This window comes from Megalops cyprinoides, chromosome 6 (genome assembly GCF_013368585.1).
Source record: "Megalops cyprinoides isolate fMegCyp1 chromosome 6, fMegCyp1.pri, whole genome shotgun sequence".
In the NCBI taxonomy this organism is placed as follows: Eukaryota; Metazoa; Chordata; class Actinopteri; order Elopiformes; family Megalopidae; genus Megalops; species Megalops cyprinoides.
In genome coordinates, this window is record NC_050588.1 from 6254006 (window position 1) to 6326094 (window position 72089).

Below are 72089 nucleotides of genomic sequence, written 5' to 3' on the forward strand. Positions count from 1 at the left end.
AAACCACTCTTGACACATCCAGAGGCAGTGGGTATATGTGTAAGTAAGAGTAATTAATGAATGAATACAAATCGAACCAAGCTCATTTGGAAACGACCGCAATATGAGAAGACACTGAAGCTACCCAATAAATGAAAACTAATCAAACGAATGACGTATAATCCCTTCATTTTAAGGTCAAGTCCTCCCGTTCTACACTGACACAAGAATAAACCTATCCAAACGCTCATTTCTGGTTCTTGTCAAATTATACGGTCGCCGTTTACCTCTTCCGTGCCCATCTAGAGTTGCGGTCTTCTCACAACTTCTTTCAGTTGATTGGACAGCTCCTACGGTATCCTTAAACATCGAATGGCTATTCCCTGCCTCCTCGCGTCATGGGATTGGTTGAGGCTGTCAAGGAATGTACCTGATTGGATCGAATGCTCCCCATTCATCTACGTTGTACAGGAATGGCAGGAGCGGTTGTGATGCGGTTGGTAACAATGGGAATCGAAGATTAGGAACATCTGGACCGCTTGTGCATTAAACACCGGAGTGCAGGATTGGCTCGTGGAAGCCGCTTCCTAGAAGCTGACCGAAAAACTGACACGGGTAAGTGAATCATTTGAATTTCGGCCAAAACATGTAGCCTGCTTTAGGAGTTTGTGGTGATCTAGCCAGCTAGCTAGTTAGCCACAGTGAATTTTCTTGTAGGAGCTGGAGAGCTAGCTACATTTTTCTCGGAGGAGTAGTGTGAACTGACGGGGACAGCCAATATTGTTGCCTCGGCACTTATGAGCTTTGAACCGAAACAAGCATTTAGCTAGCTACCGAGCTGCGCACAGTACCCTTTTTAAGTAGCCAGCTACCGAGCTGGTGATTCCATGAAGCTAAGTTAAAGTAGTGCTTAGTTAGGTGGAAAGCTAATCATTTAAGGCAAGTGAAACTTGCTGAGCATGCTATGGAGCTCGCCTCAAGCACTGTCGAGGGTAAATGCATCACCCTCTTGACAGATCAACTATTTTCAGTTAGCTAGCTACCGAAGGGAAAATGGTGCATACGTGAGCTAGCTAGCTAGCTACTGCTGGATAAATTCTTTCGCAACGGCATCTAGTAGCCAGCAAACGTTAGATAACTTAAGTCAGAAATTAAACGTATGACCTACAGAACCATTTAGCCAGCTACATTGACACAAACGGGTATTTCAAAGCATATGATCTGAACGGTTGCATTTTCTTAATTTCATGACCTCAGGCTAAACGCTATGAATTCTGGTTCTGCTCGCTCACTGGATAGCTAGCTTGTCTTTTTTTTTCTTGAGTTTTTTTTTTTTTTTTTAAGATAAATATTTTTTCGTTTACGTATTGGCCAGCTAACTGGTCAGGGGTCTTCTACTTGACATTCATCAAGATTACCATGGGACTTAACCAGGCGATGGTTGCGTACGGCAGTCCTATGCTTAAATTTCGCCTCTGCAGTGGGGCTGTACAGATGTTCACAGCAGCTTGTACCCGCAGTGGACTATGGAACTTGTAGTGTATGCTCTTTAAGACGTGAGAATATCCTCTGCAGACTGATCATTGGATGCATGCAGCAAAAAGTGACTGTACAATTGGTCATATGCAGTAGATGATTATGGCACGCTCTCAACAATAGGTTTTTGTTCTTGTCTTTGTACACGTGACCTCTGTCTGCACAGGGTCTCAAGGACGGTGTTATGGCATTAAGTAGACAGGAGTTCTTCCAGGAGCTTGCGGAGGGATGCCTGCTCCCCACAGCACAGCAAGGTCTGGAGCAGGTTTGGCAGCTGCTGGTTATCTGTTTGCTGTGTCGGCTTCTCTGGAGACTAGGTGAGCCCAAGCATTGCATATAAAAGTGATGCAAATCTATAAATAAATGATACCCACACTTTGCATGGTCTGGTTATGTCCATAGTCCTGCCTTCATTTGTCATATGTCAGCTTGCCATCAAATTTAAAAGACTTGGATGCAGAGGCTTGACCTCAGCATCAGTCCGTCTGAAATGGGGCAGGCTTTGGCTTGTCTCTAACGTTAGCGTGCTAACAGTACTGCTGTTCTACACCGCGTCACCAGGTCTCCCGTCCTATGTCAAGCATCTGAGCACAGTCGCCGGGGGCTTCTATTCCCTGTACCTGTTCTTCGAGCTGCACATGGTGTGGGTGGTGCTGCTGAGCCTGCTCTGCTACCTCATCCTCTTCCTGTGCCGGCACTCTCACAGCCGCGGGACCTTCCTGTCCGTCACCATACTCATCTACCTGCTCATGGGGTAGGCTCTGCAGCTGGGGGCAGGGGGGGGGGGGGGGGGCATAGTGTCATCCTGCAGGTGCCTGAATTTTGGAAAAGTGCTAATGAGTCACAGGGGCAATCTCGTTTTAGTTACATTTTTATATACACATTCATATATGCATTAAAGGATTATATATGGATACTGTGCATAGGCCGTAGATATAGAGATGTAAGTACCATTCACTGAGGTTAAGTGAGTTATTCTACAAACGCTGGACTGATTATGAAAACACGTGAATTTTTTCTCCAAGAAAGAAAACTATTGCATTATTGACTGTGGTATAAAGATGACATAATAATGCAATAAAAGAATCATCAACATGTATATTTATGTAAAATAAAGGAAAAGGGGTAGGGGTTAGCATGGTGCTCTGCAGCCCTAAGAAAAGAGTGAAAATAGGAACAACCGGCAATGCCTGGGGAAAGTGTCAGACTTATATTATTTCTCACCTGAAGCTTTAAAACATTTGCTTCCCACTGGGATAAATTCGCCCTGCTGAAAGTCCTGCTCTGATCTTTGGATTTTTTTCCCCCACAATTTAATTTCAGAGAACTGCATATGATGGACACTACCACCTGGCATAAAATGAGAGGTGAGATACTGTATACCCTTTCAGGGTCACTCACTTCAGTATTTTCTCTTGGAATATCTTTGGATATGGATGCTTTGGCAGGGATGTTACACGAATAAATCATTAGTGCTTGCTGTTGGAAGAATGTTACATGAGAGGTTTAATACTGAGAATTGACCCTCTGAGAGTCAGCCCTTTTGGGCTCTTCATTTTCACTGTAATTCATTATGTGTTACATTACATGGCATTCCATTACATTGCCTTACATTTATTTAGCAGACACACTTATCCAGAGCAATTTCCAGCACAAGAGAACAGAAGTATATCCATTGAAGCTGAATGAGCAACAGAGTTAGACCAAGCCATATCTAGCAGAGTGTTCAAGATCAGGATTGGCATGGCACTAGATACCTAACAGACCATGAGCATAAGGATCAACTCAGATGGGTTGAATTACTGCTTACTGTTGGAACTACATAAGAACATAATTACGAGAACCCTCGTTACACTTACGTACTGATGTTCTTCCAATAGCACACAGTAATTACTAAAAGGTTCCTGGTCTCCTAGGGAGGTGACAGAATGATTTAAGCTTAGAATGAGGACTCTCTTGACTTGATTTCAAATCTTGGATTTAACATCCCTATTGTGAATATGTTAATACCAGTGCTGTAGCCTGTATGATAAGCTTCACATTCCCATTGGTGTCTCTGCTTATCAAAGGCTCTCAGATGGTGGTGGCCATGAAGGCGATCTCCCTGGCCTTTGACTTGGACAGAGGCGTGGTGCCCACTGTACCATCCCCTGTGGAGTTCATGGGGTACATTTACTTTGTGGGTACGGTCATCTTCGGCCCATGGATCAGCTTCAACAGCTACAAAGAGGCCATCGAGAGCCGAAAGCTGGTGAGCCCAGGATTCCAAACGCCCACTGCACACCTATGTATGTGGTGATACAGCAGTGAGGTCACATGATTCTAGGGTTTTCCTGAGCTTCTGAGCCATTTTCTCACAGCAACTGCTTTGATGAAAGCAATGGAACAAAGCTTACCCATCTTCAATTCAACAAAGAAACCCTTGCAGGTTCTCCGTTTTTATCGTTAATAAAGTCCATTACTGTAGATATGTCTTTTTTACATTGCCATAACGATATCTGATGACAGCTTGAGAATGCAGATTGGCAACCTGTTTCTGTTATATTAGTGAAATGTTTAAGATGGGGAAAAAATACTAAAACACTTTCGAAATGTAACAAAGTTTTATTTTGTGCATGGTTTGATGAGCTTAGTGTCTTATTTCTCCTTAACATCAGTTTCTAATTTCTGTTATAAGTAGCACGTTTGATAGACTCTCATAGTAAGGCTGTACATGGCACCTTAAACAAGAAATATTAGTCCATCAGGTGGGACACACCTAATGTGAAGTGACAGAAAAAAATGAAATGTTCAACATTCTGTGCCACAGAGTGAGTGTTTCTTTTAGCTAGCATTTATGTACCACTGCAGTCAACAAGAGCTCATAAATGCTTTAAATTGCTATTCAACGTCCGTGTGTTTCTTTGTTAATATTCACAGAGCAGGCAAGCATTCATTATTGATATTCGTTTGAGCACTCCAGTGTGGGCACAGCTTTTGAAAACAGAGGCCTAAGGGAGTTTGTGCTTTAGTGCCAAAGAATACGAGTGTCAGCTCAGGCAGTGAAGGCCCGCGGTTGTTTCCCCAGAGCTTCTCCTGGTTGTTGAAGGTGTGTGCCAGCTGGGTCAAGTGCCAGGTGTGCCTGGTCATCTCCAACTGCATCGCACCCTATCTCTTCCCCTACATCATCCCTATCTACGGGGACAGGCTGCTGCGCAAGTAAGTGCCAGTCCCAGTGCTCCTCTGCAGAGCAGGGTGCTGGAGAGAAGGCTGGAACAGTGGTTGCTGGGGCAGGCTGTTAGGCACATCTGCATTGTGAGGAAGCATTTCTGAATTGCCCTGCACAATGTCACAGTGCGCTGGCGTAGGAAAGGGAAGATAAGCTAGGCTGGTTTTGTGACAAGTTAGCCTCTATGTGGTATCTGCTCTTACTTTCCCAATTCTCCTGTGTGATCGGTTTCTTTTCTGCTTTCTTCGTGCCTGCTTGGCCTCAGCAAAAAGAAACGGAAAAACAGGTAATCCTTCACAGCGCAGTTAACCCATGCTGTTTCCCGAGCCGTTTCCCTGTCCACGTCACAGTCCCCCCCTCTCATTCCACATGATTTCAGTACCACGGAGCAGACAGGATCTCTAATCCAATCAGGTAGCTGGAGTAAACCTTTGAGCCACGCAACTGTCACCGTCTGAAACGGTGATCCACAGTGGTGGTCCTTTTTTGTAGTTATAGGTCTTATTTGAACTTTATTTAAAATATCCAATGTCATGTCTGGAACTGAAAAAAAATTTTTGGAACTACTTTATTGCTTATCCAGAGATGTTTGATGCAGAGATGAGTGTGGGTAGTTGCCATGCATATTAATTAAAAATTAATTAGTAATAGTTAGCGATTGAGCTAGCTGTAACTACTTTTCTTGCTTAGGGCTATGAGGTATTTTGCTCAGAATCCTATTCAACACAGTTAATTAAATTTAACTGGCGATGCATGAAACATTCGGAAATGATAAACTACAATGTAACAATTAAACTTGTTTGGCCTCCCATTCAGATGCCCGGAGGAATTGATTTGTTTACTCTACCAAACCTCTCTTTTGCTTGACTGGTATCAAATTGTGTCCATCAAATCGTATCGTTCTGCATAAGCACATTTTGTCATGCTTTGTCTGTCACCCTCTGCCCTCTAACAGAAGGCAGTGGAGATGTGATGACTTAGTCCTGGGTGACAGTTTGCATTGATTGTCAAGAAAGCCTCTCAGTATTGTTTGCCAATGAAAGATGAACAGGCATGAGCAGAAGTCCAGTAAAACTGGCCTGAACTTGGCATACATACAGGCGATCATTTTAGCACATGTTGACCTCCCCAATTTCTCTTTCAATTTCTGCTTCACAGAGGCACCATAGCAAGGTATGCTTTCCTTTTCTTTTTATTGTCATTTCTATGAATGAGGATTTGGAGTGAAGTGCAGTCCTTTCAGTGTGTTTCCTCATTTAGCTGGTATGTCTTGCCAGCTTTTAACTGCTATTGTTGTGGGAGATCATTGTGAAGTCATTGTGTCATCAGTGTGTTTGCTTTGAGGAGGTCGTTGTATCCCCTAGTAACAGGAGTTATTCTCTAAATGCTCTCCGTCTCCTCTCCTGTTTGGGTGCAGGTGGCTCCATGCCTATGAGAATGCCGTGTCCTTCCACTTCAGCAACTACTTCGTTAGCTACCTGAGCGAGACCACCAACACGCTGGCTGGAGCGGGCTTCACTGAGGAGAAGGACAATGTCAAGTGGTCAGTTCAAACACAGCAAGTTTGCGCAAACAAACGTGTGTCAGTTCAGACATTGTGTGCACGTTTGTTTTTGTCTTTGTGTGTCAGATCAAACAGAGTGTGAGTTTACCCTCCCCATCTGCTATGTCTCTTTTCTTTCTGTTTCTTTGGACGTATGTGCCCATGTCCTTGTGTGAGAATGCACTCTGTTAAGCAGTAAACATATCTGACTGTCTCCAGGGATATGACCGTAGCCAGGCCACTCAACGTGGAGTTTCCCAGGTCCATGGTGGAGGTTGTGACCTCATGGAATCTACCCATGTCTCGTTGGCTCAACACCTGTAAGGGCTATGTAAACTGGGTTTTTTTTCAGAAGTGTCCATTCAGCGTGGCCATGTTTTAGCTTAGAAGAAAATCCTAGGGCTTTTCATTGGCTCAGTTCTATTTGATTTATTGACTTTCTCAGTGCAACTTGCAGTGGAGAATCCTGTTACGAGCACAAACTGAGGAGTAGGGGTAGAGAGGAAAAGAAGTTTTATGTAGCCAAGCAACTGAAGAAATTTATTAGGTCGGGACAGACTGAGGAGCCTGGTTTTGGAATTTAGTGAGGACACCAGGCTAAAGACTTGGCAAGAAGTGCCAAGGGAATTAATGGCCGAAGGCAGAGAGGGCTGAGGACCTGTACTTAATGTTTAGTCTAATAGACAGAAACTACAACAGAGCAGTTTCCTTATCACAAGAGCACTTAAAAACACACCTCTCCTTCCAATAAATGCCATGTGATCTTTAATTACTGTAGCCAGACGAGATCTGTGCTTAATGTCTTCTCTAAAAAAAAAAACAGTTTCTCGATCAATAAAACACTTATCAGTTTCCCCGGTTTCATAATGGTAATGCTTTACAGTGTGTAGCTTACGGTAGTTTGAACATGTTAAAAATACTTTGCTGTTAAAGCATGTTTTTTAAAATGTATGCTTTGCTGAATTTTATTTTTTTTGACAGCTTATTGCAAGTCTCAGCAAAAAAAGAATTTCTCAGTCAGTAGGTTTGCATCCCCATGTGTAGTGTGTCATGACTTGGTGTGGACAGACTTGCAGTTCTGCACAGTTGCTCATTTAACAGAAGGAAGAGGGGTTTACAGATGTACCCGTAGTTTATTTTTTTATCCCTTAAGCCTGCTAATTGCTGTTTTATATTGCACAGATGTTTTCAAAAGTGCTCTCAAACTTGGAACCTTTCCTGCCATCCTGGTGACTTACACAGCCAGCGCCCTTTTGCATGTGAGTATGCTTCTTGTGTGGGCTTGTGTTCTTGTGAGGACTGTTTCATCGTAGTTGATGTGCTCTGATGTGCTTTGATGATCTCAAACACGTCTCTTTCCTGCAGGGCCTCAGCTTCCATCTCGGGGCTGTGCTTCTGTCTCTGGGATTCATCACCTATGTGGAGCATGGTGAGAGTCTGTAGCCTCATTTATCATTCAGTTTCCACTCTGGCCATCTTTATCTGTAATCTTGAGATTCCTCTGTTGGTTAGGTCTCGAACAATCCTATAATGTGTTAAAGCCTTTGCACACCAAGTCCGTTTTTTTTCGTATGCGTTTTTTTAATCCGTCATCCTATAAAAAAAAGTTATGCACAGAAACCTTGCACGCTGAGTCCGATGCGTTTTATTATTCTATTCGTTGCGAAAATTCGCAGTACGAGACAAAATGGAGTCGAGGAATCAGCGAGGATGATTTTGAAAAAGAAAATATTGGGTCCATCCAATTCTGAGAATGCGTCAAGAGGAAGGAGAGTTCACCTGCTGATAAAGGCGCTGCGGAATTATCCCGATCATTTCCAGGTCTATTTCAGGATGTCACTGGTCCAGTTTGATACACTGCTAGCAATACTGGAACCACATATTAAAAAGAAGACCACCAATTTCCGCCATCCAATTTATCCTGAACAGTGGCTGGCAGTATGTCTAAGGTAGGGACACACACACACACACACACACTCTTCATGAGTTTAATAGGCAATCCAAATTGTGCCATCGGAAAGGTGCGCGCTAGGTGATCAGCCTTTTCGACTGGATCCGGGGATATTCAGGGCACAGCCTCAAAACGCTGCAACATATAATATCATGGTCAATAGTTGTCCTGTGACCAGCCTGTTTATCACACTTTTATGCCAGAGCTGATAGTATTTGGCTTTTGACGGATGCGGAAAAAAAAAACACAGAAAATCGAACCTGTTCCGAAAACTTTAATGATGGACGAAAGTTTCGGAGTCGGTGTGTAAACATGATTGACACAACGGGAGATCGTATTTTTTTTAAACGTGCGACGATTTTAGATGAAAAATACGAACTTGGTGTGCAAAGGCCTTTACCTTTAGAAACCCTGTCAAGTTTCACCAGCCGTCTCTAACTTTGAAGCAAAACTTTCCGGTGTGATACTCCACTCTCATCAGCCGGTTGTCTGCAAATGTCTGCACCACACTCAGATTTTTGCAGATTGTCCCTGCACCAGTAATAGCAAAGGATAGTTTTTGTATCCTAGGCCATTCGTTTTTTTCAGTACTTTGACTTTTGTAATGTCAACATTTATTCTAGTTTTGCGAAAGAGGTTATCCGCTATCTTCAGTGCCTGTATCCTGTCAAAGAGATGTCCACCAGATTGCAGTCATCAGAATAAGAAGGTTTGGTTTAACTTCACCCTTCTGTTGGTCTCATTTTGTCTTTGCTGGTCTGGAGCTTTGCGATATTTGATTATGTTATTTCACCATATTTCTTCACTGTTGTTCCTGGTTGCTTTAAAAGAATCTCCTCACTGTGGCTGCCATATATGCTCCTAACTGTCTTACCCCTCTGTGTAGAATCTATGGGTGTATGGGATCAACATTGCTTTCAGTGCTCTAGCCATCTTCCACCTGGCATACCTGGGCTCTTTGTTCGATGCTCATGTGGATAACATGGACGAGGATGAGGTGAGACTGGGCACAGCCATGCCCATTCACTTCCCCATTCCAGCTGATACAGGGCCCGCTCCAACAGAGCCGGGCAAGAGGGGTTACCTTTAACAGGAGACTCAATTTGTCCAACCATTTGGTTGCCAAAACTCGGGTTGCCAATCTGAAGATGGGTATCCCACAAGAACAGAAGTTTAATGATGAGAGCAGGCCATTCAGCCCAGCTAGGCTTCATCATGTAGTCTGTAGTGTATCTATGACTGTATCAAGCCTAGTCTTGAACACTCAAGCTTTCACTACAGATTCTGACAAGCTATTAAATCTGTTCATAAGTCTCTGAGAGATTTAGAATAGATTAGATTAAGTGTCTTGAGTCTCCCTGTATAACATACTGTATATTTGATGCCTGGAACCAGTCTTGCTGCCTTTTTCTGTATTTTTTCGAGAGCCCCTATGTCCTTCCATCATTGGACACAATTACAAAGGCATTATATGACATTAATACAACCTCCTTTGATTTGTAATCAATAATTTTTGCTGTGTGTCTTTAACACCCTTGTTAACATCCCTCCGAAATGTCTTCCCCCCCCTCCAGGGTTATGTGGCCAATCACACCATTCAGAAGTGGACGGAGCTGAGCTGGGCCAGCCATTGGGTGATGTTCGGCTGCTGGGTGTTTTACCGCCTCATTCGCTGAGGGCAGTGCAGGTGAAGAGAGAGGGAGAAGGGAGAGCAATAAAATCCAACCAGTTGAAGAAAGAATTAACAGAGGCACCTATTGTCAGGGCAGGACTGGTCGACTCCTTCGCCTCCACGAATTTCTAACTTAGCGGATTGAAGAGTTTAATTCCCCCTCCACTTTCAGTGCTCAGGACAGCCAAGATTCAGAATCTGGGTACCTGACTTCATTTGCTCGAGCCAAAATTGTATGGATTTCCCCTCTACGAGGGCTTGTGGCCACCACTGTTTATTTTTCCTTGTGAAGTAATGAAATGGCATAAATACTCTCAGCACTGTTTAAACTCTGATCACATCCTGTTACGGGAGGGGCATAGCTTTGCACATGGTCCACACTGCACTTCACAATCGATACTCCTCAAAGTGATGGCCGTTAGCCTCCTCCATTAGCTTATATAGAGCTGCTTACCTATTTCAGGGTCATATTTTGCACTGAGCCCACATTAGGCTGAATGGCATATATTACCCATGTCTTCACCTAGATATTTTCTTCCTATTCCTTTCTGTCGGATCTTACTATGTATGTGGTTGTTTTGAGAAGAGCTTGCACTTAGCATAGAAAATGGTCCATGGCAGAGAACAGGATTACTGGTAAGAACTGGAGGACTCCTATAGACTGAAGAAAGACACTCCTTTCCAACACCGTCACCTTGAAAAACATATGGTGTTAGAGCCTGACCCTGAGTCAGAGCAAACGTTTTTTGTTAAATGCTTGGGGTTAGGATTGGGATGTGGGCAAGCTAATCTTGGATCTGTTGTCAAGAACAGAAAGCACCTGGCACAAAAAAAAGTGTTGGCCTCTGCAAAGAAGGCTGTTTGCTCCTTCAGTTGACCTACTGAAGGAGTGGGATGAATCGCGAGATCTGCCAAAAAATATAGACACAAATTCCTGAATGCCGCTTGAAAGAATATCTCCGTTTTCTCTCTTTTCGCTTGATTAGTCTTATAAACATGAACATGGTCCAAATGTTCACCCTTGCCTTTTTCTTAATAACACTAACTCAACCAATAATGCACATCAGCGCCAGAGCTGAGAAAGTGGATAGATTATACAGGTAGCACAATCATGGTTTCCACGCTTTCCCACACGTGTATTTATTATCCTGCTGGTGACGCAACAGTTTGTGACATCGGCCAGTGAGGGAATGATGGGATTTTTTTTCCTCTTTGCCAAATTGACTCTTACTCAGTAGTCTTTGAACTTTGTACTGTTTTCATTGATTTACTTAAACTTTTGTTATTTCTTGGCATTGAGAAGAAGCTTTGGGTCGGTCTCGCGAAGGCACTCCATGTAACATGGATAGGTTGTCATTGTTGTCTCACTCAAGCTTATAGTTCAGGTGTTTGTTTTGTTTTTTCATACTTTTAAGTAAGCATAACCTTTCACTGAATAATGAGCTTCTCCGGTCATGCCTGTTGGATGGTTCTGATTGTTTGCCAATTTATTGTATGTGTAGATGGGCTTTTTAAAAGCCACATAAAAAAATCCCATAGGAACAACCACAGGTAGAATGCGAGCTATCAGTCAGTTCTGTTATACATTTATTCAGTTCTGTAAATTGATGGTTCTTTTAATGTAGTCCTCTTCAAGTTGTACCGTAGATCTTTAAGCGACTGATGGTTCTACTGGTTTGACTGTTCATGTTTAGATTGCATCCCCCAGTGATATTTTTTCCCTGTTGATGTGTGATTTGCTATTCCTTGTTTTAACCATCCAGAGAGCAATTATGCTCTACTTATTTTCCTTGCTTCCTCCACCCACATAAAATCCAAACCATTGCCTGATTATGTTATTGCTGTTAAGTTGGAGATCTGTGTTTTTATTAAATTTTCTATGAAATATTTTTAATCCTTTCAGTGTGTTATGGGAATATTCACATGTGGGGTGTGTGTGCAACAATATATGTGCTAGCTCTCAGTTTCCAGAAAGGAACCATTTACTATTAGGCTTCTCTGTAATGCAGATAAAAGGTTCCAGTGAAAGAGCCTGATGGATCAGCAAGTGTGCACAGTCTATGCCACTCATCTGACTTTGTTCAGAACTTTCAAGAAACAGTGCACTGCTGATGGTGCCCATCTGAGTGGCTTTTCGAAATCCCAGGTTGTGCAAATGCAAGTCCAAGCAACACCGAGACTATTAGTGCTGTAGGAAAATTTTTATTTACAAGAATCGTTTGGGACCGTCACTCGGTCAATCAAAAGGGGCGGAGTCAAGTATTAGGCGATAAGGTGGGGCGGGGCATGGGGCATGGGGGTCCTCTGAGCTCAGAGCACTGGCATGGCTTAGACGACTAATATCAATTAACAAGCAGTAGCGACTTGAGCCAACAGTGAGGGGAGAGGCCGGGATTGTTCCAGGAGGGCGGACAACAAGTCGCTTGCAAGACTCGCGGAGACTTCGGGCCACTGTCTACTGCGGGGACACTCGATTGGATGCGTCGATTGCCTGGGAGGGGAAGGGGGCATGGGCAGCCGGAGACAGTCTTCATCCCTGTCTACCGCGAGGACCCCCGCGTTTGCGGCGACAGGAACCCAGAAGCGTTTCCAGAGCCATCTTCACAAACGCCTGGAAGTTATTGCTTCTCTCCCTTCGGCTGTCCTGCGAGGGAAGGCACACAGACAGATACCTTCACTGGAAACACAAGGCTACTCACGTCAGTGTCTCTTCTCCCTTACATTGCTGGCACTGCACAGTTTGGTCACGTTCGCCTTGGGCAGGGGCTCCTCCGTGGCCTATAGCCCATAAAGGCATTCCTTCTGAATAGCCCATAGCTTACACATCGCTAGACTAGTCTATGCTGTGTCATTAGTGGACTATGACCAGGAGTCCTGCCCTGGTAAGATTTAACTGGCCTTGTCCTACTGCAGTAGGCTGGAATTACATCAGCCAAGGTCCCTTGACTTAATGCTGTATCACTGGCCACTAGCAACTTGTCATACATCAGTCACTGGGTTGTCACCAGTTAGATGTGCTTGTCGTCCTGTACTTCTGATTTAGTTTAATTGTTTGGTTATTATAAGTATTTAAATGATATATTCTGCACCCCAAATTATATATATTTTTGTCTTAAAAGACAATTCCTTTCTGAATATGTAAAATGAGTCACAACCTGTGCAAAGTAATCGTAGGTTTAAATGCATAATATTTTTGAGGTACAGCAAATGTATTATGCACATTATGTACTGTATTATGTGGAGAGAATTTCACATGGATAGAATAATGGTAAGGATTGACCAGTTAGTTTTGGGTCAGACATTGATGCTGCCACCTTCAAAGGCTTTGAATACGGTTTAAAAAAAAGCTCGGGGATGTACGATGTGAGGACTTAAGCATCACATCAAGGTCAAGTACAGATAATGATTGCATGTTTTACAATGAAATGTTAATGTCTGGGAAAATGTTTCTCAATTTCCTCTCGGCCCATGAGCGGTTTCGTGTGAGTTTCATGTCAGATGCTTACCTCCTTGCTTTTTGTTATCATCTCCTTTCTGATCACCTTTCTTCGGTTGATCCTTCGGGCTCTGAGGCTGCTACAGTTAAAAAAAAAAAAAAAAAAAAAGGTTAAATTTGGCAGAATTCTCCTCAGGTAGTCCATAGACAAAAACTGTTGTGAATATTTTCTGAACACATGTAATCACAGATGTTTAATTTACACGGGAACTGGCACTGCAAAACCTCGAATCCGGGTTTTGATCGTTTAATTCACTGTAACCTAAGTTAACAATATTCTCAGTTGTCCAGCAGTTTACACATTTGGGTGCTACAAAATTTACCTTGGTGGCGGATTTCTTGTCCGATTTATTACCTGAAAAAGACGGGATAAAATCAAATAAATGCGCTTACTCATCGTATAAAGAGGCAACGCAAAAATCCATTTACACCAATTTTTCACTTTCACATTGAAACTGAGAAATTACATCAGCTCGAGTGTCTCCCTAACAAAGTATTTTGTATATGTTACAAAGGTACACAAGCACGTGCTCTCTAATAGTACAGTGAACTGAAAATTGGTTGGAGGTAAAACAGTATATGGAGTTGAAAATGTATTTCTTCGCTTCAGTCATTTCCAGGAAATTGCTAGCATTCTGTAGCAATGAATTGACTATTCAACTGACATTTTAGTTTGCCTTTTCTACTTGTTCCTCAAAATAGCACAGTCTATTCTGTCACATTAATATATTGGACTAATAACATTTGCGCAAAAACATTATGTTTGATTATGGAAGGGTGATTTCAAAAGCTAACGTGGTCACTTAGACAAATAAACTCCCATGTGTTGAAAACTCCCGGTATCAAGACACCACCTGTATGAACCATACCTTTCGTTCCTGGCATTTTGGCTGCGCTCCAAAGTCCTTGCGTCTTTTTTAGAAATGCAGTGCAAAGTGTCGTCTGCAACCGGCATTTATGGCTCCGGTTGATGAATACTGGCGTCACTGGGGCCCCTTCGCGAAAGAGCGACTGGAACAAGCAAAGAGCCCAGTCAGCTGTGTAACCGCACTGCCATCCCGCGGACCTTTGCTGAGCTCAGGCTAAACGGGCCAGCGTGCGCCCCAAACGCGATAATCCTTTTATTGTCCTGTGTTCTGATGCAGCCCCGCGTTTTGTCCCTAACAATAAGAAAGCATACAGTGCTATATTTCCCCATCCTTAACTGCAATACATACCTTAGACATAATACAGACATAGCTCAGTTAAAGTACAGTCTTATTATGTCACACATTTGCGATAGGCTGTATTTATATTTATGTCACAAACGACTGTATTCATCAGGCATGTTAAGTTGCATTTATTAAACTAGTGAATGAAATAATAAATCATTAATATGTAATGAAAATACATGCCACCCATTAGGCTACAGATGTTGTAATGATAATGTATTCTCTGTATGGGTAATCTTAAACAGTTTAGCATCTGTCAGGGTAAGGGAAGTCTAATTATGACAATAATAAAAATGGTACCTTAACATTAAAACTCCATTAATTCATCTATTAATTGCTTTCCATAAAATAATGATTTTCACATAGAATATATTTAATAAACAAAAGTCATTAAATGTAGTCATACTGAATTTATTCTCAAGCCCCCAGATATGGTTCATACTGCAGAGGAGCTGTAGATTTACTTCTACAGGCATTTGAGCTGTCATGGGCCTTTAGCACATTCAGGATGGCATGGTAATAAGCAAAATAAAGCTTTCTTTACTTAATTGCAGTTGTAGCGCTCCATCTTCCAAAAGCTTTAATATTAGGCATTTCTTGAATTTCTCTTATCTCATTGATCATGGTTTTACACCTGGCTGCAAAGTGCAGTGGCACAAGAAGTAATTTTCCAATTTTCGATTAACTTTTCCATTCATTATTCAGTTATCTATTTTGGAATTGTTTATGTTTGCCTGTTTACAATTGTGTTTTTTTAAAGGTGCACTCAGTTGAACACCTGACCTTGGCCTGACAAAAACCAGATTATGGGGGGAAACTGTTATTCACTGGCTTATAATAATCTTCTTATTAAGGGAGTTATACATTATTGTGGGGGTATTTTTTTATTTTTATCCTTTTAAATTTTTTATGTATTGTTACTTTCCCCTTTTATCATACACCTGAAAAATTGCATCTAATGCATATGTTTTCTAAAATCTAATAGACTGTTTAAAATGTCACATGGACTGATTTTGTATATTGTACAGTTGCAATGGATTTGCTTTTTACCAATATTATATTAATAGAAATATATTTTTGTTTCAAACAGGGGGGATAGCAGAGGGAAAATTAGATTTCTTTACAGAGAATAAGTTCTGCTTACAGAAATGACAGCAAGATAATTCATTGTAATGCCTTTGTAATTCATTTTGACTAATGCCACCATTTATTGTACATTTCAATATTACAGTAAGTCCTCAACATGAATTACAGTTATTCAACTGTCTTGTTTTTACAACATATACCTGTTAGACTTAATTCAGTTTTACCCAAGATGTTTTTCATTTTTATGATGATAAACCTCCTTTCATCATCTTCAATCATGATCATTTCCCCCAGTTTTTACATTTGCACTTAACATTTTCATTGGAATAATATTTGTGGAGCATTTGTGTTATGTATTGATGATTACTATAGAAATTATTAGATTATGGCATTATGTGCAGTAAGCACTCCAAGCAGTTGGCTTCAGGCAGTCATCAAATCAGTACCAAAAGATTTAACAGTAACATTCATCTGCATTCTTTCACCATCCGCTGAGATGGAGTGCCTGCACATTCACACTGAACAGACTGTGACCTCTTCACCTGTAACACCTGCAGTTTAATCCCACAGTATGCTTTTAGGTCAATCACAACGAGATCAGTGAGCATTTGATGACATCACAATCAGCGCAGCAAGAGTTTAGGCAGATTTGAAGCACAGGAGTTTTAGTGTCGGATTTGGTGTGAAGGATTCTTGTGTCATGTTTAGAGTAGGAATATTTTCGCATTTTCGGACAATAAATTGGTATCGGACTTGGTGTTCCAAGGCCTAATTCATCCAGAAAAATGTGATAGCACTGTCCGTGCATCTTGTTCCACCCCTACAGCAATTGTAACAAAGAAGCCAATCTTATATTAAACGAAATTAGGTAAGTATTTTAATAACATAATAAGCGAGCAAAACAGCTACCATCCATAGCGCCGCATTTTTATGTTAGGTGGCTGAATGCTGAAATAGGCTATCGTGAGCCCCAATCGTTTCAGTAGGGAGGATATAAGTTTCATTCATGCATGCATTAATATTTCAGTTCCAATGCTATAGGAAACTAGTTGGTGTATGAAAAAACTGGCAGTTGTATTACACTTTAAATGTTTATAAAATCTGCAAAAACAAGATCCGTTCGCCTGTTGTAACACTGACTAACGAAAGGTTTGTGCTACGTTTTTGCAATCTGAATAAATAAAGTCATTATGACCAACCACAGCCAGGCAATTTGGGCACCTTCAAATGATACCCCGAAATTAAGCCACTGAATTCGGGGTGTGCTGCGCAGTCTCGGCGCTGAGTCATTTGATCTTCGTGGCAGCCGGTACAGTGGGCTCTCCGCATCTTTACTATCGCGTTTCGGGGCGACAAGATGCGCAGTTGCTGTGCAGATTCTGCGCAGATTTTCCAATGTCAATATCATCTGGCTGGTTTTTCACTCACGAGTTGAAGCATATTAGCCGATCCAGTGTAGCAAGATCATCGAATCTGCACAGACGTACGTAACATCAGCGTCTCTGTGGCATGACGCTCTAAAACATCACGATTGCAGCCTGGCTGCACAGACAGATGTCACATGACATATCGGTTTGCGGAAGGCGACTTGCTGTGGTGGATTTGGGAGAGGTTGAGGAAGGTAAGTCGCCGGGTGAAAGTGCTCTTTTTAATGTATGGTGTTAAAAAACGCTTATGGCAAAGGAGAATAAGGAAAACGCAGAATGTGAAACCGATGCATTCTGGCTTGTAAGGGCCTTTGTACCCGTATTTAATGGAGAAAAGGTACTAGCTGGCTTGTTAGTGCAGTGTTTGACCGTGGAAGGAGGCGTAGCTGGTTGTCAACGGCTGTCAGGCTGTATGGGAGACAAATGTGACGGGCACACGTAACTTGCTTATGGCTAATTTACTATAATGCTTGCTTAATTCATCCTTATTACAGCAGCTAACTAACTGCGTAATACAAATGCGTTCGGTTACAGCGTTGTGCAGTCATAGGCCGGGTAACTTAGCCAGCAAGCTAACAGCGTTAGCAGCCAATTAGAAAAGATGGCGAATGATTCCTTTGGAAGCTATGGAGACATCGCTGGGTAGCTAACTGTTTTACCTTGCTTGTCATTACGTGTAACTACCGTTATTTAGCTAACTTGCCACATTCTGCACTGTAAAACCTGTGAAATAAAATCGTTTGCTGAACCTCCTTTGTAAACTTATTTTCCCTTAAGTTGAATAATGTGTCAAGTATTGGTCAGCCAGCTAGCTAGCAAACAGCGTGGTGATTTTCTGCAGCTAGCCTCAGCTAATTAGCTAGCTAAGATAACAGACTGGTGAGCTGTTGTAGTCACAGTGATCACTTGTGCGCACATTTGTCTTGATCCATAATCAAAATACAATCAAATGTATTGCATTGTCAAATGTGACAGGAGAAGGGGTGTGTCAGCCACCGTAGGTAGCTAGCTGATGTGCTTAGCCTGGGTAGTGTCATTGTTGTTGAACCTAGAAAATCGTTCTTTAAAGCACTTCCTTGTGGACGATTTATGCGGCTTGTGAGCACCAGTCAAGTTTCTTGCCATCTCGATAATAAATAAAATGTGATTTCACTATGTATGTAAAACGTAGCTGTTATATCCTTGTATAAACGACCGTAGACGTTTATAGCAAGATTCACGTTTTTTCTCCAGCAAGGCAGACATGCATAAACGGTTTAAATATCGCCAATTAATATGAAACAATCTGATGAATACAATGATGCATACCAGTATCTGTCTGACATGTCATGTCTCGAATTTGTGCAGGTTTTAATGATGATGCTTCGATACCGTTAATTTGACAAGTTCTCAGGACATCCTGAGCCCTTTTAGCATGTGGAGATTCAAACGTACTATTCATAGGTAACCTGTCGTGGTAAGATACAATATTTTTTTTTTTTAAATGCGTTCTTTTATAATACTTAGGTATGTAATCTCCAGTGAAATATCAGAAGATGAAATTTTCAGAAATCTGAGAACATGATACATAAGGTGTCCCTTGTCATTTGAGGTACATACATTGCACAAGATTATTGTCAAGTTTTAGTGCATTAATTCAGCATATTCACTTGTAGCATTTATCTTCCTTAGTCTAACATTCAGGGGAAATGTTATTCATAATGTCTATTTATTTGTAAAATAAGAAGATAGTTGGTGGTTAGATGGTAGCTATTTCTTATTTGGGTCAGTGACATTTTAGATTTTCAAAACAGCAAAAAAATAAAAATGAAACAGCAAGTCAGTTTCACCATTTTCTGTGTGAATTCAAATATGTATTTTTCATTTTTGTATGTTCCAACTGAAAAAGATAACAATATAAGGCATTTTTATGCATTTAATTGTATACAACCCTTGAAAATGTCATTCGGCCATTTGTAAAATAAGAAACGACTGTACATTATCCCTGATCTGTATGCAAGTGATCGATTTTGCCATAATTCCCGTAGAGCACAATTTGACTTCAACATCTCCGTTGGGCACAAGGGCAATAGTTTTTGTTAAGTTGGGGGGGGGGGGGGTGAAAATGGTGAAACTAGTTTGGATTTGGAATGGAAGGAAACAGAAACTGAATGCCTTTTAGCTGCTTGGGCAGATGAAAGTGCAGAGGAGAAGTAGGCTTCTGATTTTACACAGTAATATCAAGCTTCCTCACAGCTTCTCTGCAAATCAGGCTTTGGCCTCCTTAGTAAGTGCAGGTGGTGCATGATTCCTTTACGAAACCTACCATAAAAGCTTACCTCACCCCACTATAAACAGTGCCACAAACTGCTCCTGTGGTTGATTTTAATTGCAAAAAGAAGAGAGTTTTCTGTTTTTATCTTCATCTTGGTCCCAATCCACACCCTCTTCTATAAGTGCTTAATGGGAACGAGCGTGGTTCTGAGTGTTCTATCTCAGACTTCGCTTTAAAACATGGTTCACAACCGTGTTGGATGATTGTTACTTCATCTTGTTGTGGAGGTGGATTCAAAAAGGGTTGTAACTTAAAAAACCATGTAAGCTGACATCATGTTACCTTACCCAGTGGTTCTGATAAGGCGTTATGTAAACTAGCTAATATTCATGACTCAGAAGTTGAACATAGGCTGGCTGGCTGAATAGCAAATTTCATGAACGTTCAGCACTCTCAGCACTTCTGTGAACAGCACCACAACGACCAATCGCATGGAACAGCGGATAAAATACAAAACATTTCTTGCTAGAAAATTGGCTGGCTAGCATTCACATGCAGGACAACCGCATAAAATGGCTAAGGACTAATGAATAATGCTCTTTGGCTTGCACCATTTTGGTGTTGGTGACTAATATCACAGCAGGGGGCACTGAGACATTTTATGCACTTAAAAATTTGTGTACTTTATAATGCTGGATAGCTATGACTCAGATTTATGGATACAAGAGCAGTCTTCAGAGAGATGGTACAGTGATTTTTTTTTCCAAAGAAAGACTGGATGGACATCATAAACTATCCCACTTCATATTTCAGCATTGTCTGCAACTAACCCCATACTTGAACTGAATGGGTGGATAACCAGTTCAGAAGGTATAATGTTAATTAGCTTGCTACATTATGGATTTAACTTCTCAAGAAAGATTGTTCATCTTCTATTACTGATTAGTTAGCTAATGAGAATGACAGAATGGTATTTAGATTGCTATGTATACCTATTGAGCAATCTGCTAGCAAAAATATGAAATTTCAAAAAAAGATGTGACATACTGCTGTCACCAAAAATGTGTCAAAATTGCTATATGTAGTGAATCATTGTTTTTGTTGTTTTGTGCTTTTTATTTGTATGAAAGCAGGACATGGCATATTCAGGCTATCTCTTCATGGTTTTTGACTTTGAGAGCTGTTCCCATAGAGAAGACACTGTTGGAATTGCAAGTATTAATGACTAATATGGAAGCAGTTTTTTCCCAGCATGCTGGACATCAGATCCATCAAGGATTTACTAAGAAGTTGGGGGATTGGGGGGTGGCAGTGGGGTGCTTTTCATGAGTGCATTGGTGAACTTTCATTTTAAGACTTGCTGACAAAAGAAAAATTGGGGTACAAGGCAATGTTTTTGGTAGATGTTGAAAAATGTAAAAGTAAAGACCAAAAATGGGTGATTTTGTTTTGGAATCACAGTGCTTCCTCCTCACTACACAAGCTAAAATGTTTCACATGGATAGTTCTTGAATCTTTCAGCATTATCTTTAACAAGATGGTGCCCATGGCCTTTTCCTTAATCCGCCATATACACCTGTCCCAGCCCTCTGCACCACAGACCTTAGCTGTGAGTGCTTGCATTTTCCTCTCCCACAGCCTGATATCGTCATGCTGTGACTTATTTCCAGATTATACAGCAGCTGTTAAAACTGTTCTGCTAATTCCACCGTCAACAGAATGTGGCTGCCGTCATTCCAAACTTGATCAAAATGGCAATCACCAGTCGGCTGAGCTAAGGAAATGCTCCACACCAGATGTACCATCATGTAGATCAGAGTGGCTAAGTTACCTGTACACAAAAATTTCTGGAAGGTCCTGGAAATAGCTATAAACCATGCTGTAATCCATGCTGTTGAAAGCAAGGGAGTCTGGGAGAATGCAGGGCAATGTGAATGCTGCTCACTGCAGGTTCATTACATTTCTGCAACTTTAATGAGTCATCTGTCAGTGTAGGGAAAACCAAGAATTTAGGCAGTACAGAGTTCACATACTGCTTTTAGATACTGCTTTTAGATACTATATGTTTACATACTACATTTAGATTCATTACCACAGTGATTTTAAGTTGTTCAAATCATAAAATGTATTACTAGATCTTATTTTTACTATATTAATACTTATTGATTATGCCATTATTGACAAGTCTTCCATTTAGCAACTGTTGTATATTAAGAATGTTTCTCAGTTGTGTCAACTTAGACTGTCAAATGGAATAAATTCCCACTACCCAGTACCCAAGCCCCAGTTTGAAGAGGACCACAGACCACCTTGTGCAAGCAAATTAAGTCCATTTTTTGGTATGCATCTGACTTCTAAGAAATCTTTCACACGTAACTAAACAAACCAATTTGTGGGGCTAAGCAAACTCGTGTCCTGAAAATCCCCCCCCCTCCCCGAATGAGCCAAGTGTGAAAGCACCTTGAATCTTTCAAAACCAAGCAGGGCCTCACTAGGTACACAGGCGGCTGCCTGACATTTTCGCAGCATTTGCCAAGTTCTGCAGGGTGTCCGAAGGTCTTAGCACACCGGGGGGCACGTCTCTGCAGACTTGGGTTTGGCAGTTTGTGTATTAGAATTCTTTTCTTTGTAACACTCTTAACCCTTCTCATCCTGACATTAGGAGGTGGTGTTTCTGCAGTTGATCCCCTCACTCCTCTTTCCCTGTCGTTACACCTCTCAACCCCAGGGTCTTTTCTGAAAAACACACACATTCATCCGAGTCCTTCTGTCTCATAGCTTAACTTGATTTTCTTTCCAAGTGACAAATGCATGTTTAGTCATAACTGCCTCTTTTTGAGCCATTTTTCACTTTACTGAGTGACATAAATGCTGACCGCCCTCTGGTCTCCTAGGGTTTGTCTAAGGCAGGGATTTTCGTCTGAGCCGTCTGCTCTGCTGTCTGTGCCGTGTTGTTCGAGCCTCGTCGCCCTCTCGGTTCTGTCATCGCTCTCTGCCTGTTTTCTTTTCCATTGCTCAGAAAAATTCACCATTTTCTTCCTGTCTCCGTCGGCCCTTTGCTTCTCAGCATTTACTCGTCATCGTATTACTGTACACTAGTGATTGAAATGAAATAAGATTTGTTATTTTCAAAAAATGTGATTGTTCAGATTCATTTTTGATGAAGTTAACATTAGCAGAGATATGCAGGATGACCCCAAAACGTAATTAACAAGATTTTGCTGCTGTACAGGTGCTTGTATCGAGTGTAATTTATTAATTTATTAATTGCACAGACACATATTACAGTAACTTACCAGAGCCAATCCAAGTACTTCAGCATTGGATCAGTGCTTGTAACCAGACATCAGAGTTGCTAATGGATTTTTCCTGAAATTTGTATTCAGCTGATGTGAATGTTGTCTTTAAATGTTCCCCTGTCAGGGATTTTTCTTTTTCTTTTTTTCTGTAGCAGCTAAATGCTCATTTTGAAGAGTGATATCACTAGAAAACTTGAAATGAGGACACAGCGGTGTGTGAACAGTCAAACTGAGCTTGACTATCATAATTATCAAGTGGACCAAAGGCTGGTAAAGGATGTATTTTTATCAGTTACTCTGAAAACCAAACCAAAGCTAAAAATAATACATTAAGGTTGGCAATTAGCTTCTTTTACTCCTAACTGGGAGGACATTAGCAACCCAGTCACTGGTTTGCTAATGAGATTCAATTAAGAGTAGAATAAGAAAATGGAAGTAACACCCACGCGTTGACGCAATTTGTACTTTTTGAAAATAACAGCTCAGGAAATATGGCAAGGTTTAGCCGACAAAATTGACTTTATTTTTAACTGTGCTTCTCAGTTTTCTCAGCGAGTAAGTAGGGAAGAAGAAGGGAATAAATCACCAAATGGCTAATGAGATGCAATTAAGTTACAAATAAAAATGACATCCTAGAGTACAATAATTGCTTCTTGCACAATGCCTTGCAGTTAGATACAATTTACAAAGGTTGTAATTACGATTATAGATAATGTAGCGGGAATGTGTGTGAGAGACTGTGTTTTGTATCCCTTGTGTTGACGTGTTCTTACTAGCCATCACTGGGATGAAGAGTTTGGTCTGTAATAATCACCAGTATCAGCTGCCATAAGTCATGTTATAGGCTACTTAGAGGGAAAATCATTTCTGTATGAAAATGTGTTTTCTGTGATAGTAGCTTCAAACTGTGTTTGTTTCAGTTCCTCATCAGAATTTGTTTGGTGTCAAAATTACGTGATTATTTGATTTTTTTTTTTCTGTGATTGTTTTTTTATTTAGTAATAACATCACCAGGCAGCCAAACGTCATAGTTGGGATTACCCTGTTGCTGTTGTCAGAACGTCTTGACTGATTACTGCTGCTTAGTAAGATAGCAACCCTGCATCAGTAATAAGGACCACTGTTTTAGTCAGCCAAACTAGTTTTCCATTTAACTTGACGAAATTGATTTGTTTAACATTTTTCAAGTTTAAAATAATTTGCACACATTCAAATGTGCACATGTGCACTCACATCATGTTAGATTACAAGAATGTAGAACACACATTCTCTAATTTGGCATTTGCTGAAGTTATTTTTTCATCTGTAGCCTTCTGTTGTAGTGTGGTAATTTTGATGTTGATAGGAAACCGTTATTTTCTTCCATCCCAGTATGGGTATTGATGCATTGATGAAACTGATCTTATTACAGGTTTACTATGATTATGTCGTTAGTATTCCACTAACTCTGACCCTGTCGTGTTTTCCCCAGAGTCACCTGCCATCGGCCCTGGCCTCCTCTCTCACTGAGCGCGTGTGGAATGGCTGCAGTCTGGCAGCAGGTATTGGCAGTGGACGCAAGGTGGGCCTCAAAACTACCACGCTGCATGCTGTCACAGTAGTGTCAGTACTCTCCATAATACTGACACTCCATACTCTCCATCTTTATTCTCCATAAAGTCATTCTCGTGCGTAGAAACTTCATCCTGCCATTGCCTTAATTGCAAGCAGATTAGTTTACGTCGCTCTTCTGACAGTGCAAAAACTGTCTTCGCTTCTGCAGACCCTGTCCTCCACTGACAGAGCATTTTGTGTTTTGGTCTCCCACCCCTCCTCCCCCCCCCCCACCCTTCACCCCTCACCTCTCCGCAGGTACAACGCTTACCGCACGCCCAACTTCCCCCAGTTCCGCACGCAGTACATCCGGCGACGCAGCCAGCTGCTCAGAGAGAATGCCAAGTGTGGCTTTGAGCCCGGTCTGCGCAGACAGTACCTGAGGCTGCGCGGCCAGCTGCTGGGCCTGCGCTACGGGCCGCTGTCTGAGCAGAGCAGCTTCCGCGCCAGCAGCGTGCGCAGCTCCCGCACCACGCTGGACCGCATGGAGGTCAGGCCCCCTCGCAGGCAGGGCAGGGAACTTCACCTCTGACCTCTTACCTCTCAGACACTCCCCCGTGCGCTCTGGCACGAAACGTCTCCCGTTCGCTCGACTGAAGAAGTTCCTCCCGTCTCGTTTTTACTAATTACGCAATATGTATTTAACAAACAGTGTTACATTATACAGTAACGTTCTCATGAAATCACATCCTCTTAATAATTCCTTCCTTTGTCCCAAAACCCCAGGTGTGTGTTTGTCCAGCACGGTCTGTGCCAGGCCCTCTCTCATTACGTTACATGTTTTCCTAGAAGACGGCCTCCCGGTCAGCTTGCACAGCTTGCATTTTTTTGCACGTCATCCATTCGTACAGCTGAAAAATCACGAGTAATTCATGTTAAGGGTGCTCAAGGGTGCACAGCCACACATAGAAATCGAACCTGCAACCTCTAGGCCCAGCTCTAACCGCTGTACCTCTCTGCCGCCCTCACTTCCCCCTTGGGTCTCTCCCACCGCCCCCCCCCCCCTCCCCCCTTTCAGGATTTTGAGGAGGATCCCAGGGCCCAGGGTGCACGGGGGCACCGCCGATCCGTCAGCCGAGGCTCCTACCAGCTGCAGGCCCAGATGAACAGGGCTGTCTACGATGAGAGGTAGCCCCTGTACCAGCCCACTGTGGCTGTGCTCTCTGCCACAGTCTCACCGCCTACACGCAACATTACACCGCATTATGCTCAGCCAGAGAGATTTACACAGCTTACGGTTTTTACGTGTCATCCATTTATATAGCTGGAAAATTACTGAAGTAATTTGGGTTAAGCACCTTAACTACCAAGGGTATAACAGCCCACCTGGGAGTCGAACCTTTGGATTACAGTACCTGCTCCTCAGCACTGTGTGACACTGCAACCCAACATGGCCAGCACATCATCTGGTAGTTAATGTTGGAGATGGACAGCCTCATCTCGTAATTGACTGCTGGTCTGAATCGATGTTTGTAGTTTCTGAAGGGCTTGGTTCACTGCATTAATAGCTGTGCCCCATTGTTATTTTACCTTAATGTACTTTACCCTAATGTCATTCACCCTCTGCACTAGTCTGTTAAGAAATACTAAAGGAGCTTGGAGTGAATGGGTGGGTCTGTGCTCCTGTCTGCAGGCCCCCTGGCAGCCTGGTGCCCACCTCTGTGGCGGAGGCCAGCCGCGCCATGGCCGGAGACACCACCCTGAGCGAGAACTACGCCTTCGCCGGCATGCACCACATCTTCGATCAGCACGTGGACTCGGCCGGTGAGGGAATAGGCTCATGCCGTGAGCGCGCGGCTTTCTCTAACCCTCAGCAGCGGCGGCGAGGGGGGGCTAACATGACCTGCTTGTCTGCTTTTTTGCCCCCTGCCTCCCCTCAGTCCCGCGGCTGCAGTTCGCCAATGACGACAAGCACCTGCTGGCCTGTTGTTCGCTGGACGGCACCCTGTCCATCATGGCCCTGTCCCCGGCCCCGCCCAGCGTCAAGGTCACCCTGCGGGGGCACGCGGGGCCCGTCACCGACTTCGCCTGGTCCCTCAGCAACGACATCATCGTCTCCACGTCCCAGGATGGCACGCTGCGCATCTGGAACACGGAGGACGGCCGCTGCATCCGGGAGGTGGGCGACCCCGACGCCAGCGAGCTGCTCTGCTGCACCTTCCAGCCAATGAACAACAACCTGACTGTGGTGAGTGGGGTTTTAACGGAAATGGTTGAGTTTTAAATAGTGAAGCACTGTAGTACTATGTGAGGATTATAATACTCTTACAGTGGAATTATAATGGTCAAATATGTGAATCGTTTGTGGGGAAAAAAGGAAATCAGCGTTGAGTCTTCTTGCTAAATACTTCTGTTACCTGTGTCTGTTCCCACCTAGGCATGTCACGACACCAGAAATTTACTAGTCAATACCAATGCCAGTGAAATTCCGCGATTCTCGATACCCAATTCAATACCACGTTAAAAAAAAAAAACAAAAACAAAACAATAAATCCCATGTACTTCAACATACGCTTCTTTATTAAAAACATTGGAACATTACAGAAAACAACAACAGTGGCATGTAGCCCTCAAGTAATAAATAAAAAGAAACAACTATTAACATTACAAAAAAGAACAGTGGCATGTAGCCTTCAAGTATTAAAAACAAACAATACTGTGCTTTGTTACAAACAATCAACTTTTTATGATGGCACAGCATTTCAATTGCAGTACCTGGCCAAGGCATGAAAAAATATGGAAATAATAAATAGGCCTATATATAATAATATAATATAATATGTGTCTCTGAAAAGCTTCTGATATGGTTGGCTGTGTATGTGTTTGTTGACTTGCTCCTGGTTGACATTTGGCTGATACTGTGAAAGGAAAATTATGAGATTTCAGTTATCAGGTATAGCTGCACACACAATGTGCTAACACACACTCACACACACACACACACACACACACACACAGACACACACGCATGTATATACTCAGAGTGCAAGCAGTAGTTTAAATGACATGGTGACAGATCATTAGTCCGGAAATATTTATTTAAAACGCTACCGTTATATTTTGATGACAGATGGCACAGACTGAACGGTAAGGACGGTAGCCTGCTACTGGCTACAATAACATTATGTTAGCCTAAACACGGTAGCCTTTAGCGTTTATCCATTGCAAACGTCGTATGGAACATAGTTGGCTACACAGCAATATGCCAGCTGTCTCAAACAAAAATAATGGTAACGTGTATTTCAGGATAAGGATAACAAGGATAACACTTTGGATACGTTGTTAATGTAACGTTAACATGAATTGAAACTCACTCACCTTGAATTCTTTGAATAAATCTGGATGTCTATCTTTTATGTGCTTTGAGTTGCTTTGAGGTGAGTTGGAAGTGTTTACTCCTTTCGTCTGAAAAGTTCGATGGCACCATTTTTATACTGGTTTTTGCGAATTTATCATTACTCCCTGATGACCCGCCTCGAAGGCAAAGTAGGCTACTTCCATACACGACTCTTACTGTTTTTGTTTTCGACAAGTCGAGGCGGAGCAGTTGCTGCAGCTGCATCCCAGGTACCTACGGTACTGTAGAAAAACGAGTACCGTCACGTTTTCAGAATTTTGGCATCGACTTGGTACCGAAGCACCGGTACCTACGGTACTGTAGAAAAACGAGTACCGTCACGTTTTCAGAATTTTGGCATCGACTTGGTACCAAAGTCTCAGTTCTCGTGACACCCCTATTCCCACCTCTCCTTCCCACCCAGTAAGGGAGAGTAGGAAAGGCTTGGGGAACAGGAGTGCACCGAGTTTAGCACCAGTATGAATCAGGTTAATTCCATTGATACAGGAGAGTTAAGCAATGAAGTATTACATGAGGATGGCGGTGGTCATTAGAGAGATTATAAAAGGAGGAAAATTAAAAAAAAAAAAAATCGATGATGAGTGTCTGTCACTTCATACAGTGCCTCTGACCCCTCTCACCGTTGCCCCCTGCAGGTGGGGAACAGCAAGCACATCCTGCAGGTGGTGAACATCTCCACAGGGAAGAAGGTGAAGGGGGGCTCCAGCAAGCTCACGGGCCGGGTACTATCCCTGTCCTTTGACGCGCCCGGCCGGATCCTGTGGGCTGGCGATGATCGCGGGAGCATCTTCTCCTTCCTGTTCGACATGGCCACAGGTACAGTCGGGATGAAGGAGTACATCACCGGGAACCATGGGGGTCTTGCTTTACCGTGAAGGCTGGCTCAGGGGATCGGCTGGGGTCTCACTGAGCCGTGCAAGTGAAGCGACCTTCGTGCTTGCTCACGACGTGGCCCTGCGTTTGTTAGCGCTGAGCGAGATTCGGGACACTGAATATGCAGAACAGGCCCTCCACACACTTAACAGCTTCAAACGGGGAAACAGCATTGCAGCATGGGTAAAAATACACACCGGGCCATTCATGTTGCTCTGAAATGCATTAAAAATACAGTAACGTAATGTTTTAAATATTTAACAAATAGGACAAAATGTGTTCATATGGGTTGTATATGATTTGTGAGTAATATTATGTGACAGGTAGAGGTATTTTCATGAAAAAGTGCACGATGTTGTCACAATGTGTCATGTGTGTCCTGCATTACCATCCAGCAGTACTTTGTGTCCCTCACGCTCCAGTCCTTATAAAAGCTGCGAGCAGCTCAGAATGTGTCCCAGACGCAAGGGCTCTTGGGCAAATGCATACACTTGACATAAGCCGCTGTCGTGAAGGAGAAGGGCTTGTAACCTAAAAGGCTGCTGATTCAGTTCCCAGGTGGGCCAGTGCTGTCGTACCATTGTGGAAGCCCATATCGCCTCATAAATACGCAGTTGAATAAAAAAAAAAATCGTGAGCTGTGTAAATTGCTCAGCGAAAATGATAAATAAATAAGTAAATATGTGCTGAACCATAATGTTCTGATTTATACCTGTGTGCACAGGAGCACATTTATAGAAGTGTTGCATTTTTAATGTCTTTCAGCATATAAATATGTTTGTTTTGCTCTGTGGTGTTGTCTTGAATGGGCAAGCCATAAATAGAACAGGTAAAGGTGAATCCTGTCTTGAGTGGGTGGTTACCATGGAGACCCATTTGTTTCTGAAGAGCGCCTGCCATTAAAATAAATTAGCTCTCATACTATAAATAAACACTACGCCTTGACAGAAAAAAAAAAAAACCAATAAAAATTCACCCTCGAGAGTGTGTTGGTGTTCTCTCCTATCTCTGTCTCAGTGCTGTCTCAATGAGGGTATCTGTAACACTGTTGGTGATGTGCGCAGTGCTGTGGAAGATGACCGCGCTCCCTCTCCTCCTGTAGGGAAACTGACCAAAGCCAAGCGTCTGGTGGTGAGTGAGGGCAGCTCCATCTCCAGCATCTCTGCCCGCTCCTGGATCAGCAGGGAGGCCCGGGACCCCTCCCTGCTGGTCAACGCCTGCGTCAACAAGCTACTGCTCTACAGGTGGGTCACCCGCAAACTGCTGCGTGGGTGGGCCCTATTACTGCTGTGTGTCGGGTCATACTACGGTTGTGAGTGGGTCATACTGCTGTTGCATTGCAGGTCATATTACTGCTGTGTGTGGGTCATACTATAGCAATGTGTGGGTCAGTATTACAGCATTGTGTGAGATTATAGCACAGCTGTGTGTGGGTCATACTGCCATAGCATGTGGGTCATGTTAGAGCAGTGGGTGGGTCATACTGCTGCTCCATGTGGGTCATATTCCAGCTGTGTAGGATATATTACAGCATTGTGTGAGATTATAGCACAGCTGTGTGTGGGTCATACTGCCATAGCATGTGGGTCATGTTAGAGCAGTGGGTGGGTAATACTGCCATAGCATGTGGGTCATATTCCAGCTGTGTAGGATATATTACAGCATTGTGTGAGATTATAGCACAGCTGTGTGTGGGTCATATTACACTGATGCATTGACAGTTTGGTTGTAGTGAAATGCATTGTGGGTCAAATTGTAAGGTGTGGATCCAATGGTAGTGATGTGTGGATATAACACTAAAGCAACATGCGGGTGTGTAAATGTTTTACAGGGTGGTGGACAATGAGGGCACCTTGCAGCTGAAGAGGAGCTTCCCCATCCAGCATGGTTCTCAGCCACTACACAGCATCTTCTGCCCTCTCATGTCCTTCAGGCAGGGGGCCTGCGTGGGTAAGGCCTACCCTGACACACTGCTCTCTAGAGCGCTGCTAGTCAGTCTGAATATGTATAACTGTTTTTTATTTGCATAGCAGATGCTGTAAGCATTGTCATTATAATCAAGTTGTCTGTGTATTAACACACAAAATTGAAATGCCGCTTTCAAAAGCAGTTCTTCAGTGGCCACTTACCCTTAGGGATATGAGCATAATTTTTTTAAACTCAAAAATGCAGGACTTAATGTGAACTCAGCACTCTCCCTACATACCATCTTTTTAGGATGAGTGCAACATATTCCTTTTTAATACTAGTCCCATATGTAAGAAAAAACGAGTTTTTTGGAATTGACCGCATCTTTTTTATCAGTTCGTGAGAACCCTCCCTTCTTCCCCTTCATACTCCCCCATCTTCTCTGCAGTGACTGGCAGCGAGGACGCGTGTGTGTACTTTTTCGACGTGGAGCGGAACACCAAGGCCATAGTCAACAAGCTGCAGGGCCACAGCGGGCCGGTGCTGGATGTCAGCTTCAACTGCGACGAGAGCCTGCTGGCCTCGGCGGACACCACCGGCATGGTCATCATCTGGAGGCGGGAGCAGAAGTGACCCCCACCCGCCGAACTGCTCCCGACTACCATCTCGCCGCCTGCCTGCCTGCTTCCTGCCCTCTCCTTTAGTACCACCATCCCCACAGCGTCAGAAGGCCCCGCTTCAGTGTTAAACCAGGAAAGGGGCATCCCAGAAGGGAGCTGCTGATGCAGAGCAGGTCTCTTCAGCTTTGGTCACTGCTGGATCACAGTCCAGTGGGTTTGTAGGTCTCTGTCCCAGACTTTAAATGCGCGTGGGGCAAAAGGCCTCAGCCGAATCCAGTTCACTAAATTATTCATGTATGGGTTCTGACCTTCAATGGTAAGAGTTGAAGAGCCCTGCTCTACAGCCCCATGTCAGTTGGAAGCAGGCAAAAATAAAGTGAACGAACCATCACCCAAATCGTTTGCATAAAGATCACGGCCATGTGTAGGCCTTGGTGCTGCAGCCATCCGTCCCTGAGGTGAAAGCTCCCACTCTGCTGCTCCCCATTGATGCAGGCAGGATGTCTATCAGACAGTCCAGTACCTGTGAGCATCAAAGATCCATAACAGCTGATCCCAGATCAGCCCCTTGGGACCTGTGCCTCATTTAGAGAGAGATCCATAACAACTCATCCCAGAATAGCACAATGGGACCTGTGCCTCATTTAGAGAGATCCACAACAACTGATCCCAGAACACCACAGTGGGACCTGTGCCTCATTTAGAGAGATCCATAACAACTGATCCCAGAATATCACAGCGAGACATGTGCCTCATTTAGAGAGAGAGAGCCATAATGATTTATCCCGAACAGCACGGTGGGACCTTTGCCTCATTTTTCAAGGGAGCACCCAACCAATTCATACTGGCTGACCGCTTAACTACTGTATATTTATGACACATTACATGCATTAATATATTATAAATTCCACTACTTAAGTATGATGTGTTTACATTGTGTCCTGTGTTTAATTATATGAGCTGTGATGTAGAATTCAGCATATCTGAGAGATTTAAGTTATTTTCAAAACTGACTTGGCTTGAACAAGTCCACTTAAAGAAAACTGACGCCTGGCTTTGTTCACTATGAATAAAGAGTACTGCGTAGTAAGTTTATACAGTGGCGGTCATACAGCTCTTCTTTTTCTTGGAAAGGAATTCTCAGCCTGAAATTAGCTTTGTTATATAAAAAAAGGACAGATTATTGAATTCCATAAAGCAAGGTGTTAGGATGACTTGAACATAACTGTCAAGTCACAAAGTAAGGAGAAATGGTACATGCCAAAAACTGATTCTTAAGTACATTTCAAGAACAGAAAAAGGGCATGATGGTGGTAGGTCGGTTTAAAATGCACAACTGAATGAATGTTCTTCGTGGTGGATGTGTACTTGTACATGCAACATCATAAATCCTTCTTCACGTTTGTTTTAAACAGCCTACTTTGCCATATCATAACACAGCCATCAGGAGATTGCTCTCACATGTACCCTGTTCAGATGTGCTTCATTGGCATTAATATGTTATTAGTAATTATGACCGATGACTTCTTCCTTTGGTGAAGCCAGGGTCACATTAGGGCCATGGCAAAGATGGCCACTAGGGGGAGCAGGTCTTTCACTCAAGTGGTCCTTTGTACAGGATCTGGGTGTAACTAGCAACATTCATGTTCACTCAGGCATAAAACAGCAGATTTTTCTAAATTTAGTGTATAGCATGTGAATTGTCACTGGGAATTGGGTAGAGGTATAGACAGTGCCCCTGGTTAATGTTAAAATATTCAGCAATCCTAAAATAAACCAGATTTTTGTGCAAATACAACTCTTCCTGAACCAATACATTATATCACACCTCACCTGGCTCTGATGGTCAGGCATATTTTTAATTTTGTCGAATCAGGTGATAATAAAATAAGGTTTTAAGGAGCCAGTGGAAATATAAATTAAGATAAAATATAAAATAATAATCATGTTATATTTTTGAAAAGATGGAGCAAATACAGGTGCAGTATTTGAGCCTCATTTCTTGTACCAGTAAGAGTAGGAAATAAAAGCGTGTTATTGAAGTCCTAAATGAAGACACGTGTGAATATTTTAAATTTGCTTGTATCAGTGGCCTTCTAAGTGATTCTGTTCACAGCTTGTGTTATCCAATGTGCACGGCAGACATTATACAGTGCTTCAATGCTGTGGGTGTCTGACTGTTTCATCCTGTTAACAGATCTTGTAGCACTGTCACACAATAACAAGAGCTCTAATAAATCTGTCAAAATGGATTCCAGTCCTGAACTGTTTTCTGTCGCCGAGAGGAGTAGGTGTGACACTGAAATCGATACATTGTTCAAATCATTTCCAGCAACACAGAGCTCATGGCCATGGAATGTACTCCCATACTGTCTGAAAGAAGTACGTGCTTTTTGGGCAGTAGTATTGGATTTGATAACCCATAGCAGGCTGTGAATTAGAAGTGTTTATTTAGGCAAAATAACAGCTATAATGCTGTGGGAGCATCAGGTTTTTCTGGGCAGAAATGTTTAAACTGTTAGCATTAATGCATAGCATTATTTTTCCAGTTAAGAAGAATAACCACATGAGTTATGAAAGCACCCTAATGATCTGAGTAGCCCTGGTGTAGAGTGAATTATTCAGTCCATGGGTATGAAAGGTTGCAGACCTCTGCTTTCAGTCAACCTGTCATTTTGGAGGAAGAACACACCGCTTTGATCAGCACATCCATGTGTCACTTTGGATACAATTGGCATTAATCCACAGTTAGATCCAGACATGTTGTATCTTTCTCCCTGATTCTTCCTTCCAGCTGATTTTTATTCTGATTACTCCAATTCCAGTAGACTCCTATTGTTGTAATGTACAAATGTGCATAACAAATTAACATCAGGTGAGAGGTAGGTGGAGCTTGAAGAAGATGAATGATTCGATGAACAAAGTAATGAAATGCATCAGAAGAGCATTGATTGCAGTGATCCCACAGAGTCCTGCCTTGTTCTTCTTTTGCAGGTTGGTAGCTACTCTGTACATGGAGTCATTTGTCTTTACACACTATATCCCAACTGACTGATAGACTGATAGGTGTGACTTTGTGTGGTTTAAAGAAAATAGCATCAGAGCCCTGACCTCAACCTGACATGACATGTTCAGGATGAATTGGAACGCAGAATTAGGCAAGGCCAAGGTGGCCCTCTTCAGTGATGGGGCTTACTACTGCTTTAAAGGAGGAGTGGAGAACAAAACCTCTAGGTTTGTACCAGATATTAGCAAACAGTCTCACGCATTTAAGCAGCCATTGAAGGCCAAAGGCAGGCAAACACATTATTCATTTCCTGGAATAAAGATATTTTATTCATAACTACCTGTGTCCCCTGACTGTTGGTAGGATAGTGCTCAAAAGTGAATGGCAACATTGGAGGTTGTCAGTTCATGTCAGAGGCAATGGAATACATGAAACATTTAAGTAAGTAATGCATAATTCTGAGGTGGTTAAGGTTCTGATTAAGGATTAGGTTCTTAATTGCAGTCCTTTGCTGGCAAGATTGGCCCGCAATCAGAATCAGAATCAGAATGGAACAACAGAGTGCCCTGAGAAATCAACGGCCAGACAAATCCTTCATACAAATAAACCATAATCACTCATTTCACATTTCCTTGACATATTTGCCAGTTGTGCTCTAACATTCTGTACGTGATCACACTGCAAGTGCTCGTTGTGTGCTTCACTGGTGACAAAAAACAGGAAAGTCAGGGAGCCTGTGGTCCTGCGGAGGGTAGGTACAAGGCAGCTCTTGTTTGCACAATGTTTTGTGCTGTTTTGTTGGTTACACTTTGCACTTGTCTTAGGGAAGTTGTTTTGGATAAGAGCGTACGCTGAATGTCAATAAGGTAAATGTACATTTAAATGCGCTTACGTCTTGTATGTAGCTCTGGATAAGAGTGCGGCCCCCTGGATGTGAGTGTGGGGTTAAACGTACTCTGACGTTGTACATCGCTCTGGATAAGAATGTCTGCTAAGTGACAGAATGTAATGTAGTGTGAGTGTGTGGCCCTGTGGAGCACAGCTGCAGTGCAGCTCCTGCCCAGACCTGCGGAGCCCCACAGCAGGCTCCGCTGTGGGGCTCTGATCCGCTGTGTTTAAGAGCCTGTCCCATATGGCGTGGCACGCGCCCGCCCGCCCTCCATCGTGTAGCGACTGCTGGGCGCGCCGTGGGCCCCCGCAGGCGTGCTGCCGCCCCATGCTGTTTCCCAGCAGCCCACGGGGCGGGCCCTTCGCAGCTCATAGTAAGAGCTCCGGGTTTGGGGAGGGCTCCCCTGGCTCCTCAGTGAGCCCTTCTGATGTCGGCATCCAGTGGGAGATTGGCCAGCACACAGCTGCACCTCCCACTACCAGCTTTGAGGGGCATCTGCTGTCACACTAATAATAACAATATTTACATTCAATAAAATGCATTTTAATTTGGACAGTGCTTTTCATTACAGCACAATCTCAAAGCTATTTGAAAATGATCATTTAAATGAAATTAATAACACTAATAATAAGACAAAATTCTTTACAGTGAAGAAATGAAGCATATAATACCAACAACGAATGGTAATACAAGGAATGATTAAAAAAAAAGTCAAAACATGAAAACAATGAAAAGGCATAACAGTGCTTCCTTAAAAGACAGGCTATGAAAGTCAGTTTTAAGACAAGATTTAAAAGGTGAAATTGATTGTGAGAATGAGTTGAGATAAAAAGAGATAGACAGAGAGAGAGAGCGCAAAAGAAAGATACCCCAACCATTACATTAATTGGACTAAATAATATTAGTGCAAATGGAGTTTACATTAGCAAAGCATTGCTGATTTGGCTCGTAATGCAGGGGCTCTCGTGGGGCAGTGCTGTGATTAGTTCTCAGATGATTCATCTGCTGTGGGAGGCACTTTAACAGAGGACCGTAGAGCATCCAGAAATTACATATTAGTTCACACCGCCATGTGAAAATAATGTTTAAGGGGTTAAACAATAAATCTTGGGAATGAGCTGCAAGTTTAAAGAGTACCTTGTTGGACCCATTAATGTTGATGATGTCAGTGTGGATGTCAGTGTATTTGTATACGTTTGTAGGTATAGTGACTGATCACAAACTGGAGTGAACTGTAAATGGAAGTGCTGCATAGTGGACAGGACATTTTTTTTCACATTTTTATGTTTATTGTAAAATGTTGTGCATCAATTTAGCAGCTGGGGTCACATTTTGTGTAGAGAAGGAGGATTGAGGGGATGCTAACAAAATGAACAAATTGGTTCATAAGGCTGGCTCCACAGCTGGCAGGTGTCTTGAAATTCTCTCCTGGAATACGCATTGGCTGGTGCCTTGCAATGAGAATCGGGGCATCGGTGTAAAGCATCTGTGTTCATCTCTCTCCACAATTCCATAATTATTAAATATTCTGTTTATGCTAGGTAAGCTCTGCATTTTAATTATTAAAAAGCATAGCGTCATAGACGTCTGGTCTTTGTGAAAACGTCGAGTCTAGACATTTTTTATTTATCATGTGGCATGTTCTATTTTCTGACAGCACACTTTTATGCATTGTGTTGTGTGTCTGTTGTTCTTCTTTCTAACTGTATCTCTGCTGTTGTGCTTAACTGTATGTATGCTGTTGTGCTTAACTGTATGTCTGCTGTTGTACTTTCATTACGTCTGCTGTTCTCATTGCTGCATATCTGCCATTGGCAACTCACTTTCCATTTGGCCGTTAACAACGTTCTAATGTGTCGTGCTCCTTTCTGCAGCAAACATCTTGAGAAATGTGACTAATATCAAAGCCAAATAACAAGTAAGGAGGTGATTAACACACCGATTAAGAGGTTGTGTGGGAGAAATCAGTACCATACAAAGGAATACAATAGCCTTTCTTCAGCTCAATCAATTATAGCTTACCGTTTATCATATTCTTGGCACCAGTAAGAAGACCAGTCCATCTGCTTAGAGACAACTTTAGAAGCTTATTCTTTCGGCTGATACCACACATATGAAGCCTCCGTCAGGATTATAGATGGACAGTCTGGGAGGAAAACAACATAAGCATATGGGACAAGGATAGATGGTCAAACAAGAGTTCCTACAGGCCATACATGTGCTGATTAATGGCCTGACTCAGGACCACAATACTCTCAACACTCCAAGTTCAGGAAGGCAACAGAGCTGTCATGGTAGTCATGAGCCTGTAGAGGACAGATAATGATAACAGTATTGCTTTTAATTCTGATTTGTCCAAACTGCTTGCAAAATGACTTAACCTGGATGGTACCCAGCACAATGACTGCAAGCCACCAGCCCCGAACTGCCTTCCGGCCTATCAGAGACACATTTTAGCTGTGACCCCTGTAAGCCACTCCTCTTCATGGGCGGTACCTGCCTTCCAATCATGTTCTCTTCTAGGAATAACATTTGCAAGCAGAGCTTTTATCTGTAATAGAGCAGCAAAGGCAGACATGAATGCACATGAACACACACACACACACACATCCACATACACACACACACCCACCCACACACACACACACACACACACACACACACACGTACACACACGTACACACACACACACACGCACACATACAAACATAGCACAGAGGTGTACTGACCTCAAGTACACTCTCCAGATGCCAGGGTACAGGCAATCAGCTAAGCAGTCTACAACTCGAGAATTCTTCTCGAGAAGAACAAGAATAGGATTCACATTATAAGCAGAATTGTAAAAAGGTAAACAAAGTGACTCTGAAGTCAGAGATCAGGGCGTATTGTTGGAGCACTTTGTGACAAACCACTGTTTGTCCAATCAGGACTGAGCAGAATTAAGACTGTGGCATAGAGGATATGTTTTAGTGGTTTTCCTTTACAGTTTTTAACAATCATTGTCACACGTGTCTCAATACCATGTCCACTTTTTCAAAACACTTAACACATTCACCATATCAGTAGACTATGTGAACTAAACTGTGTGTACTTTTGCATTGCTTTGATACAAAATGCATTCAATCACCACTTCTTCCAAAATTCATGAATACCTCTCTCAGTCAATGCTCACCACCAGCAAAATTCTGTACAACTACAGCAAATTTTGCAGACATTCAGATACTCTGTTCAAAACAGCTAACTTTCAGTTCAAAACCTAACAAAATTTATTAAGATTATTTTGATTTTAGCAGAAGTTTTATTCAGTTTTTTGCTTGCAGCCTTGTTACCATCTATGCAAAAGTGGTCATATTTGCATTGAAATGTGCATGTATAACGGCAAAATATAGATGTAGTTGTCGCTGAGGAGATTTTTCCACTATTACTGCTGTATATGTAAGTCATGGGCTATCAGTAAGAGAAAGTGACCCAAGAATGCAACTACAGTAAATTTACCACACCCAATAGTGGTATCTACAGTATTGTGACAGGCAAAACAACAGATCAAAAAGTTTGTTTTTGGTGTCATGATAGCTGCTTGGCTTCAAATATTTTATGGGGCGTGGGGGATTGTAGGGGGATATGATATGCTTTTTTTCTAAAGGTTCAAGGCAAGGGAGAATGTTGCAGTAAATGTGAAATTCATAAAAATATGACCCAAAATACAGAGGACGCCATGGATCAGCATTAGGGCTACGCAGACATCTAGTGTATCATGTGTTGTTGTTTCACTTACTGTACTGTAGAAATGAAAAGCATTTGCAGACTTTTTGTTGTACTATAGTATACCTCAAAAATTGAAGCATAGAGCAGTCATGAGGCATATTGTAGCATTTCAGATTTATGTTTGGTATTACAATATGTACTGTAAACTTTACTTTTTTTGCAATGCAGCACTAATCTATGAAAAAACAGAGGATACGGCAACACATAATATATGCATTTTGCAATGCTTCCGGTTGTTTCTGTTTTTTAGTCCATAGTATTTTGAGTGACAAAGTAGTCTTGCTGGGAGAGAGCATTTGCTATAGTTATTGCAGCGCAAATGACTTTTGCATGAATTATGAAGTGTTTTGGAGGTTGTAGTGCATTTTGCACGAAAGATTAACTGATGTGCTCATATGCATGGTTGTTAAGCACACTGTGTTAAGAGTTTTGAGAAAGTGGCCATGGTGAAGTTTGAAAACGGTTGTAAAAAAACTGTAAATTGATGATACATTATTCACTTCTATTCCTTCAATTGACCTTTAATCCCAATCCCACATTGATCATGTAAAATCCATGTCACTCTCCTGGCTTTTTTACACATCCTAGTTCTCTCAACTCATAAGTGATTGGATTAAACCTACTTGCAAAGTGGCAGTTATAACTTTGCTAACACACCATCTTTAGTTAACATATTGGTGCATTCAAGCTTTTTACCTCTCACATTTCAATTATTACAAAAGAGGTAACTATTACCAGCAAAGATGTTATGTTCACGTTGCCTTAAATGGATTGCCCACTGTCGTGCAGCAAGCCATTTAAGGCAACGTGAACATAACATCTAACTGTTCAGCAGTCGGGGTCTGTTGCAGTCAGAGGGTGTAGCCAGGGCATTGTAAAGTAGCTGCAGAGACCCGTTTTTTTAACAGCGAGACTTGAATCCCAACCAAAAATTGCAGGGGGAAGGAACGCTGCCAAATTAGTCTCCCCTCCACAGTAACAGATGCGGTACTGTACTCCAGCATGGCACAGCCTGGCGCTAACACGTGTACTACTGAGCAGGAAGAGCGGACGTCAAAGGTTTGGCAGATCGCACAGCTGTTGGTTGAACCACACCTGTTCAGCTCTTTTACTTTATCCCCTCCAATTCCTCCTTCAACAGGAGGGTGATTTTGCTTTTGAAGCAACTAAATGAGATGGATTAATATATTTAAGGCTGGTCTGTTTTTTTTTTCGGTGTGTGGCCTTGTCACATGCAATTTTGTAGCTTTGTTTTGTGAGTTAGTCCTGGATCAAAGTGCCTGCCCGAGCGTCCGAAAAAAAACCGCGCACCAAGCACCCACAGAGTCATAGCGATACTGATGACGCATTTACACGCATAATGAACATTGTCTGTTTTTAGACCCAAGACACTTATGGCTTTTGGATATTGTTTGCATGTTTCAGATTGATATTAAAAGATAGGACTGGCTCCCTCAGTGTTTGATGGGATTCATAGCCACTAGTAAATGTAAATGCTATTCTAGGTCTGTTATCTACATTTGGTGACCCCTGTCCGCCGCACTCAAAACGGTTTCTCCACCCTGGATACAGTAACATTCAATATTTGTTGGCAAAATGAACCAATCAGAATGAAAAATACACAAGCACTCTCCAAAAAGCCAAGCAGCTGGCACTTACAGCCAAGTATCTTGGATTATTCCCTTCCAAATCAATTACACTACACGTGCACCTGGGAAAACCTCAAATGGCAACCATTATGTCTCAGTCTAGAAACTCTGGATGCAATAATATACCCCTCGCCAATGTTCAGTACTCTTTACACATGAAAAAAAAGCATAAGCATAATGAAGTTACCTGTGTTGTTCTCATTGATCTTGATCATAACTTTATCGTAACTGAAAGTGCTGCAGCCTTAAATGATAAATTTATCTAGACACTCATAAATTTATAAACTCAATTCTGCCCCTGAACGGTCTTAGTCCTTTTGAATTCGTAGTCAGATTACACATGTTAATGAAATGTATTGCTAACTCCTTTGAATATGAAATGGAAACTGATGTAACATGTATCCTTTATGGCTTCAGTCTTGATGCAAGTATTGATGTTTAATCTTGGATAAATCTTCAATATAATATAGTTTTTCAACATTGTTTTTGTTGTTTTAATGAATATATGTTAGGTTTAAAATGATGTGTGCGGAGCTGTTATCTGTTTTTTGATATTGTATTTTTGTGATTTTTCCAAATCATACTTTCTTAATTCTATTGATTTGCTCATATCTCCATGAGATTGCACAGATGTTATATTTCTCATAGTCTCTTTCATAATTGTTCAAATTTTAAAGATAATTATGATATTTAAAAACCGAAGCAAAGTTGTTAACACTTTCACGTGGAAGCATTTTTTGCCAAAAAAAAGTAATATTTTGACATAGATGGTTTGCTAAGTCTTCCTTTTTTTTTTTTTAAAGGATTTTATCACCCAGAGCTCTTGCCATACACTGGAGCAGAACAGTATTTATTGCCACCAATGCAGGCATGTCATTCTGTTGTCAAGGTAACCACTCTCCTACAAATTCTGCACATCTAAAGTGCGAGCACTCCGTGAGTTTTTTTTTTTTTCTAAAATGGGACTGCTGTCTATATATAATATTGTAGTTGTTTGGGGAGTTATTGGAACGCATTTAACTTTTGTAAATGGCTCACAGGTTATACTGACTCACTAAATTACAGACCTGAGGTCTGGATACCCTTCACAAACCTGGGGAATGAGGACAGGAATTATCTATCCCATAAATTATAGCACTCCAGGCGTAAGCAGAGTTCATGGCATTATAACTCTATTTTCCACTAGATGGTGCAATTTTGCTCATGAGGCTTCAATCACTCATTACTCGGATTCAAAGCTGACATCTACCCCTTCAGTGTCTTTAACTGGAATTCTGTATTTCATATTCACCTTTTTTCAAAATCATCTCTCAGAAATAAAACCCACAGATGGTGCTATATTTAACCCTCCATACCTACATTGACCGATATCTGGAAAGTCAATCTGAAATTGCTTTGTTTGCAAACAGGAAGAATGCAGAATACAGTGCATCTGGACAAGAACAAAACAAAAACAAAACTTCAAACCACAAAAAAAAAGGTTCGACGGGGAGCAGATGCTGAATTTCCTCCTACGTGCATCTCCCGATTCAGACATTAGCATGTTTGTGAGAGAGGACCGTTTCCATGGCGATAGGAGATGCTCTGTAATTCTCTGCAGTAGAGGATGACTACAATGGTTTAAAAAAAAAAAAAAAAAAAAAAACGCAATCAGGAGATTTTAACATTTTAACACCGCCATTCCACCTATTTCAGTTAAACCTGAAAAAGGAAAATTTGTTTGCTGATACAAAAGAGACATATAAAAGACTTATAAATTGTGGAGGGGTGGGGACAAACAATAATATATTATGTGATTAGGAACAGATAAACATGAACATACTGCTTTGTCAATAAGTCCTTTGAAGAAATTCACCTTGATTTGATTACCCACTTGTTGTGCTGGTGTTTGTTCTAATTCAGGCTGTGACTGATTTACAAAAGAGAAAAACTTCATAGCCTCCACCAAATCAATATGGAGTTGTACTGATTATTTATATTGTAATACATGTTCCAATCAGATTTATGGTAAAAACACCAGCACAGTCAACTGGTACTCTCCTTACTCTAACCATCATACCCACACGTTTTCTTTGCCTCTCTGCCTTAAGGATATCATCACTCTCCTAACCTCAAATTTGTCAGTTTTAGCCCCGGGTGAATGTGCCTCTCCCTCTCTCAGTTCTAAATACCATCACTGCCCACCTTCATACTGTACATTCGGCTACCATCCTAGAAAACCCTCCACAAGGCTGAGCTGAAATAAATACACTTTTCTTCCATTCACTAAAGCTACAGACAGCAGTTTCAGGCTACAGAGATTTTGTTTAGTAGACTAGAATTCTCAATGAGCAGCAGCTTTCATGTGTGTGGACGAAAGGTCCTCAACAAACAGGTTCAAGTGAGAGGAGGTTATCTCCCATCCCCCAGCCTCTCTCCATTTGGCCTTGTTTTTTTCCTCAGGCAGAGGTCAAGCCCTCCTTTCCTCAGGTCCTCTGTCGCCCCTGCCACCAGGAAGGACTCATTCATTGGAGGACCATGCAGGTCATCTGCAGGGAAAAGCCTCAATGGAGCCTAATTGGATTTGGCTGGATTTGAGATGGGTCAGATCCACTCAACATGGAGAAGGAAAATCTTGAGGAGATGAAGAGATTGCACTCAACTGGCACAGATGGGAAACTGGCCGACCTGAGGACAGAAAGAAAATGACACTGAAGAATGGAACCGTGTCACTGTTTTCCTTTTTTCCCTTTCCTTTTTCATTTTTTATATAAACTCAAAGACCATGAACAAGTATCTGCTCAGAGCAATAATACTGTCTCATTTAATTTCATTTTATGGATATATTTTAATATGCAATTTCCATTTCTATGATGATGAAAGAGGACATATTCTGTGTTTTGAAGGAAAGCTCCCTTCTTATATGTCATCTGTATAAATATTTACCAAAAGGTCTCTGTGAATTGACAGTTGACAGAGCCAAAAACGCATTGGAGCTCGGCTGCTGAGTGTCCTCTTTCTGGCTGTGAGGTGCTCTCGTCTGAACCAGAGTTCTCTTTCTGGCTGTGAGGTGCTCTCGTCTGAACCAGAGTTCACCTCTAACAAAGGTTGCTCCTTTACAACATGACACCCTGGCCACGCATGGAGAGTCGTTCATCTGGGCCTCGAATGCAACAACAAAGACCTCAACTCCTGACCTCAGAAATTCTGCATGATAAATGCATCCTACATTCTCCCTAGATAAGGGAATCTGTTTATGTGACAGAAAATCTCTACCACAGCAAGCACACCCAGGTTCTGTTCTGTACATGGAGGAGAGGTCGGATAAGGAACGGCGCATTGACCTGCTTTTTTTTTTTCCTTCGGTCTGATGCTGGACTCCGTCCACCACAAGTCTGTCTTAAGGCCAGATTAAGGCCATAGGTAGGGTGTACATTTGTGGGTCAGTTTGTCATTGCCCTGATATGCATTAAAGTGGGGTAGGGCAGAAAATCACAACATCCAGCACATAAGAGAACATTTGTCAATAAGGTCCCAAGAGGACATGCATCTGGATGTAATTGCACACTTTCCCTGTCTTTATTCCGGATACACTGTGTCTCTTTCACAAAAGAAAGTAAGCAATCTATTGATAAACACCGTGGGCCTCGTCAAATTTATTTGTGGCTATAGTGATTATTTCAACTAGTCAGGAACAGGGAGTCAAGGGATCATCTCATCAGTAAGGACAAGCTGAATTTTGATAATTGATAATATTTAATAATAATTTTGGCAGCTGCAACATCCCTGCTCATTGGGCATGCTAACTGGTCACACTGGACTTACTGTATTTACAGAAGATTTCGGGGGATTCTTTCTCTTCAAATTACCCTCTCTTGACTGAGGTACCCCAATGCTCTGTTCTGGGTCCACTTCTGTATTCCCTCCACACCTGATCTCTGGGTTCCTCCATTGCTTCCCATGGGCTCTCATAAGTGCTACTTTCAGACATTTGCCCCGCGTCATGAATGTCAAATTAACGGTTGGATTTGAACACATCTAATGCAGATATACTCTTGAGTGTATATGACCATGTATTTCCTTGCCTATTATTCCTTCAGCTAAAAGAACTACATTTTTGCATCACAGACACATAACAGATTTTAGTAATTTAATTAGCACAACTCATCTAGATTTCTGCTGAAATGGATCCCTATTTCCAATCATGTTCCCACTGAATTTCTTGCAAAGTTTTATCATCTGCCTGCCATTTCCTGGACCGTGTCCCATCATCCCCTGAGGTCATCCACCGGTAGAGTATTTCCACTGTCTCTGAAATTACTCTTTGCTGTCTCCAGCTACCCAATGCTTGGATGAAATGCCTCCCCAGCATCTGTCAGTCTCTCATTGCATTTAGTTGTCTCTTACAGACAAACGCTCTTAAACATTATTGTGACATTCTCCCTAAACTTTAAGCCCTCTTCTGCGTGAAAAAATGCTATGTATTTCAAATGAGTTATGACTCTACAACATACCTACACAGCATTGTCAGCTGGCAGAAATATAATAGCACTGTCAGCTACACAGAAATGTGACAGAAATATACCTTATGAAAACACTTTTTGTGGCAGTATTTCCAATAGCGCTGTATTACCAGTATGGCACTAATCTATGCAGCTACATGCCTAACCATACTGAATGTACTTTTTTAAGTCCCACTGGGTAAGAGTGTCTGCCAAATGAATAATTGCAATGTAATGTAAATACAAGGAATATACAGCAATAATCACAATGGCCCTAACATCCACCCCATTGCAAACATTGCTATACTATCTAATCTCATTTAAACATAAGAGTCTCACACAGCTGCAAAATAAAATTTGAATTTCTACCTTATTGTTTCCTTCCTTTTCTTCTGACTCTCCTTCCTTATTTACCTGCTGTATTACATCATTGCAAATGCTGCTCACCATTGGATTGCCTCATCTTGAACCAATAGACACATCTGTTCATTGTTGTCAATAGTTAGACACATCCTGCTCTTGGCAGAAACGAGATGGCACCATCTTGAATAAGCATGGAAGATATCTTACTAAGCTCCTAACCTAAAGATTAACAATACAAATAGTATGTCAGTATATCCTCAACAGGCCTCAAAGGCATTTCTAATATACATTCTCTATCATTCTGATTTAGCAGCATTACCTTGCGTGTAAACTCACTACAGGTTGCACGGTTTCAGTGCACAAACCTTTGCAAGTTTGTGCTTTGAAACCCTTTGGGAATATCGATATTTGGGCATTTATTTTGTGGCTGTATGACAGCATATGCAAACTCTCTGAGATTATATGGCACAGACCTAAACTATTTTAATAGATCATTTCTCAGGCTCACAGTGTTTATTTCTGTAGGAAACCTAAAAAAGGCCCAAATTCCATTGATATATAGGTGTGGTATGTCCTGCTAACCCATAAACTGGCAGATGGCATACCTGCCATCCAAATTAAGGCAGGTATTACAGATCATCTGATTTTTGTATGTGTAATCCCCTGTCCAAAGTAACCATTGACATTGCAAGTTCCTTCTTGTCATTGCCAGGTATGGAAAGTTAAAAGGCCTACTTGTCCTTAATTTATTGCAAGCAAATATATCTAATATTCTTTCTGTCAAGGCCAGGGTAAGGTCTATGTACAGTTTCATCATGGTCCGCCTTGTCCTGTAACCTCAAGACGCATTATAAATTCTAATTTCAGAAACACCAACCTGAAACAAACTAGACATCGTCACAGTCAAAAGTGCATCAAAAGTAGACTTTTATTGTCAAGTGGAAAAAACCACCTCAAATATACAGTACAGAAAAAAAGATATCGGAATCATAGTTCCAACCCCCTCCCCCCAACTATCGTCCAATTTCCCTTTCATTTAAGTTAAAACTAACCGCAGTGTTCTTGTTGTTCTGTTGTTTTTTTCAGAGAACCACAAACATGAAACTATGAAAAATGTAACTCCTGATTGCACAAATGAAGATTTTACTGATCTATCCAACTTTTTGGAGACGTTCATATGTCAAGTTCTGATTGTGACTTAAAATGGACCACAAACAGTAAAGAAATAATTACTAAAAACAATTTCAATCTCTGCAAACAATATTTTACAGATTTTTTTGTATTAGTTTTCATTTCATTTATTTTTTATTTCATTTACTGTATATTCATTACATAAATAACTGCTGTTATTTACTGTAACAAACCAGGATTGCTGGAGAAATCAACAACAATCCCTTTACTTTGTAATTTCAATAAAATAGCATGGTGTTTAAAAGCTTTAATTGATGTCTGGGTCATCTGGGGTGACGTCTACTGAAAAAAGTGTACACATAATATGTGTCATTGCATCACATAGCTTCCTATGAGGTGACAATGGTAAATAACAGTCAGATATGGCATGGATAACAGGCTAAAATGTCAGACATTATCATGCCTTTATCTGGTATGCATGTGCCAGGTGTTGTCTTGCTATAGGTTTCCAGGTGTGAATATCACTTCACATAGTATATGTCTGGCCAAAGGAAATCACCACATAGCCTCTTCAGATATATTGTGAAATTGGAGAGTGATGTCAGATAAAATCATGTTACATACTCATGTTTACTTAATTTCAAGTTAACTGGTGGACAGGAAAACAAAAAATTGTAACTATAACAAACTGTAACAATAACAAGGGTGAACAGTGGTTAGTGCAGATCTTTTTTTTCATTTCTGTTGATTAGTATAATTATCTAAGGGTCCAGCTGGGGCTTTCAACTCGTCAGCTACAAAATAATGATGCAGTAATTTAAAGACTGAGCATAGTGCGTCTGACAGAATAAGCAATATTCAGGTTCAAATCTGGTTCATCTTAAAAAGATATGTTGATTGCATTTAAAAGCATAAAAACGCAGCTATATCCCCATCATTTCCACTTCAGTATTAGGAGTTTTAAGACTGCATGCATACAGCATTCTACCCTTACACACTGGAAATTTGCTTGTAAATAAGCAATGGACTATGTAAAATCTAAAAACGTTTGTGGTATGTGTTACACTTGGTACTGCCTTATATGTGGCTGATGTTGCATTCCTTTTGTAACATTTTGGCAAAAGTTGACTGCCGATATTTTCACTACCTCTGAAAAATTCACTTAAAAAAAAGAAAGGAATCAAAATCGGAACAAAAATGAATAAAATGACGAACAGCTTATCTGGACTACTGTAGACACAGGGGGGAAAACAATTGATAATTCCTCCTGATTGACTCATGTTATCAGTGTTGCTTTTTTGGTGCCTGATTGAGAATAACCGCGTATTCATGGCTGAACTCCCCTTGCCTGTCACAAATCCTGGCATTAAAACGCCAATGACACATGCATGAACAGGGGGCTCATGTGTTGAAAACAGTGGTGGAGACAGAGCTGAGACCAGCTGCCTTTTACAAAGGTTGTCACACAAACCTACATTCATTTTTAACTTTAGCAATTACCTTCAGGTATTAAGACTATGAACCAGATGAGAGGTCACTGGTCAATATTTTCAAGACGCTTCTACTATGTAATGCCTTGGTAATATTTTGTTTCCTGCAACAGTCATAATAAAAAGTAATGAGGTAAAGACTTGTAATATCTTATCCAGGAGAGACAATAAACTGCTGCAAGGTCAAATGGCATGAGGGCAGTTTTTGATTTGAGCTTAACCCCTATCCATGACTGGAAAGTCCAGTTTCAGGATAAGTACTTTTTTTGTTTATGTATTGTGCATGGCAAAAAAATCACTTTATTGTGCGACAGTGGTTATAGCTGTATAGATGTTTTTGGACAGAACGTAACCCAGAACTACTTAGGCAGAGTAAAGTCAGCATGATAAAACAGACCGTGAATGAGAAGAAAACCATTTAAGAAAAAAAAAAACCTGAAAACTGGAATGAGAGAAATCTAGGAAAAAATGCTTCACAAGCATTAACAGGAGTGACATTTTTCTAGAAGCAAAACACCAGCAAAGTTTCATGGTGTTTGTGGTCAACCTTGTTTTCAGATGTCCTTTGGTTCTGAAACCCTTCCTTTGAGCCAATAGTCCATCACATACACACATACATACACACTCACACACACATGCGTGGAAAAACATATTGATCAAGATCCTTTTTTTCACCTTGTTTGGAGTTTGTTCATCATCTGTATGATACACATTAAATAGTACAGGGGTCACAGTTAATTTACAAAAGACAGTATGCCTGATGAGACTGGTTCTTTTTTGTTTACAAAAATGTTCAAACAGGCATTTTTGTATTAAAAACACACGCCCCTCCCCTCCCACCCAACACCCACCCATTTAAAGTCCCCATCCACCCACCCCCTCCACCCAACCCTTTCCCCAACCACCCCCAATGGGAAAGAAGAAGGAACCCAAAAAAAGAGTCTCAAAGAAATCCAGAAGAATCCGGAAAGTTCTTTCAATTAAATCCATGAGGACCTCAGTTCAGTGTTCTTGTAAGTCTCTTCTGTTCCACATGCAGACGTATGCTCCTGTGATACGATTTGGCAAAATGTTGTTTTTTTTTTCTGTTGAGATTCTTTTTGTTGTTAAATACATTCAGACTTCTCTGAATGTGTCTCCTCTTTACGAACAACCACCCGCAAAAAAAGAGAAAAAGCAGAAAGACTTACCACAGTGTTGAGTTGTTCCTGTGTCTATTCTTCCTTAATCATGTTGTGACAGAAACACAAAGAGGCATACAGTTTGCGAATCTCTTGAGCTATCCCATGTACAAATACTGTCTCCCTCTCGACATTATAAGGCCATGGCAAAGAATCTTGAAGTGGCATTCATTTTTGTGTTGTCTGTGTTTTTGTTATTTTCATTTTATTTTTTGTTACTTTTTTGCAACATAAATGGGCAAGAAATAGGAGAGGAGGGAACCCAGACCATACAGTATGTCAGATATTATCCTCCCCTTCAACATTCAGCATTAGAAATTACAATCATGGCTCCCCAGTCTACATGTGGGTACCAGCCTCATTCTCAGTCTGAGTATCATCTATAACTAACTGGGACACAATCAGTCATTGACCACGCCATGTGCAAAATATGATCTGACAGCTCCCGGTTTTGGTCTCCATCATTTACTTTTAACTAAACATTTTGTGTTCATTCCTGACTCAGAACAACAGTCTGAACTTTTTCAACTTTTCCAGCTCGCTTTTGCAAGCTCTCATCAACTATGTTGGATTGCACACACGCTGGTTTTCAGGGTGTGAATCTATCATTCTCAATTGAACAATTCAAGTACTGAAAAACTTCCTCTCTGAGCCTCCTTTATAGACTGCATATTATCTAAATCAGTCGCAGGGAAACCATTCACTTGTTTATCCATAATCCACAGGAAAAGGCTCTCAGATCCTGCTTGTTAAATTACGTCATTTGACAGCATGACAGCATGAATCAGTTCAGACTTAAGAATTCATTCTACAAACTGCATATTTCATCTGTCATGTAGATACTTTTTTACACCAAGGGCTGAACTACATGGCAGTTTCTGCACCAAACAATATCATCATTAAATCTTCCCAACTACCCTTGTAGTTCAAACGCCTTTTGTAAGACTTCAACTCCCCTATCTTACCCTCTTCTACATGTGCAAATCTCCAACTCTACCCTTTAATCTGACACAGAATTGAATGTCAGAGACACATCAGGCTGCAAGAACAGAAATGAGTTTTCTCTGTCCAGCTGAATCCCTACAAATGCTTTCCAAATGCAGTACTCAACACTAAATGTTCCAAACATTTTCTTCCCGTTTGTGTCTTGCATGCAAGTGTGGTATCTGATGTGATGCCTACTGGTCATCACTGAGTCGGTTCCATTTGTAACCTGTTTAAGCAAGTTAACAAATAAAACACAGAAGAGAAGAAACCGCTCCCAAGCGCTACTTCTGTAGTCCAATCTCTCACAGGTCTACCTGTAGCCTGTCATTAAGCATTTTGATCTAATTCAGAACCCTCCCTACAGTGAGATCAGACCTTGAGAGCCTGAAACAGTACACTTGCACCAGTTGTGATTAACAGATGAAAAATGGAAAAATTGTAAAAAATGGTGAAAAAGTACCTTTACATGAGGAATGATCAAATAAACTGTGGTAGAGTGCTGTGGTAGAGGGGTTTGGCCTGTTTCAACCCCTTTAAAAGTGGAGGTAAATTACTCACAGGCCATGTCAAAATAATCTGAGTGTCATTCAGACAGATTTTGATAATGCATCTCCTGCCCAAGTTGGAGCAAAGAAAACCCTCTCATTTCAAAATTGCATTTTGCTAAATCCCCCCCAATCTGAGTTGCTAAAATTGGCTTACAGTATGAGGTTGGGTTTATTTAAGAGAAAAAGCCTGTGATTAGTTCTTCACAGGTTCAATCTGACTCAAATAGACGTATGACTTCCATACATGACTGTATCCATTGTACCTTTCATCTCTCTACTGTAGTTCTTCATCTTAAACGTTGAGCAATAAATTCAAGTATTGAAGCAATTATTTTTAATATTTTGAAATTCTTGCACAATATCTTACATTTATTTCGATAGCCAATGAACCTCAGATGATGTATAAGTTGTAAACGCGACTAATTCATCACTCAAAGCTAAGGATGTAAAACCAGAGAGGTTACACTGACTGTCCCACTCAGTCCCTCTAGGATGGGGGTATATGCATAAAAGGTCACTGCATTGCTAAACCTGATGGAGACCCAGTGATGGTGTTCAGCAATGCATACATGCATATGGGGAGTTTTTTTCACACTGTTTTGGCATCTGCTGTTTAAAACAGCATTACCAACCCCAATACCCAAATAATCCTGATTTGCATGTCATTAAAATGATTCATTACAGGACATCACCAAATATTTCCATGGCACTACCATGAAAAATGCAATAAGTGTCCATGTTTGATCACAAGCAGGTGGAGGGTGTTAAATAATACCAGGAGAAAAAAAAAAAACTGGGGGCTTGCGGTAGACAGTGTTGACATACGTGTTACTGACTGCTGAATTTCCATGTAATACATTGACAGCAGAAGAAAATGATTATGAGTAAACAGTGATTGCTTATGTGCAATCTTAAGATAATGCCTCCCTTCATGGTTGCCAGCCACTGGCTCCCATTAGCTCTAGAGAAGCATTTAGTATCACTTCTTAATGTAATATCCCTTGGTACAAGAACTTATGTTTCCTTTGACTCCCTTTCACTCTGAAATTGTTACTTGTTATATCATTCTGTTAAATGTATGTATCATGTTACATTTTATTAGATTATCAAAATCACCACGGGCCCCGTCTTGTTGGTCTCCTTTCCGTTCAGGCTAGAACAGAGAACTTATTTTTCTAAACTGATAGTAAGCGATGGCATGTAATGATGTAGCTGAATATCTATTGAGCTGTTGCATGCATACAGCCCAGTGTTTTTAGAACTGCTGTTGTGCTGAGTTCTGTGCTGTGCTGCCCAATGAAAACTATTCTCCAGTCGTTCCTCCTGTACTGCACAGACTCTTCTACTAAATCAAATGCACTTTGTTGCGAGTCTGCTTCCTAAAAAAACTGAAAAAAAACAACAAAAAAAAATGTGAAACAGGCCCAGAATGAATAAATGAATGGATGAAGGAATGAATGAGGGAAAGAAGTAAAACAAGGCAAAGGAGCTCCTAAATGTGTGGCACTTTTCATGAACTTCAACAGCGCTTTTACCTCCACTGCACTACAGCTGCCTTCGATGCTTTGAATTAATGCCTTGGATCTGCACGTGTATCGGAATGCAACCTTCGGTCTCCCCAACAACAGTTCTTCTGCAAGCTCCAACTAAACCTCATTTTCCCTAAACAGACAGCCCTCTTAACATTAGAATTCATTTTGAAATGGTTAATTTCATTTCTGTAAATTTCCTATCAAACATAAGAATAGCTAGGTTGCATATCACCTGTGTATGACATTCTCTACCTCATTCTCCAATTATCTTTATTTACCTATGATATGATAGGAGTAAAACATTGGTTCAGAGAGAGAACATATTCTTTGCAAACATATTTCTGGTACACAGTGGCTCCATTATTCTCTGCAAATGTAAACCAAAATATATTTAGGTCCAGATGAAGATCACTTTCAAATCTCTTTAAAGGGATTTACAATATTTTAGCTGAGCCACCAACATATTAAGCCAATTCCAATAGCTTCACATAAAACAGTTTTTTAAAAGTACATTCCCCTAATGCAATAATAGCTTAAAACTAGCCAATGGTTTTGGTCATGGTTTAAAGAAGATACCACCCTCACACGCATCCTCATATCTGCATGACTCATCCAGACTGGCCTTGATGCACATGAAAAAGATACAAGTACCGAGGACCTCACTCCATCTTTTTCTTAGCTGGAGGAATGAACCATCACAACAGAGGGTTTAATAAAGAGTCAGTAAAGAGAGGCCTCATTCCACAACTGTGTGGCTTCCCTAGACCCTCCCTTTTAAAGCATCTTATCAGAGAGTAAAAGGCTATAACATTTTCAACTGTTGCTCAGGCCCCGCCTACAAAAAAAAAATCCAATCCAATCCCTCAACTCTATCTTATCCCCTCCCCCCCTCCTTCACATCACGCAGTAAGGCTCACGGGGCAGTTGCTGTTTAGTCCTACAGCAAGCAGGCAGTTGAGCCAGCAGCCCCTTCTTCAGGTCCTTGTTCAGGAAGAAGCAGATGATGGGGTTGACCCCGGCCTGGGCGAAGCTCATCCACACGGTGGTGGATAGGTACCGGTGCGGGATGGTGCAGGCCTTGACGAAGACCCGCCAGTAGCAGGCCACGATGTAGGGCGACCAGAGCACCAGGAAAAACAGGGTGATGACGTAGAACATCCTGCCGAGCCGCTTCTCTGCCTTGAACTCCTCCATACCCAGCAGGCGCCGGTTCTGATTGTGCAAGTTCTGCCGGATGCCCAGCAGAGTCGGGGGCATGGGGCCCCGGCCGAATCCCGCGATCCAGTTGGCCGCCGCCTGGCCCGTAGCGCCGGGCCCGTGGAAGGTCCAGTTCTGGCTGATGGCTGGGACCATCTGCACCGGCTTCATCTTGCGATGCTTGTACTCGAAGAGCAGGAGCTTCATGTAGACCACGTGGGTGGCCAGGATCAGCACGGCCAGCATCAGCATGAAGCCCAGCGTGTCGTTGGCCTTGAAGTAGCGGTGCTCGAAGATACACTGGTCCTCCTCCCGGATGAACTTGTAGGTGCCCACGTCGAAGACCGGCGGGAACGCCATGGCGACGGACAGCGTCCAGACCATGCAGACCACCGCCACGCATGTCCAGAAGGTCATGCGCTTGGAGTAGAAGCGGTGGTGGGCGATGGCCATGTAGCGCGTGACGCTGATGCAGAAGAGCATGAAGGCGGCATGGAAGCAGAAGAGCACGGCCATGAAAGCCACCACCTTGCAGCTCAGCACACTGTAGGTCCAGGCCGAGCCGTTCTTGATGGAGACCAGGACGAAGGGGAAGCAGACGGCCGAGCGGATGGTGTCGGCCAGGCAGAGGTCCAGCAGGAAGTAGTAGGGCGCCTTGTGTAGCGTGCGGTCGCGCAGGACGAGCAGGGACACCACCAGGTTGCCAACCAGGCTGATGCAGATGATCAGACCCAGCAGGACCAGCTTGACGTAGGTGGAGACGGCTGAGGACGGGCCCACGCCGGCCATGCCCCCCGCCGCCGACACCGCCGCCAGCGGCCCGCCGGGGCCGTCGCCGCTCTCGCTCCCGTTGGCCATCCCGCGATCTCCGCAGTCGCCTCCTTCTTCCGCCTCTTGGCCGCCGTTGTCCCCCGCCCTCCTCCTCCTCCTCCTCCTCCTCCAGCTACTCTCTTGTCCGTCCTCGTGGTTGCCTGTCTTCCTCCGATCACAAGGAAGAGGGACGCCTCATGCTGCATCGCCCCATGTTTCACTGACCTCCTCTGCCTGCTTGGAGACCCCTGCACCTCCTCCCTCAGTACCTGCGAACATAAACACGATTAGCTTAATGACATGAATGCAATTCATTAGCATTCACTGAAACCAGAGAACAAAAAGGAGGAACCAAGTAAATACATAAAGCTACCGAAAATAAGACAGCCCAAAGTAATAAATTAGTCTATTGCAGAATGCTATTCAAGTTCAAAAAAAAGCTGCTGAAAGGCTTTCTCAACAGCAAATTTCCCAAGAGGCAAAAAACAACAATAAACACTTTTTCAGTAAGGCACTGTAAAAGTAAAGAATAAAAGTCTAGAAGTGACATTGCTGATACACTTTGACCCTGAAACTACTTAAGGCCCTGTAGCAAAGGGCGAGAGCAGTCACCCCACCCAGCCTCAAACCCAGGTCTAAGGGGCACCAACCATGCAACTTTGACCACGACACCAAAGAGCCAGGCTCGTTAGTCTGGCAGTCAGAGGGCATACTCAACCGTAGTGGCGGCACTCTGTCACACTGCCCTCCCCTTTGGGAAGCGCGCCCATGCACTGCACGCACCATGGCGTCCCTCGCGCATTCTCCTGCCGTACTTCTCCCATCCCAGGGTGCCCCACTCACCAGTGCAAAAATAAAAACACCCCTGTACACTGGGAACATTTAGAAATTTGTTTTCAAACCTGGCATTGCTATGCTATGTTCCTTGTTCATATACAATATTACTGTATTATGGAAAAAAATATTTTCTTGCCATGGCTCTTAAGCTTTGACAAAATGCTATATTGTATAACCATTAAAACATGAACAAACTATTCAGCTATTTTTTTGTCCTTTGTTTTGCCCTTTGTGTCTCCATGTTCTGAATTATTAATGTATTCGATGAAGTACCAAAATGATTATTCTTACCACTCATTTTTGGTTGTTGCAATGAATGTTAACATGAAGATAAATAAAAGTAATTATTACAAAATATAATAAATTAATGTATAACATATAAAATAAATAATATAATAAAAATCCACCATCAGAAGAAATGAACTCTTTGGCCCTTGGTTTTAAAATGCGTCTTGAGCGATCGGATCACAAGTGGACAGCCGAGACAGATCGCCGTTTACACCTGCGTCTAACATGTGTCTCAAAGGTGTCCAGCTGACCACTTGTGTTCAGATGTCATTACTGCCTACGTCACCTCGCCCACGCCCGTCTCTGTCTCCAGACAAGCGCCAGATTTTTTTTAGCACGGGCTAGCTAAGAAAACAAAAATGTTTCAAGAACTAATATACATGTACGGGCTATTCCAACTGTTGAGATTGGCAGGACAAAGTCATTTGCGACTTGCAAAAGAGTGCAGGGCAAGATGAAAAAGGACAAACTTTAGAAAAGCATTTTTTCGAGCGTTGGCATGCTGTCACCAAAACAACCACCATGTCCTGCATTGATGACGTATTTTCGTGTTACATTCTTGTCGGGGACGCATCAGGACGCATTAGCATTTACACTACAAAAGATATGTGGTCAAATGCATCCCAGACCACCTCGGCAAGTGATTTGAGTGATCAGATCACAATGCATCTTGGTGGTCGTTTACACTTGTATTTAGCGCTGTCCACTTGCGATCCGATCACCCAAGACACATTTTAAAACCAAGTGTAAACGGGGCCTCTGATTAGCATTATAATGATGTAAAAAATTCTGAGGATAAAATCAATAGGCTTGTTGGAGTCTAGAAATTTCAAGCCTGTATGAGTCTGGAAATGTCAAGCTTGTATGAGTCTGGAAATTTCAATTTCAGTTTCAAGATGCTATTTTATTAGCAAAGCATGGGAGAGACGCACACCTTTCCTATATCATAATAAATGTACCAATTAAACACTCTTGCACACTTTATTTGGAACCACAAAATGCACCCTTCATGGATAATGCATTCTTTCCAACAAGACGTGACTAGATGGCTGAACAAGTCAAGGTAACAGTGTCTGACGTTTTGTCACTGACATGACAACTAGTATTTAAAAAACAACTCCACTGGCAGCATAGACTCTGACCGTACAGACACTGCGGATCAACAGAAAATTTCTTAATGTTGTTATTACTTTAATTCAGCCAGTTAGTATCATTGCTGTTGGTGCAAATTTAATGGATAGCTAATATGTACAAACAAAACCCAGCTAGCCAAATCACACTGTTGTTTTCACTACCTAGATGCAAAAACGCAAAACATTTAACAGGCTTTTATTAAGCCATTTCAGAGGACATCACACTGACCTTTGAAATGACTTAATACCCTGTTTTGTTTATAATGTAAATTTATGTCATGGACACTGCACTTAGCTAGCTAGCCAAGAAGCTACACACTTCAATAAGCAATTACACTATGAGCTACCTGGTCTACTTGGCCCTTATATTTTTAGTTCTTTTTCATGAAGGCAATGGCAGAACCAAGTAAAATGCCTGTAGAGCTTTCAAATGGAAAGGATTTATGCCATTAGCATCAGCCTGCCATTTCTTTTCACCTTATATATTTTGGTTAATCTCTGCACAGAACTGTGATGCCAAAATAATCCACCAGCTCTGCCATGTATTAATCACGGGAAAGGGGGGTTATTCTAGGTTATTCAAATAAGCACTTTTAAGAAAAGTATTCAGTAATCATTGGCATTGAAAAAAGACTCCACTACTGTCTTTGGACAGAAAGGTTTCCTATTACCAGAAGATCTGAACAGGCAAATCACAAATATAAGACCTGCAAAGAAAAACAATTATCACTGCAGAAAAGAAATAAAAGTTCAAACTCGCAAAGCCGCTTATATGTACACACATAAAATGATAATTTAGAAAACTAGTGCCACAACTATGAAAGTCAATGCAAACTACCAGACACTGTAGCTCGAGGTTGCCATTACTCATGCTATTCATATCATCATGTCCGCAAAACTAAAGGAATAGCAAAACTAGAAAAACTAAAGACTAATAATTAAGAGATCTCAGTGGATCTCAGCAATTACACTATGAGCTACTATGAGATCCGACACAAAACTGGTGACCTTCCAGAGGTTTTTCCAGCAGGGACAGGGGTGGATAGGTCAGCCAGGGTCCCCTTGTTGTCGACACCCTGAGACTCGTGTGGGCATCTATGAATTACCATGAGATGGATGCACCTATCCTTCAATGGCATTAGCCTCCTGGTGCAGCTGGGACTTGTAGTGTGAACATTAGTCACAGACGGCATTTGTGTGTATCTGAAGACTGCATGCGCCTCAGCTTGCGCTCTTGTGTGGGTTCAGCAGTTGTTATTGCAGTGGAGCTGAAATGCATAACTGGCAGCTATTAAAGTTGGGTGAAAAAGGGGGAAAATGCAAAAATATAACAAAAAACTACTAAATTACTTATATTGGCTATACACTCCATGTCATGCCTACAACTGCAATTCAAACTGTGTAAGACTTCAAACCCTATGTTCCCTCAAGATCACTGTGCCCTGCGGCTACAGGGAAATTGACTATCCCAACCTGACGGGGTCACTCTTTTCGGACACAGTCCCTGTCTGTACTTGTCCCTCAGTGGTGGAATGTACTCCCCACGGAAGTTAGGACAACGGAACCACTGGGCATCTTCCGACACAGGCTGATGACCCGCCTCTTCAGACTGCATCTCGGCCCCACATCAATCCCCTCCCCCTAAACCCTAACTAACTCTATACTAACACTGATTCTGTGTTCTAGGGACTGTTGTATTGTAGTATACTTGGCTTCTGTTAGACTGTACAAGTTAACTTGTGGTAGGGCTTAAATAGTGTTAAGCTCACACTCACTGGTCTGGGAGTGTTGTTAGCCTGGTCTGACACTGTTGCATGTTTAAATTGGACGGATACACTTATGTTCTATTGTGATGGAAGTCACTCTGGATAAGAGCGTCTGCTAAATGCATGTAATGTAATGTAATGTAATGTAATGGCCCTGAGAAAAGTTTACAAATGGAATGTCCAAAGTTGAAAAACAAAAGCTATACATTAATTTTTCTCTGAAATGCAGAAAACACCTGATTCAAAATGTGAGCCTCTTCAGTGCACTTTTGACTCTAAATAAATGCAAAATGTCTACACTCATGTCATGTGTTCACTGTCATTGTTTGCTAAACTGGTACATAACCTACATATTGGCTATTTCTAAAGCAAGCAAGAAGAGTTCTACTTGGCTGTAATTCCTTTTTTTGTTTTTGTCATATTAAACTGTTATCAACATAGGATTGACACTGTTGATATTTGTCATGAGAGCTGGTATTGATGACAATATGGATTTTATCATGGCAGCCCCAGGGAGATCAAATGTTTTACATTGGACTGGACTTCCTGTTTAATGGTGTCTAAACAGGGGTGTAAGAGATTGGGAACAGCCAAATAATCTGTTTGCTATGTAGGTCTCCTGTGGATCTACTGAATATGTCTTAGAAAAGGACAGTAGTGTCAAAGAAATTGCTGATAATGTCACATTAAGTTTAAAGGCAAACATAATATTATAACATGGGAACATGGATACAGAAATTGACAGAGAACTGACAAATACTATGGAAGGTTACAATTCTACATGCAAAAATGTTGCAAAAAAGGAAGTTGTAGTAGAATTACAGAACGCTGTTATAATACTTCTCCTGTCCGCAGAAGAACAAGGCCTCATTCAGAATGTTACATTTAGTTTTGGTCACCAGATTATGAAAAAGATAGAGTAGCAAGACCAGTCCCAGGTCTGAAAGAGATGATTTAAGAAGGGAGATGCACAGCACTTAATCTCTTTAGTCTCAGAAAAAGCAGGCTGAGGGAGGGATCTGATTGAAGTTTCAAAAATGTTAAACAGGATTAGAAGGTTCACGGCAGAGGCAATTTCACGCTCTGCTCTGTGAACAGAACCTGAGGATACAGGTGAACACCACCAGAAAACAGTTCATTTCACTCTGACACGAGACGAAACCTTCTTCACATGGACCTTTCTTATCTTCTTATAATTCCTTATGTTCTTGCATTACCGTTCCGATTGATTTCATATACATACATACAAGAGAGGGAGACAGGGGTGCAAAAAAGTATAAATTCATACCTGTGTTTGGGAGCAAATTATAAAAATTAAAAAAACAGGCTGTCATTCTAAAGAAAAATCTAGCACATCAGAGGAAAATCAGACCTATCTTGTAGTAAATCAAGTATACTAAATATTACAGTGGCCATTGCTCAATAGACAGCCATCATGCATGTCACATAAGGCTTTTTGGCCTCTTACCTTTTAACAGAAACTAAAATAACACCCAGGAAAAACAACCGAAAAAGCACTTGAAACAGCTCTGTGTCAATGTCAGACTACCACAATTCAATCAGTTTCCTCTTTTAAAAAAAAATCAGTGAAAAAACATGTCTCCCATAAGCATCTGGTGTAACACGCTGAGGAAAACCTTGCCTTTCCCTTCTCTTTTTTTCTGCGCAAATGAGATCAGCTGTTTTCTCCACATGCTACAAGGCATGCCAGCTCCTGTCACAGTAATTACCTCGCCTGTTGCTAAGCTACAACACCTTACATCCTTTCTGCGTGTATGCGTGTGGGTGTCTGAGAGCATGCACGGGTGTATATGAGGCAAAAACCGAGGCAGAGAGGGGAGGATGAGAGGAGCGAGGGCACAAATCAATCGTGAGCTGTTGAGGGCATTATCATTGCAAAAATTTCATAAAGATCAAGCCCCCCCCCCCCTCCTCTCCCCCCCGTCAAATGGTACATCCCAGCTGGAGTTGGGTGAATCACAGGAAGAACAAGCCTACGGGGTTGTGGTTTCAGATCCAAGGGATAGGAGCAGTGGACATGATGTGGGGGTGGACTCTGCATAGTGTCCATTCATCAAGGCAATTAACCCTATGAAGGAAGAAACTGGTAAACAGGTCTACCAAGACAGGGAAGCTGTAGGTGATGGCCACAGCGCAACATAGGCCAACCGAAAAGAAAAGAGAGGAGGCCTTTTGTTTCAGAGCTTGCCGTGCTATTATGTTATGTCACAGTCATTACAGCTGTTTGTTGCTTAGCTACAGAGGCCTGAATTGTGCTATGTTTATATATGTATGCATGTACCGGAAGAAAAATACATCTTTGTGTTATTATTGTGACAAAAAGCAGAAAGGTTTGATGAATTGCACTACTATAAATATGGGCAAACACAAGTGTGTTTAATTGTAACATGTTTCATTATATCATGAATGTAACATATAGTAACATGAACTGATCCAAGCACTTCAAACTTTGGTAAGGTGGATATATATAGAAAAGAAGAATAGAACAGCAAAGAACATGGTAGCAGGAAGTTAACAGAAAGCCACTTTGTTGTGTGTGAATGTTTTCTTGCACAGTCACATTCAAGATGGCTACAGAGGTGGTTCCCAACATAATTTATCTCTGGCCGCAAATTCAGTCTTATCAGAGCATAGCAGTCAATAAGCTACCAATGATTGACAGATCCAGCTAATCACAACAAACAGTTTTTATATAAAATATTAGTTAAACATAATGAAACCCATGAATAACTGACAGGAAACAGTTTTTCATCATTTAGTCTGGCCTATTTCAGAATGTTCTTTGTGGACCCCTCTTGAGGCTGAAAAAAATGCTCATGGGCACATCTTTGTGGACCACTGGTCTAGAGCAAGAGCTGTCACTCATGGAGGAACAGAGCCTCAACCCACGCTATTCTGGTGTCACACTCCTTGTCTGTAATGAGATCATCTATTCAAACAAATTAACGTTCATTGCAAAGTCTCTGCATCCAACCATGGTCAAGTCTCTGCATCCAACCGTGTTAACTGCTAATGTTACACATATATCACCAAACCTCTATAGAATTCTTAATATTTTAAATCATATACCTATATGTAAATGGTATATATCTTATCTATTATGAAAACATTGTTATTATTAAGATTAAATTATTTTATTCCCCTGGTTTCAGCAAGTAAGAAATGAGACAGAATACACAGGAGGTATAAGACAGGTTAGCAATTATTTTAACAAGATAGGAGGTCAATATACAAATTATGCCATGTGTAAATATCTTGCTATCTGGAAGACGCCATTATGTCTGTTGAGCTGGAACAAGGCCATATTTCTTTGTTCAGGTTTGGGGTGGTTTGGAATGGTCGTTGTTGTCCCACTAACCTGTGTCAGCTCAACCCATAGCATACCTGGTGCCGGCCCACTTGAAAATGAGCTGTGGGAGGAACCAGCAAACCTTGTTCCCACTGTCCGTGTTAAAAACATGAAGGAGAGAAAGGATCACAACACTATCACTGATCACAGCAAACAACCAGAGGCAGATGGAGAAAAAAAATAAAACAAAGTCCAGGCAGGCTTCTCAATATGGGCAGATGGCAGTATTTGTGTGGCGTCCACTGTTAAAGATCTAGATTCTTTTATCGCAGTGGAAAAGCCTGTCCCAGCTTTGGGTCCAGCTCATGTTAGCTGGGTTCTTCAAAGGGTCTGGCCTCCCAAGGTATGAACCTGTACACTCCTTATTTAGACCAAAGCAAATGCCCTCAGCACAAAAACAGATGCATTATGGTGCTGACGAGGGCTAATCTGAAGAGACTGGTTAGTCATGGGAATATCATGAGAAGGTGTGCTGAATGTAATGTGTCAACACAGAGTGATACCACATCAAGCTGCCGTGTCTTAACCATCATGGTCGATCGCGTTAGTGTCCACACAGTTGGATACAACAGAACAGATACAGATTTTCTGTCCCAAGCTCTCTCATGACTTCTTGTCAGGAAAAGAATTCACACAAACAATTAGTATGATTGTTTGCAGAAATTGACACTTTTTGGATATTCATGAAGAAAGGGGCAATTATTATGAGTAAAAAATACACACAGAATTGTTTATAAAAGTTCTCATGGTGCTAGGCTTCCACAGAGCAATTAAATATCAAGTCCAGAGCATAAATTTTACTGAATTCTTCAGCTTCATGCAAAGATAAGCAGAGTCCCTTATTAGAAAGAGCTAGGGTGTGCAGTTTGGCCTGATACATGGTTGATCCATATATTCCTCGAAATGACACTGTGTTATACACAGAAAGAGACTTTAATCTTATTCAAACAGCATGCAAGGCAGTGTGAGATACAGCAGACTGCTATGAAATATGTATGGTTTAGCTGCTTCATATATGTACTTAGTAATATTTGCAATCGCCAGATAACTATAATTGTGATCTTGGTTAGAACATCAGCTTTGGGGTTTATTCTGAGAACATAACAGGGACGTGAAAGAATATTTGATTGTTTGAACATGTGACCAAAATATCACTAATTGCCTTCTTGGATCACAGTTCAAATACGTAATTAACGTTAAAATGACGAAAAATGCACCTGTATTCATTCTCATCAATATTAATAAAGGGCAGCCTAAAAACCCTGCATAAAATGACACAACTCATTGATATTGATAATTTTCCTGTTTGAAAGTATGTGGATGCAGATCTGTTTGCAGTCATTGTTGAGTCATTGTTTATACAGACAGAACTGGAGTTTTTATACAGTGCTTGGGGTAAAAACAAAGTTCAATTATTCAAATATTCTATCCTGGGATCCATAGAATATTCAAATATCAAATTAATCAAAATGCCCATACAAATGGATTCTGTGAGTGCAAATGTGGGCAATGCCAGTCTTTAAGCCCTGCTACTGTACATGTAGTGTTTTATAATTGCTGAATTCAACTTAAAAGTCATGACGCCCCTCTGTCAGTGGTATCAATTTAGCAGACTCTGTACACTTTGCATTTTAAGGTTTGTCCCTGCCATTGCTGAATGAAGGGTTTAATCACTAGAATTCCTTACAGCTTAAATAAGGGACTGGAACTCCTTAGCCAAATGAGGAAGGAATGCAGAGTACATAGTCTCCCTGGTGATAAACTATCTCTAGAAACACCTTGTTTAGAGTGGATAGAATCATCAATCACAGTCTACTGAAAGCTACAGTGGACTTTGGAAACACTAATTAAATGGCCCCCTGTCAAAACAGGATATGCAATAAACACATATGGCAATCTGCATACATGTACTGAATGAGGGACAACTCCAACAGCAAGGCTTTCTGACATGCAAGACAAGACCTGTTTTTTTTCTGTGTGAAATAACTGAGAAACTTAAACATGTAATGTAGAATATGTAATGTAGACAAGAGGACATCTAAGATGTGTCAATGTTATATACCACATTAAACTATATGTTTACATTTACATTTATTTATTTAGCAGACGCTTTTATCCAAAGCGACATGCATACAGTAAGTATAGCGACAGTACGGGGACAGGATGCAATTTTTTCATTTTTTCATGCAAAAGTTTCATCATAATTATTCTATAATTATTCTACATAATTATACAGAATAATCATTATAATTAAAATTAAATATTACAATCAAAATTAAAAGATACTCCACTTATAAGTCATAAAAACATCTTTTAATGGGGTTCTTCAAGAAGTATGCCAATTGTGGGATGTCAAGCATTTCAAAACAGAGATATGCATATGAGGAAGAATGGTACAAGTATTGTGTTTCAGGGCCCAAATTATTTTCCGGCCTATTTTTACACAAACACGTTGTATATATCTGCAAACATGCACAAAGGTTTACTTCAACCCAGAGAACACTGTTTTCTATTGCTTAAATCAGATATGACTGATACTGGGCGTGCATGTGCATTGTTGTGTTTTGAAAAAACACGACACACTAAACCATTTATGGGATTTGATGCCACAGATTTGAGTGCAGAGATTATCAGATTGAATTCATCAAGCTTTGGAGATCATAGTGCATGTCTGTAATGATAAACATATGTATTGTTATCTTTACCTGGTTATCACTGTTCTCTGTCTTTCTGGGAAAATCTTAAGTTACTTTTATTGAACATTTCCTTCCTTCTTTTCTTTATCCTGCTATGTTCGCATCAAGCCATTATTAAAAAACAATAATATATTATTGTTTCACTGCATTAAAACACAAGGGACATCCAATTATTTTCCCTTCTTTTCCCTTTTCTGTTATTTACCTCATAAGAGACTCTGGAAAAGGGTAAGTAGCAAAAATAAGAAGATCAAGAAATGCTGTCTATAACAGACCTGAGAGGTCACACTTGTAATAACTGGATGAAGTCTCTGGTGTCTTGTTCATATGTTCATTCTCTTTAGTAGGAGATGTGTGATTGAGCTGTGAACTAGTACACATGCCTAACCTCTGCTGTCTCCAGTTTAAGTGGCCAGAACTTAAACTTAAACATTCCAGTAGATGCTGCTGTCCAAAACAAATCTAGAATAATGTATTTCTCATATGTTCATATTTGGTGAATGTAAGTACCTGTGGATATATTGTGAAGATACAATCTGTACTGTATACTATACTATATTGTGAAGATACAAAAATATTTTCCCGTTTTATTGTATTCTTATGTGTGTGTGTGTGTGTGTGTGTGTGTGTGTGTGTGTGTGTTTTCAGGGATCTGGCTTTCAAACAGTTACGGTTCTTGCAATAGTTCAGCTTTTTCACACAGATCTCACTTTGGTCAGTTTTGATGCATGGGAGTGTGTGGGTGCAAGTGTGTATAGCTGTACAGGCACTGGATAATTGGTTAAATTCTTAATTGACTGGGTTGAAAAAAGTGGGTCAAACAAGTAGAAGAAAGGGAGCTGGGACAGAACTAAGAAGGGGCTGTTTGTGGCTATCTCTTGGTTTTTAACCTTTTTTGTTTTTGTTCTGAAGATTTTAATCCCTTTTAGGATGCCTGTTTTAACCTCTCCTATTTATGTGTAGTAAATTCAGTCTTTTCTCAACAGCACCATTCCTGGGTTTTTAAAAGAAAACCATTTTTAACTCGAAAGTATTTTTATCAGCTTCTTCACATATATAAAGCAGAAACAACAACTCAGCTAGGTAGCTAGACAGTGCTTCATTGCTGGGTAGCTAGCTTTCTGGCTAAGGAGTTAAATTTCGATTAAATGTGCTCATTTACTTTAACTTCCGTTGAGGAATAATAAGCTATGATAGCTGGTCTGCTAAGTAGATAATATAGATATGTGATATAGAAAATATTCTGAGTAAATTATCTGAAAGCTAAATTATCATCTCCTGACTACCAATGGCAGCAATGCAGTAGGATTTTAATAAGGTAATTTAACAAAATTAGCCAGTATTGAGCACATAAGTGATGCAGATGTTAGAACACATACTTGCTCATTCCTGGTTAAAAGCTGTTACCTTCTATATGGCAGTGTGGGTTACTCTTGTACCTTAGGTTAGATTTGCTGTGCCCAAACATTGTTTTGTGGTTCAACTAAGAATTACACACTCTGAAATGGTTCCTTCAGTATAATCAATCCAAGGTGCACCTGCCATTTAACCCAACCTGTTTATTGCAGGAGGCTAATGGGGACCTATAGTTTGACCAGTTTCATTATTTAGATTTAGACAACACACACGTCAGCACTAGCTTCCTAGGCACCATTCCACATCAAAGTGCTGATATCACTTGCAATGGTACGTATAGTAGAATATGACATAGGTTAGGTATGTTACAGGCATCTGCCGCTTTGAAAGAAACAAGGTTTAATTGTGCCTGCACTTTAGGTTCTCTCCATAGATGGAAATATATTGACAGGTGGACAGAGGAACTGATGCACGGCCATTTAACGTAGAGTGGATTCATCTCGACGTGCTCAGTCAGGTAAACTGTATACTGCTGTTATGTCCTGCTATCAAAACAAAAAAAAAATCCAAATGTAGGTTGCTCAAAAGCACAGCTATTAAGTAACATTGAAATTAAGATGAACACAATGCAAAATTATGATTCTCCGAGAAAGCACCACAGTCTAGTCCTTGTGCAGTAGGTATATTATACTAATACTATATTAATCCTCCATAAATGCACTAGATACAAATGGATAGCCAATATTTCATGAAATTTGTATGACAGGGTTAGTGTTTAGCAAGCTGTGAGATTTTTTTCTTTTTTGTAACCTGGTAAAGGAACAGAAACCATCTACAATGAGGCATGAATTTATCTAATCTTAAATGAATACAGTAGGTACATCTTGACAGCTAATGTTAAAAAAAAATCTTTATGACAGGTTTGGTGTTAAGAAAGCTGTGAGATTTGTTTCTGGTACCCTGGTAAAAGAATAGATGCCACCTGTTTTAATACTACACCACCCACACCAATTTCTGTGCAGAGCCAGGGCCCTGTTGGGCCCAGTCATCATTACACACCATCTTTCAGGCTGGCTTTGGTCTAAACCAACAGATTAACGTTTCTTTTCATACAGCTAATGGGTGCTGGTGTAAAGCATTGCCTTTAGTTTAAAAATGAATGTCTCAGCGATGGGACTGTTATGAAATGAGCATGTGTCACGGGGTAAACTTGGGTCACTCCAGTGTAGGTTAAGACTGTAAGAAAAACCGATTAAAAAGACCTTACCCTGGATTGAGGACTTGCCCTCAAATATTAGATAGCAACGCAAGTATGGCACGGTGAAAATTAATACGACAATCTGTATCAGTGAAAGAACGAAAAAATCATTTGAGGTGGTAAAATACACAGACAAGCTAATATTAGCGAAGATACGTACACAGGCTGCGTTTTATTCAAAGACAGTGCTTTCATAATACGCACAGCCGGCAAGTCTATAAGGCAATACGGCCCCTTTTTGTGGCGCTCTGTGGAGCCTGGCGCTGTATTTTCGTGTGTAGGCCGGAACCGATACCTTCCGAACCTGACGGCTTTATGAACACCCGAGGAGCTGCGGGTTGTGTAGGAAAGGGGGAGGGGGAATGGCCATCGTGAGTAACCGGGCAGGAACAGCAACAGTCGACTACCGCTGCTGTTCACGGGAGGGGGCGACGCGGAATCCATCAACCAAACAAGTCTGAATCACATCCACGTCTTTTTCGTCAAGTACAGTCATGACAACAAGATTATAGTAGGAATACACGCAACCACGATGCTATATTTGCGAATAACTTTATATGTTTTTTTCTTGGTTTGCTTTACAGACGGGATAGAGATTAGGCACATAAAGGGGCAGCAAGAGAATCGCACAAATATTCTGTACATATACAGATGGATATGCCATCTGTCATCTTTATCTGACGACCTGTGTCTCTGCATTACTGTGTGAACACCTTCGGTTTTACACCAGACAAGAGGCAGATGCTACTGCTGATAATATTTCACCATGACGGCAAAGCTAGGGCTGTGTCTCCAAGGAAATCGTGTGTAAATCCATCGGAGTCTTTCAGCCAGCAGCATCTTGGCGAAAAGATGGTCAGCTTTCTATAAATAAATAAATAAATAAAGCAACAGACCCTCCAATCTATACATGCAAAATACAGGCTGAATTAAAGACTTCAAATTGCAGTGTGTATGTGCGCACACACACACACACACACACACACACACATATATATATATATATATATATATATATATATATATATATATATGACACATACACACGGGTATGCGTTATCTTCAGGAAACATGAGAAATTATGTACACACCTGTAAAAGACTCATAGGATTGTCGTGGTTTCAAATGAAATCACTGGGAAAAATATTCGAAGAGAATGTCATACGAATGTTAAACAACATCTTACCTGGTTCTCTTGCGCTTTGTGGTCGAGACAAAGGCTGCGAATTCAGATCCAGGCCGTTTCAGTGGCTTGATGCAGTTAATAAAATTATATAAATTATATGAATAAAAAAGCATCTATTCTTGATCATTTGCAACGCAGTGGCAAAGCACATGGTCAGTAAAATACCACAAACATGTAATGTCTTGACGTCCTTTCTAAGGAAAAAATGCGATGAATAAGGGAATACGGTAAACAAGTCTCTCGCCTTATTGTCAATTATGTCCAGACAAATCTTTAAAAATGGACCGAACCTAGAGGAGAAAACGTATATTTAATAATCATGACACTTTTGATTATGTACCTTGTAGATCTTTTCATTTAAGAACCTATAAATAAACACAGGTTTTAATGAACAAAAAAGAGCGTTTCCTCTTTTTTCGTGTGCATGTCATGTCTTCGGAATTTCCATAAAGCCCAGCTTTCTATCCGACGGTGGGAGCTACAATAGCCTAAACCAAATCAATAAAGCAGGATCAAAATCACCGATTTAAATACTGTTGATTTTAGGTACGTATTATTATTCATTTAGAGTGGATGCCAACACCTGAGCCACATTATTACAAAATTAATCTACCTGGAAAAAATAATCAAAAGAAAAGCGCAGGAATATTCGAATCCGGGTTTTCTTGAATCGTCGCCTGAAGCCTTTGACGCATGCATTGGTTTTTTAAAGATATAATCCACTCCATTTGTGCTCACAAGCAGGGAATCTTCGGCTCCCTTTACATCTTCGAATGAATCCAGTTGTATTTGCGTGCTCAGTACTGGCATCCTATGTGAAGATATGTACACAGTGCCTGTATAGGCACCCTGTGTACTTTAACAGCCCACGCCTGATTCTCCGTGGTCGTATCAAGAAGAAAAACAGTCAGCGATTCCCAGCATTGTCGTTCAAGTATTTGGATTTGACTGAATCTGCCGCGGACGTTTTGAATAAATAATGAAAATAAAAGTGACCGAGATGAAATGGCTGTTTGCACTGTTGAGTTTGAAAGGGCGGCTCTTGAGACTCGGCTTTCCTCGGCTCGCTTCGTAACAGTTGGATCCGGGGAGAGAGAGGGAGAGAGAGAGAGAGAGAGAGAGAGAGAGAGAGAGAGAGGCCTTCGCTCACATTCGACACCCACGCTGTCCATACCACCCTGATACAGACACTACATCCACCAGCACACACACACACACACTGCACCTCCCACTCCTGGTATACAAACTGCAGCGATATTAGATATAGAAGTGCTCAACTTGTGACTGTGTCCAGAAATTTCAGATTGATATTCAATTGGCTGGCCCCCTATACATAATAACAAATAAGCGAATATAAATGTATATTTAGTATAGTACATTTATAAATTATATCTTTGACCCACTGTATCATTCCCAAATTCATTAAGCTGTTAAAAGAAAAAATGCAAGAGTGTGTAGCATTTTTCCTGAAATAATAAAAATGTGTAATATTTGACTGGTTAATATCACTTTGTTTACAATCATAACATTATTACCACATTTTTTAAAAACCACCTTGCACTCAGCATTAGGGTTAGGGTTACTGGCACACTTGCTAACATTACTAGTCTGCTTAGGCCACTACTGTTCTGTTGGCTGCAATGCTGGCTAAATTTCCAGCAGGGCTACTGGGGGACGAGTCTCCAGAGTCAATGTGGAAAAATAGTGCAAGTAGCTTAACAGAAACAGATGTTTTTGAGAGCTTTGACTTGCTGTACCCTAGGAAAAGAGTGCTGAATGCACATTTGTGTGCCACGCTATTCATTTCACCAGTCTTTAAAAGTGTATATATAAACTTGTGTATATTATATGTATAGTTTTATATTATGCATAAAACAGATATACATGTATATGTATGCATATAATTAACCATTGACAAAAATGGAACTATTCGTCTAGTTGCATCTCATGCCTTTTCAGATTACAAACAGCATAGCTGACTGCATCAACGATGGCATTATGGTGATGCACATGGTGTGATTATCGTGAACATTGGAATTAAGCAATAAATTGCCATCTAACACTGTAACAGTTATGTAATATTGCAAAACTAACACTGCAACAGTTATGTAATACTGCAAAAAATACAAAATGTAATTTAATTAGTTTCCTTTATTTTACTGTAAAACAGCAAGAATATGCATGAGTACAATTTCATTCTGTGGTCTCACACATGGTGGCACCATTGGATATTATTGAAACCCTGTTAAAATCACACCCTGCTTAATATCACAAATCTGTTCTGCATGTCAGAGAGGATATTGAGCAGGTTACACTGTAATTGCATATAGAAAAATAATTGTAGTCAACAGTATGATAATGTAATCAGTAAATATAATTAACAACTAATATGTATGTATAATACAGGAAAGGCTGAAAAATTAAGTCTGTCCAACAGCTGTAGCATGATAGGGTTATTTCTTTCATACAGGGTGGTCATAAAATACTAACATATTTGGGTGAAAAGACATAGAATTCTTTCAAATTTAATGTAAGTTAAATCTCTTCTTGAGGAGCAAGACAAGCAAGAAGAGTTTGTGAAGGTCATTCTTGTGGAGTTAATATTACATTTTGTGTTTAGGTAAAAAGTTTGCACAGAGACTCACTGGGACTCTGTCCCCACGCTGTATGAAGGCATCTACAGTACAATATGCAAAACAGTTATATCATCTTGTAATTACTGAGTGCTGGTTTGACTCTGCTGCACTCTCAGTGCTGTTCTGGAAATGCACAAAAATGTAAAGAAATGAATTTTATTTGAATTTTATTTTAGTTGTAACAGGTAAAATAGAAAGTTGTAGTTCAAGTGACTGGCAGCAATTTGGCTTCGTCAGTTCGGTTGCTTCAGACCTTTGACAGGCGGCGTGACCAAGAGGATGCAGTGCCTGGGCGGGACACTGACCGTGCCTCAGCCTTGGGCATGACCTCCTCCTCCTCACCAGGAGCCTGAGGTGCTGCAGTGCTGTAAGCAGCATCCACTGCACCTCAGCTGTGTGGACAACCAAATCCTTTGCTCCAATACACATGCAAAAAAAGCAAGCCTGTAAAAGCATCAGTGTGCAGCTGCTAGTTTGAGCTGTATAAAGGGCTCTACCAGGCTAACCCTCTTCAGTTTCCCAGGAGCTATGGCGCAGATGTGAGATTTGTTTCTTTTTTTCTGGCCTGCTTTTTCCTCATAAACACTTTCAAGGATCATACAGAAAGGTAACTTGTTTTGAGTTTGTTTTCTGTAGCACCACCTGGTGGTGAGGAGCTGTTCATTTTAAAAACAAAGATAACCAGGTTTGCACCTCAGCCCTTGACTCTTCTTCTATCCTTTCTACTAAAAGAACTGCATAGCTGGGAATAGCTCTCCATATCCATCGCTTTACCACTTCTTCATAAAGGCATTCACAAGTTATTAATGATTTGAAAGAGTTAGAGGTCATAATTTGAGGATTGTGATGACTTAAGAGGTGCCTGTTTCTCGTTTCATGATTAGTTCCGAAGGCCATGTGACATTCCTGTGTGCCATCTTTTCTCAAGACAATACATTGTCTGAAGGCCCACCTCAAAGTTTAAATTGCCAAAAAGTGTTTTTATTGGTTATCTGGAAGGGCGTTGGGGCCTCAGCAGACTAACTCCTATTGTTTAATCTGTTATTGAGGATTTTTTTTTTTTTTTTGACAGGTGAACACACTGTGTTTTTTTGTGCGATTGCACTCTGAACAGATACTCTCTGGGTTCTGTGACTTTTATTTTACCATGAAGAGATTTTGCCTGATTTCATTTATAGCCTATTAAAATCCATTCTTTCAGTTCTCCAGACAACCTTACACACACACACATACACACAAAGGATAGAAAAGGAAAGACTGTGTAAATTTGCCTTTTATTAAATTTTTTCTTTACATGAACACACTGTTGGAGAGTTTGTCATGCAATCTTTGGAATGAGAAGATGAAATCAGGTCTCGCTGCATCAACCTAAACAAGTAAAATTACAACTAGCTGGTATATTTAAGAGCAAGGCAGATTCTTAAAGGAAAGCTTTGACCCCTGGTGCACCCATATCAGTCAAAGCCTTGCCTGAGCGTCCAAATGGGCACGATGCCACTGCACCAGCCTGCAATGGCTG

At 41.3% G+C, this 72089-nt stretch overlaps 3 protein-coding genes across 3 annotated transcripts; 2 read left to right on the forward strand and 1 right to left on the reverse strand.

Annotated features, from left to right (window-relative positions):
- Positions 1–455: 455 nt before the first annotated feature.
- Positions 456–11037, forward strand: LOC118779274 (protein-serine O-palmitoleoyltransferase porcupine-like). The gene is made up of 15 exons (XM_036531306.1): positions 456–594; positions 1682–1832; positions 2077–2269; positions 2839–2882; positions 3585–3766; positions 4583–4713; positions 4989–5009; positions 5882–5896; positions 6141–6266; positions 6486–6586; positions 7449–7525; positions 7632–7695; positions 8841–8926; positions 9104–9214; positions 9792–11037. Exons 2-15 carry the CDS (start codon positions 1700–1702, stop codon positions 9891–9893), a joined length of 1386 nt encoding a protein of 461 aa, XP_036387199.1. The 5' UTR covers positions 456–594; positions 1682–1699; the 3' UTR covers positions 9894–11037.
- A 6213-nt stretch (positions 11038–17250) lies between these two features.
- wdr13 (WD repeat domain 13) lies at positions 17251–31429 on the forward strand. The gene is made up of 10 exons (XM_036532228.1): positions 17251–17303; positions 24134–24223; positions 24514–24745; positions 25274–25383; positions 25889–26019; positions 26136–26443; positions 28249–28429; positions 29589–29730; positions 30318–30436; positions 30843–31429. The coding sequence occupies exons 2-10, from the start codon at positions 24183–24185 to the stop codon at positions 31025–31027; spliced, it is 1449 nt and encodes a 482-aa protein (XP_036388121.1). The 5' UTR covers positions 17251–17303; positions 24134–24182; the 3' UTR covers positions 31028–31429.
- A 21061-nt stretch (positions 31430–52490) lies between these two features.
- LOC118779378 (probable G-protein coupled receptor 173) lies at positions 52491–68138 on the reverse strand. The gene is made up of 2 exons (XM_036531450.1): positions 67935–68138; positions 52491–54313 (listed from the first exon to the last, which is right to left on the reverse strand). The coding sequence occupies exon 2, from the start codon at positions 54090–54092 to the stop codon at positions 52932–52934; it is 1161 nt and encodes a 386-aa protein (XP_036387343.1). The 5' UTR covers positions 54093–54313; positions 67935–68138; the 3' UTR covers positions 52491–52931.
- Positions 68139–72089: the final 3951 nt, after the last annotated feature.

Bases quoted from the DNA above. Each gene is read 5' to 3' on its own strand.
- LOC118779274 (XM_036531306.1), top strand. From the start codon at position 1,700: ATGGCATTAAGTAGACAGGAGTTCTTCCAGGAGCTTGCGGAGGGATGC. The intron at 6,587-7,448 runs GTAAGGGCTATG...TATATTGCACAG, and splicing joins GTCTCGTTGGCTCAACACCT to ATGTTTTCAAAAGTGCTCTC. The intron at 7,526-7,631 runs GTGAGTATGCTT...TCTTTCCTGCAG, and splicing joins CAGCCAGCGCCCTTTTGCAT to GGCCTCAGCTTCCATCTCGG.
- wdr13 (XM_036532228.1), top strand. From the start codon at position 24,183: ATGGCTGCAGTCTGGCAGCAGGTATTGGCAGTGGACGCAAG. The intron at 26,444-28,248 runs GTGAGTGGGGTT...TGCCCCCTGCAG, and splicing joins TGAACAACAACCTGACTGTG to GTGGGGAACAGCAAGCACAT. The intron at 30,437-30,842 runs GTAAGGCCTACC...TCTTCTCTGCAG, and splicing joins CAGGCAGGGGGCCTGCGTGG to TGACTGGCAGCGAGGACGCG.
- LOC118779378 (XM_036531450.1), bottom strand. From the start codon at position 54,092: ATGGCCAACGGGAGCGAGAGCGGCGACGGCCCCGGCGGGCCGCTGGCG.